At 41.6% G+C, this 72,089-nt stretch overlaps 1 non-coding gene and 1 pseudogene across 1 annotated transcript; one reads left to right on the forward strand and one right to left on the reverse strand.

The window, feature by feature from the left end:
- Positions 1-17,853: 17,853 nt before the first annotated feature.
- Positions 17,854-50,582, reverse strand: LOC138818979 (B-cell CLL/lymphoma 7 protein family member C pseudogene; annotated as a pseudogene).
- Positions 20,463-20,548, forward strand: LOC138819591 (small nucleolar RNA SNORD35). Its single transcript, XR_011369509.1, has one exon. It is a non-coding gene; the product is annotated as a small nucleolar RNA SNORD35 (small nucleolar RNA).
- Positions 50,583-72,089: the final 21,507 nt, after the last annotated feature.

Below are 72,089 nucleotides of genomic sequence, written 5' to 3' on the forward strand. Positions count from 1 at the left end.
AGGTGATGATATCCTCTCCTTTTTTGAAGACTCTGTCTTGAGAAATTTGATGTTTTTCAAATGGTTCTTCTAACCAGTACATAACAAAGCTGGAGGCATAGCTCTGCAATACAGTGCCTGCTTAGTAAGCGTAAGGCCCAGAGTTCAAACTTCAGTACTACAACACACACACACACACACACACACACACACACACACATACACACACACATACACACACACACACACCACACACACACCCTAGCCAAGGGTTTACAGAATATATCTGAGTATACTTCCCACCTAAATTTTCATCACAGAAAGGAATACACTTCCACCAACTGTCCTTTACTTAAGCATTTGTGTGTTGCATGTTGGTTTTCTTTTGCAGACTTTTATCTTTTTGATTGTCTGTATATTTATTGTTTTAACTGAAATATGTGTAGAGATACTTCTTCTCTAGTCTGTTTCATATTCTCTAAGCTATCTTCTTTTGGATGATCCTTTCTTGAGGTTTATTGAATAGGTTTTCTTTGTCTTTAGTTTATATCTCTTGCCCCACTGATATTTCTATGATTTGTAAGTTTTGTCTTTTGATAATGTTCATAATTCTTGTAAATTTCATTCATATATTTTTTAGTGATATTCTTTTTCTATGTCTTTTACCTGTTGCCTTGCTTATTCATGAATTTTGTGATTTTCCCTCACTGGGATTTATGTATCTAGGGCCTTGTTTTTGGGTGGAGAGTCTAATCTCCTGTGTCCTTTTAGTGAATTTTCAGATTACTTGAGGCTGGATATTTCTCTATTACTGGATTGGAGAGTTGTGGGTCAGTAGTCAATCAGTTTCAGGGCTGGAGACACTGTGGGTTGACGTCTTCTCCACTCAAAAAAGTGGAAATGAAGCTTGGGTGAAAAAGCTATTGCACTTTGTGTGTGTGTGTGTGGGGGGGGGCTGTGGGGCCTGAACTCTGGGCCTGGGCACTGTCCCTCAGCTCTTCAGCTAGCACTCTACCACTTGAGCCACAGTGCCATTTCCAGCCTTTTCTGCTTATGTGGTGCTGAGGAACTGAACCCAGGGACTTATGCATGCAAGGCAAGCACTCTACCACTGAGCCACCTTCCCAGCCCAAAAAGCAATATTGCACTTGATAAATCATGACCATATATTTTCAGAAATCCCTAGACTTTTCCTGAAGCTAGAATTGTCAGTCTGGAGATAGGCCATCTACCATGTAATGGAGTCTTCGCTTTTCCTCCCATCCATCTGAAAAGTGATCTGGAAACTCCTTATTGTTTTCCTTCTGTTGGGTTGATTTGTCTGTGGTTTTTTTTTTTGTTGTTGTTGTTGTTGTTGTTTTTTGTTTTGTTGCCTTCCTGTCACCTCTTTCAGTTGCTGATTCTCTTCCTCTATTTCTCTCATCCAAATTCAGTCTCTTTTTTATGATCACAATCAACTCCTTCACCAATATTATTCTTTTAAGAACTGCTCTCCCTATTTGTTATTTGGTAGTTGATTTTAAATCACCTCTACTATGTTGACTGGGTAGGAAGATAGATAGAGAGATAGATAGATAGAGAGATAGAGAGAGAGAGAAAGAGAGAGAGAGAGAGAGAGAGAGATCCACTTCTTTACTATACTTTGCAGGTTGATGCAAATAGTGCTCCATCCACCAAACTTACTGCTTTATCTCTGAAGCACAGATTTTAGAATTCCATGGAACCCACTTAGTTCACTGATCAAAAGCTGATTCTTATAAATTAAAAGTTTTGAATTATAGCTTTAAAGTTAGCTACAAATAGTTTTTAAATTGTAGCTTCTCAGTTTTCAAGAATTCCCGTCATAATTCTAATGGACTTCTTTGTTTCAGAAGTTCAGATATTATTAATGCTTGTAAATTCAGAATTATGGTAGGACACAAGCAATGGAGAACAGATAGTTCAGTAGGCAATTTTGTTCTCACCCATTCACCAACTTAATTCCATCATTGTGTGGTTTCGTTGTGTTTATTGTCTCTCCTAATAGACTAGAAACTCTGATGGATGGAATCATTCATTTTGTATCTTCCCACCAACTCACATCTAATTCAATAATGCCCTTTTCATGGGTTATTGGATGTCAGGTTTTTTGAAATATCTTTTCTGTTGGCGATTTCACTGAAGTGTTGTCCTCTGCTGTTACACCCAAGAAGGCATTGATGTGCCTAACAGAAAAAAGGATATATTGTGGTAACTTTTATTTAGATATACATTATGATGGTGTTGGGCCTAAGTTCATTGTTAATGAATTAAATATATTAAGGAGTTTCCCAACAGAAACATATATAAAACAAGAATATCTTTTGATTGTGTAACAGAAATGCCATGACTAAAGGCTCATATATTTCTCCTAGGACAAAGGAATGGCTCAGTATTTGTTAATTTAGTGTTTATGGAGACTTCACTGAATGTAACTACCACTAATAAGAATTAACCATATAGGTTTGTAGTGAAAGTAAGCTGCAGTCATTGTGGCCATTCATTCCTACATCTTCAGCTCCCTGGATCATCATTTTCAATTCGCCATGATGTTTATCTTACATGGGCACACAGTAATAAACCGGAAAAAGAGCTACCTCTTTATAACTGTATAACTATGTACCTCTGTATGGCTATGGACCTCTGTATAGCTGTGTACAAACCCACATTCCACCTCTGGCCTTTTGAGTGTCCGTTTTCTTATTGCTAACATAGAAAGCATATAAATATGTTGTAACAATTAAAGTGAGACCATGCATAAGCCTGGCACAGAGCAGACATTTAATGAACAGGGATTTCTGTAATTGGTGCCCAAATAAATCCTTGACTTCCTGAGATGCATTAGACCCGAGCCACCAAAAGCTTGAGGTTTCAATGTAGCTTTGTAATGGCTGCAGCCAGTGACATTTAATTTTATGCACAAAATACTTGCACAAGGCCTTTCTAATACAAAACATGAGATTATGAATGTTTGCCTGCTTCATGGTTCCAAAGAAACACACACACACACACACACACACACACACACACACACACACACACACACAAACACTGACAATAGTAGGGTTTGAATTTAAGGCCTCACATTCTCACTTGACTCTCTTGCTTACAACTGGCACTCTACCACTTGAGCCATATTTCAGGTTCACTATTTTGCTGGTTAATTGGAAATAGAATCTTGGAGACTTTTCTGCCTGGTCTGGTTTCAAACCAGGGTCCCAGTCTCCTAAATAGCTAGCATTACAGGTGTATAATTCCAACAACTGAAAGAAAACTTTGTAACTTTAAAATTACCTGTACTAAGGGAAACTTTGACTACTCAGAACTATGTAAAACACATTATGCTCAAGGATGTACTTCTTTTTTTCTCTTGTCATTACTTAGATAAAAGCCTAACAAAAATAATTAACTACCTTTGCTCATAGCAATTAGAAATAAAGATCCATATGTGTTAACTTGTTATGTGAAAAATTTACAGGAATAATTTGTTTCTTTGTGGTAATTTTAAATTTTATGATTTTTACTCGGTTCCAAAAGAAGAATAAACTAAGTTACTAAAATGCCAATGAAAACTAATAATAATAAAAAATAACAATTAATAATAATGTAAAAGTTACCATTATTGCTGGGTGCTGGTCGCTCATTCCTGTAATCAGGAGGATGAGATTTGAGGATTGAGCTTTGAAGCCAGCCTGGGCAAAAAAGTCCATGAGACTTTTAGCTCCAATTAACTACCAGGAAACCCAAATTGGAGCTGTGGCTCAAAAATATAGAGTGTTAGCCTTAAGCAAAAGAGCTCAGGGACAGAACCCAGGCCCTGAGTTTAAGCTTCACAACTGACACATCTACATACAAAAGTTACCATGGTCATGATTAAGTCATTTTCCAGATTTTTATTCATATGAAAATCAAGCTTTAAAAAAATACCTGGCAAATATTATGAACCTGTAGTTCATGAATCCTGTCTGTTCTTAGTTTATAAGTATCCTAAATATTGTATGAATAGAGGCAATGAATTCATTATGTAAAATAAGACTACATTTTTGGGTACAATTTCTTTATTGTATTAAGACACAATTTCCTTCAGAAAATCCAGAAGACATCCTGGCATGTTAGCCTGCTTCTTGTCATATCCTTAGATTATGTGCATTTCCTTATGTGTATAAATATAACTTAGGGGAGGGGCATAGCCCAGCAGTAGACTGAGTGTCTAATATGTATGTACAAAGCCCTGGGTTCCATCTGTAATATTACAAAACACACACACACACACACACACACACACACACACACACACACACACACACACACACACACAAATAGCAAGAACAACCAACAAATAAGTATTCACTGAAAAATGTCATTCATGATGACTATGAAATTTCGGTTATTTCTCTAAAAAATTAAGCATTAATATTTCTTGAGCTTAACTGTTTTCCCCTATCCTAAAGGAACAGTGACCAGTGCCAAGTTAAGACCAAACTTCTATGCTGGTATTAATTGTTTGAGTCCTGCTCACATTTGTCATGTTGATGGACTGGGGAGTTTTTAGGTTTCCTGTAAGCTATGGCCAGTGTGTCTTCCCTTCCTGGCCTATACTTGGGTCATCTGACCATGGCTGGGCCAGCAGAATATTAACAGTACAGTTGGAATCCAATTGCAGAGCCAGACTGGAGATGAGATCTGACTTGTGTCCTTGGCTATTATTCCATTTTTGCCTCCTTTTTTTTTTTTTTTTGTCGGTCATGCGGCTTGAACTCTGGGCCTGGGCGCTGTCCCTCAGCTCTTCAGCTCAAGGCGAGCGCTCTACCACTTGAGCTACAGCGCCACTTCTGGTTTTCTGGTGGTTTATTGGAGATAGGAGTCTCATGGTCTCTCCTGCCCGGGCTGGCTTTGAACCGCGATCCTCAGATCTCAGCCTCCTGAGTAGCTAGGATTACAGGCATGAGCCACCAGCGCCCGGCTAAGACTTGCTGACTTCTTTCTTTTTGCTTATGTGGTGCTGAGGAATCGAACCCAGGGCCTCAGGCATGCAAGGCAAGCGCTCTACCACTGAGCCACCTTCCCAGCCCTTTGCCTCCTATTTTTATAGCAAACTGGTCTCTGCTTTCCTCTATACCAGTTCTCATCTCATAATATAGATTGGATGGCTCCATTTCTTTTGGTTCTAGTTCCCAAATTCTCCTGGGAGCTGCTCATGAAATCCAGGCTTGTTTCAGACTAAGGGCTGAGGCAGGAATGCACAGAGCATTGACCTTGCTGCACAACTCCAGAAAGTCATTTCTATACACACTCCCCTTCACTGTGATCAGCTCTTTTCTTCTGAGCTCCATACGTCAGACTGTCCTCTTCATCTAGGGCTGTATCTGTCTCTATTCTCTACATACCTGTCCCAAGCAGGTCACTGTCACAGTAGCTGCTGGTGAGAGCCCTTGGTGCTCTCAGCATTTCTTTATTTGGTTGCCACATCATCCTACATCTCTGTGCCTCAGTTTCTGTGTCTCTAATATGAGATAAGAATAGTGTTTGCCTACACGAAGTAAGCCTGTGTAAGGGCTTAAATGACTGTCTGGTGTGTGAACACAATGTAGCTTAGCTTTATTATTATCACAGGCCATTTCTCCCCAGGCATTAGTGTTACTGGTGGCTCCAACTTTGACGCTTGCACCAAGATGACAAAGTCAGGCAGGCAGGAAGGCATTTGGGTTCATCTGCTTCTCAGCAGCATCGTTTTGCTATCTTTGTGTATGCTAGTTGCATCATGTGGTAAGCCCCAGATGAGCATAACAGATTCTATTTAAAATGAGATAAAGGCACCTTGCCTTCCTGTCAGTTTTCAGAGCCAGAGGTGCTTATTTCCTTCTTACCTGTGTGAGTCAAGGCACTAGAAGAGATTCTTCAGTGGACACTCCACCTGTCCAGAGTCTGTGCTTACAGATTTTGCCCTCTCAGTCAGGAGTTGACATGACCAGGAGGCTGCAGAGCAAATGGAATTTTAGTATGTTGTGTAACTGTCAGGAGGTGAGCCACAGCCAAAGGTGGCCTGAGAAGCCTTCCCAGTGGACCTCTAAACTATCTTCCATGTTCCAAATTCGTTGGTTCCAAGGACCACTTATTTTTGTAATTTCCATTTATTAGAACACAGAACCAAGCTCATTAGAAGATGGTTAGCCAGTAGAGTAGATTAATGACCCTAAACAGTACAAGTCACAGTTGAATGTTAATTTGATGCCATCAAATATTCTGAAGCTTGTTAAACTAAAATATGCAAAAACTGCCTGGTGGCTTTGGAAGAGGGATAGCGTTACCCGTCTGAACAGGGCTGGGATGCGGGCTGACAGGAAGGAGGTAAGGCAATGTTTGGCAATGTGGCTAGGAGCTGATCATTTCTGACGTGTGTAGTTTAATTTAGATCCTGTCACTCACTTCCCAGGTGTGGTAAATGCTTGTGCTGAGCTTGCCAACAGCAAGCCGTTGACCTGCAATACTTGCAAATGGGCGGGGAAGAGACTCTGGCAAGTACACCCTGAGCACAGTCAGAAGCCACACAGTGTAGAGGACTGTCGTTGGTAGTGACAAAGGAACCCTGTCAACTGGAAAAATGACAGTTCAGCTCCAACTTTCCCATTGTTCCATGGATGGTATCACCAGAAATAGCACCCTGGACTGGGAAGTGGAGGTCAGTCTAAACACTGCGTGGAAATGGGAGGAAGCAGGGATGAGGAGGCCGGTTATGGCTCATCCTTTTCAGCCTCCCTTATGTCCACAGGAAGTAACAGTCAGGATTGTCTGTCATCTGAACAAAAAGCCAGTGATGCAAGCAGAGTCGGAAATGTAAAGATCGAAAACCTCACCCGGAATCCTGTAGCTGGCCTGGGTGTCAGCCCCGCTGGGCCTGCTGACCCTCCCGCACTGTGTCACTTCCTTGCCTCTCCGTCCCCTTTGTTCCCTGAGAAGGAGACACCCTCTCGTCTCTCCAGTCAGGAGCCCACGCCAGACGAGGATCTGAGACTCTTTCTCTCAAGGGACCCAGCAGTGGTTGTTGCAAAGCCTCTTTTTTTGACGTGGCTCAATGACAACATTCTGGATTGTTCTAAATTCAGTTGTGGCATGGGAAAAAGGATGTCTCAGAGAGAAGGGCTTTTCCTTTTCCATGAAAACACAGCACCTTGAGGCATGCTAATGACGAGCTTAAATCTCTTTTTGCATCATGTTCATTCTGATACTATAACAGCTGACTGATACATGTACACACATGTATACACTATATGCACACATATAAACACATATGTGTCTATATATGTTTGGGTATGTATGTATATACACATGTATACATATATACATGTGTGTCTATATATGTGTGTATGTATATGTGTATACAAACATACACACACACACACATATTTTTTTTTGTCTTTTTGGGGGATGGTAAGCCTAAGGTTTGAACTCAGGGCCTTGGGGCTTGCAAGGCTGGAGTTCTATTGAGTCATGGGCTTTAGTTTATTTTTCAGATGCTTTTTGCCCAGATTGGCCTCAGACCATGACCCTTCTTCCACTTCTCCTATTGGTGGAATTAAGGTGTTTACTACCACTTCTGGCCTACATATCCTTACTTTGATGCTACTGTTTGTGAATAGCATAAAACTGAGGAAAAGTTTAGATGACATTGATGTTTTGAAGTGGCACAGAACCATCAATACTATTCATTCCTAAGATTATTTGTGTATTATTTTTTTATCAGAAATATGCAGGCAGAAACTCTGAGTTCAACACTGTGAACTATCCTTAACTCTCTTCTTTTTTAGTGCCTTCTAGTTATAAATCTGTCTTTCCCTGATGTGGCTAGTTCTTACTGATGAGATGGAAGAAAAGCTTATTGGGCATTGTTTTATAAAGCTTTGAATTTATTATTCAAGTGGACATACATTTTCTTTTTTTAGACATGGACTTGAGAGCTGGAGTTTCAGCAGCTATTTTGTAATCATGAGGGAAAGGTCAAGTCTATATCATCATGGGGACTTGTCTTACCATTACTGGGTAAATGCAGCAACCACAACAATCACCCAAACAACTTCTTGATATGTGAACATTAGTAAGTTTATATTTGCTCTTGCTGCTATATTTAGCTCCTTACAGCTGAACAAATTTAACAGCACGTCAGAAATTACCTAGCCATAAATGCTTCTGCTCTCAGAGACCATATCTAGGTGTAGCAATATCAGGAATAAATATTGCTTTCCCAGCACCTGTATCTCACAATCCTAGCTCATTATGTATCTCATAATCCTAGCTATGCAGGAGAGTGACATCTGAGAAACACAGTTCAAAACCAGCCTGGGCAGATACATTTGAAGAACTCTTATCTTCAGTCAATTGCCAAAAAGCTGAAAATGAAGGCATAGCTCAAGTGAGGGACTATTTAGTTTAAAAAAAGCCACATGAAACTATGAGGCTTAGAGTACTAGCGCACACACAAAGAATGAAAGAGAAAGAAAGAAAACAAGCAAGCAAGAAAGAAAGAAAGAAAGAAGAAAGAAAGAAAGAAAAGAAAGAGAAAGGGAGGAAGGGAGGGAGGAAGGAAGGAAGGAAGATTGATTCCCAACATTTTAATAATGATTTTATTATTTGAAAATAACCTTTAGAAGTATTCATGGAAAACAAAACCCCACTTGGGTCAAAGCAATAACTTAAAAGGGCCAGAATTTAATTATTGACTAATGAAGGCTGGCCCATAAAACTTTGCCAAGCATTTTTGTTTTTGAAAAAAAAAATAATCTCCTACTTTCATGTTTTAAACCTAACTCCCTGCTTGGCTTTAAAAAATCTTATTTCTGTAACAGGAGGCATTTTTCTGCCTCTGTTGCCACTAACCTTGGTTTACTTTTCTCCCCATCTGTTTTTCTTGGGTCATTGAATTTTGTTCTGTTCAAGGATTTCAAGGTTCTCTTATCACTGCAGAAACCAAAATGTTTGTTTTTAAAAATCTAAGCTGCTTCTCTGGAGCGGGGCTTTCCAGAAAGACTGAATGGTTCACACAGGGGTGCAAGTGACCGAGAACCCCTGAACTCCTCCTACTTTCCAAACAGGGAGCTCTGACTGCAGGCTCTGACCGGGGCTCTGCATAGCTTCCCACCTCGGAGGATTCCAACATTCCAACAGGCCCAAGGGCTCAGCAGCATTGACCAGGACCATTTGCCGTGTGAATACTCACGTAAGACCCAGGGACAGAGGAGAGAGGGAGGAGACAGATCTCTTCATCCATTCATCTTCCTACAAACTCTGACCATCACAGAAAAGTGAACAGTCCTACCTAAAACATACTCTTTGCTGGGTGCTGGTGGCTCACGCTTGTAATGTTAGCTACTCAGGAGGCTGAGATCTGAGGGTTTGCAGTTTGGAGTCAGCCTGGGCAAGAAAGTCTGTGAGGCTCTTACCTCCAATAAACCACTCAAAAGAGCTGGAAGTGGCACTGTGGCTTAAGTTGTAGAGCACTAGCCTTGAGCAAGAAGAGGCTCAGAGGCAGTGCCCAGGCCTTGAGTTCAAGCCCCAGGACTAGAAAAGAAAAACAATAAAAAACTAAAAATAACACATACTCTTTAAATTTCAAGAACTTTTCCCAATGCCTGCCTGCCTCCCTCCCTCCTTCCCTCCTTCAAATCTCCCCCCTCCCTCCTTCCCTTCCTTCCTTCCCTTCCCCTTTCTTCCCTCCCTTCTTTCCTCCTTTCTTTCTCCTTCTCTCCCTCCATCCTCCCTGCCTTTTTCCCTCCCTCATTCCTTCCTTCCTTTTCCTTTTCTTCTTGACTAGGGATTGAACTCAGGGCCTCAAGTTTGCTGACAGGTACTCTACCACTTGAGCCACACCTCTTCTTCACAATTTCTTTCTTTCTTTTTTTTTCCACCCACAATACCTTTTTATAGTATCAAAAATTGTTTGTAATTTCAAAACTTCATCCTCATTTGCAGTGTGGACACATCAGAAATCCTCAATCTTTTTCTTTTAATTTCAAGATGCCAGACTTTGCCAAAAGCACCATCCACCAATTTAAAAACAGTTCTGTTGGATGCAAGGAGAAAGACACATTACATCAAACATTGCTTTTTTATACAGAATGATTTCAGAAAAATAAAAAGGTAAAAAATGAAAATTCTAGCCCCGAGAGAAAATGACAGCTCTTATTGCTTTACTTGAAACATCTAAGCCCAGCTCTTCATTATTTTTGTTTTGTATTTTATGCTGGTAGATGGTCTTGAACTCAGGACTTGACACTGTCACTTAGGTTTTTTGCGCTTAGCTGACACTCTACCACTGAGCCATACCTTTACTTCTGGCTTTTTGGTGGTTAATTAAAGGTAAGAATCTCAGATTTGTCTGCCAGTTGTTAGTTTGAATCACAATTCTCAGATCTCAGACTCCTGCTTTGCTGAGATTACAGGTGTAACCCACTGGCACCTGATAGAGCCTCATTTTGAATGTGAGGAAAGATGCTTATGGGGTTAGGGATGGGCTAGTACCCCAAGTCAGGTGAAAAGAAAAGTTAAGATATAAAACTTGTACAATGTTATATTGTTTGCTATACAATACCTGCCAGGTGGCAGTTGGACTGAATTTCTCTGATTTTTAAAAAGTTATTCACATCACTGTAAAACTGAAAGCTTACGAGAATTTTCATTTGATGTAGTTGAAAGAAAATCAATGCTTTGTGAGAGAAGATGTTGGTCAACCAAAGCCAGGAGAAAAAGCCAAATAGGAGTTTATTTTCAATGAACACTTGAAACCTTTTAATGCTGCTCATAAGGAGACCATTGATATTAACATACAACGACACAGATGGCAATTTTGTCAATATTTGCAACAATTTGAGACTTGGGTGTTCTCACAGAAACTTAAATGTTCCCTGCATAGACTAGTCCCTGTGGAGTTGAAGATCATGGGTCTTGCCCTTGGCCATGTTGTGAAATTGATGAAGAGCCACGATAGCTTATGGGAACCCCCTGAAAAATCAGGAACCTGAGTTTGCCACTAATTTAAGATCTGGCAGGAGCACATTATATACTAGGTACAATCCTTTTTTTTCTTTTTTTTTTTTTTGGTGTGAAATTGGCAGAAATCACAACCAAATAGAGAGCAGCTGGGCACATAGGCCCTGTGTTTCTTTAGGGCTACCAGTTTGTCAGGAGCATGAGTAAGATAGGAGGAACTGATCACATTTCAGCACTGACCTTGAGTCACTGGCATAATCCAACCTCTGGGGCCAGAGAGCAGAGTAAGACTGGAGATGTGAGCTGGCACCTGCCACACCACCTGCTCCTTAGTAACAACCCTGCAGGCCACGGGCTGCAAGAGAAGTTTGTTAGTCCCATTGCAATATTGTGACAGAATAGCTAACCTGAACAGCCGAAAGGAGATAAGATTTATTTTGGCTCATGATTTTAGTCCATGACCTGGCTCCATTGATTTTAGGCCTGTGCCATGGCAGAAGTGAATGGTAACGGCAAACCACTTACCTTGTGGCCCCAGGAAGCTGAGACAGTCAGGAAGGGTCCAGGGTCAAGATATACCCTTCAAAGGTGTGGTTTCCTCCTGTTTCCTTCCTGGTGGTGGTGTAGTGATATGTGTGTTAGGAGGCCCATTTCCCAATAGTCCATCCATTCACCTCTGAGCTCCTCAATGGATTAATCCATCGATGAAGCCAAGCCCTTCTGTTCTAATTCCCTCCCCAAACCCATCAGCTGATAATGTTTTTTTTTTGTTTTTTTTGTTTTTGTTTTTTAGCACAAGAGACTTTTTGAAAGACACTTCTTATCCAAACCAAAACTAGGAGTGAGGCCCAAAGACCATTCAGAGGCTGAAAATACTAAAGCACTTCCATATTGACATCTGCAGGGCCACAGAAGGTAACAGCAATCATTCTTTCAGCCTCTGCCTGTAGGAAGAACTTCTTGACCATTCTCACTTTCCAGGTATAGCCTGAAGCATGAATAGCCACTATTAGCCAGATTAAGATTGCCAAGTGATAGGTAGTGAATAAAATGTGTGTGTGTGTGTGTGTGTGTGTGTGTGTGTGTGTGTGTGTGTGTGTGCGCGCGCATTTATTGAAGCTGGACCTCAGCTTTATACTTCCTCCTTTGCTTTTTTTCACTCAAAACTGACTCTCTACCACTTGAGCCACACCACCACGTCTGACATTTTGCTGGTAAATTGGATATAAGACACTCTTGGATTTGAACTGGGATTCTCAGATCTCAGCCACCTGAGTAGCTAGGATTATGGGCATGAGCTTCTGGCACCCAGCAGTTTTTTTTTCTTTAAGATGTCAAAGTGACCAAAAGATAAGATAATGCAACACATTGGACATAAAACAAAAACACTTGATGTAAATGCCAACAAATCTTAAATTAGGAACAAGAATTCAGAGGAACACGTCTATCATACAGTAGATAAGCAAATGCCCTGTGTAGAGCTCTATGGTAGTTACTGGAAAAATGACCACATTGTTTTTACTTATAAATAAATGGATTCAGGAGCAATCTTTTTAGAACCTAGAACCTACGCATAAACCCACTCACTGGGTAATTCCAGAGAAATATAGCTCTAGGCACCTGACTACTCAAATATTTGTGGAGCTCAACAGTCCTACCCATGCCAGTTTCACAAAAGAAAATGTGGCAATCTAGCAAGCTTAGCAGGAAATGTCCTTACTCGAGAGCAGTGATTTTCAAAATGTAGGTCAGACCTCCTCAGTGGGTCAGAAAAACAGTTAGTGGGTCATGACTCGCCACTTATTAGTGAAATAGTCAGATAGAAATATCACACTAGGTCACGCTCATCTGAAACTTTTGTTTCAGTTATGCATGTTTATGTATTATGTGTGTCATGGTGGTGGTGGCAGTGGTATTGGTGGTGTGTGTGTGTGTGTGTGTGTGTGTGTGTGTGTGTGTGTGTGTGTGTGTGTGTACTGGAATGTGATATGGAAAATTTTACTGTGAGTAGTTACCAATAAAGGGTTAAAAATGATGTTGGGGAGATATTAGGTGGCACTGGTAAATATGTGGGTTTTACTTTTGACTAACTTGTTAAATTGTGTTCTTGCAAAACATATTCTGAGGTCTTACCCCCTCGGTGCCTATGCATGTGAATGTGATCTTATCTGGCGATAAGATATTTGGAGACTCAGTTTGGGTTGATATTAGAGAACAAACAATTTAGACATAACACAAACCTCAAATTTGCTTATATGCTATAGTTATTTAGAAAGAAGCACTAAATGAATGCATAGAACTGTACCTCGCTGAACCAAAATGTAAGAAAACAAAATACTCCTGTGGACATCTTAAATATCTGCCAGCAACCTCAGTTTACCTTGTGATCACAGGCACAGCTGTTCATTGACCTTTCGACTTGCAGCTAGCTGCAGAAACCTTTCTGCACCCCTTCATGCTGAGTGACACACTGCAACCCGGCCACAGGCAAACTTCTGGTGTTTGTAGTGCAGAGTGTGGTGTTTACTACAATCTCATGCAGCTCTTCACCTCCCACTATGTATGGAACTATACTCCTCTCTTTATTGAGCTCCTATCCTTTTTTAATGTGACACATTTTGAGTGTTAAATTCCAGTCATGTCTATTTGTTTATAATTTGTCTTTTTGTCTTAGAGCTCCAAACCATCTAGCTACCTCAGCCTTTCTAGTATCTGGGCCTATCAGGTACCTGCTCACTGCTACATCCATTATTCTCATTTTTATTGCAGAGTGTGATTGTGTTTGTGTATATTTCATAGAGCACAGAGATTTTAGGAGTATGACAATGTGTCACAGCAGAATAGACTGTATGATACTTGAAACCATGACCCTCAATGAGCTCATCAACAGTAAGTATAGACATGGAAGAGACCAGGGGTTAAGTTTGAGGTCATTTAAACCACAACAGGATGAGCTAACAATAGAGCTGTTAGATGAGATAGGAAGAGTCCCCAACACCATGGTGTTCTAGAAACCAAATGAGAAATAGTTACAAGATCTGACCAACCATGCTGTTCTACAGAGAGGTGAGAATAAAGAGGGCTGGCTGAGAAGTGATGACTGGTCTTAGTTATGTGGAGATTTCCATAGAATAGTAGGGACAAATATGGCTACATACTGCATCTTATATGGTATTGTATGGCTATATAGTTCAAGGCTAGCCTTGGGTTCACTGTGGGGCCTAGTCTTGAACTTGTACGCTTATAGGCTTGTCTTGAACTCCCCCTTTTACTGCCTTAACCTCCTAGGTATAGGATTGTAAGTATGAGTCACCATACCTGGTTTACTCTTTAGATTTCTGAAATGTGAGACTCTTAACTGCAACGAACCAGCAAAAGAAGCCAAAAGTGGAACTGTGGCTCAAGTGATAGAGTACTAGCCTTGAGCAAAAAAGATCAGGGAAGAAGTAACATGCTCAGACTTTATGCACCACGTTTGGAGTGCCCATTGTGATGAAACACTGAGGGAAAGACCCACATGTCTGTGCTGTGGTGACTTTTTACTGAAGTCCTGATCCAGTCCATTGACAAGAATGGACTTCTCGTAGGGATTGTCCTTGGCTCCGTTCAGTATTTTATAAGACTCTGACTCACCATGTGTTCATGGGAGAGTGCTCTGTCTGGGAGGCAGTCCATGTCTCCTATTCAAAGATTTGTAAGTTTGTGAAGAGGAACATTTTTAGTTCTTCTCTTTTGAGAATGGATTAATGGTACTAAATATCGGATTAGGCCCCTTTTTTGCTGTGTCATTTGGATATTTGTGACATCATTTGAGGGCCATACAGAAATATTGATCAAGCAGATGAATACACCAGTTAAGAAGAAGCATACTTCTCTGTCCTGTCTTATACCAAGGATTCCACAGGCCTTGTATGACCGTTGGACCCTACAATCCTCTCCCCAACTCCCCTGCCTGGCCCCCACCAGACAATAGCAAGTCTTATCTGCAATGGAATTGTTAATACCGGTCAGCTCCCTGGCAGGTGTAAGGATGCAGGTCCTGCAGGAGGCAGTTTAGCCCATGGTGAACTCCTGAGTGTAGTGTCTTTAAATAGTCTGCATCCTAGTTGCCTCGCCCACCTCCCTGTAGAACTGACTGAACACCCTACATTGTCTGAGAGGGCTGAGATTTAGACAAAGCAACAATTTAGGTATCTCGAAGCTTATGCCAGGTTGGGAGAGCCCAGGGACCGTGGCAGCATCAGGAAAGGGAAAATACTCAGGGCCATGTCTGAACCTCAACTGCATAAAGTGACAGTTTACAGGGTGACCAAAATGCATCGAGAACACCCAGGTGCAAATGTAGCAGATTAGATCTCCAAGTCAGCCCCAGCTGATCCAACTGCTTGTTCTAGTATAGCTAAGAATGTCGCCATGGCTGTCTTGAGACCTTCTCAAGAGACTAACAGATGGCTGTTGGGGTATTCAAGTAGATTTTCTCTGACCCATTCTCTCTGTTTAACCAATCCAGTGGTTCTGAGGTACATTCTTGGGACACACTAGTAATGGAGCTTCGTGTTTATGCAATCAGTAAAGCCAGGTACTGCCAAGCCTGGTGGCATATACCTATAACCACAGAATTTGGGAAGTAGAGAAGAAATTCATGAGAGTGAGAGAGAGCGAGAGAGTGAGTGAGAGAGCGAGCAAGTGAGAGAGAGAGAGAGAGACAGACAGACAGACAGACAGACAGACAGAGGAGAGAGAGGGGGGGGGAGAGAGAGAGAGAGAACCAAGCCAGGTACTGGTTCTCAGTGGGGTTGTATACATACTTCATCCAGAAAATGAGATTGTTTTGGAGGAGTTCCAGTACGAATATGTTCTCACTCTTCAGATTTTGTATGTTAAGACAACACATTTCCTAATCATCCCCAGATACAGTTCCTTTCTCCTTATTCTACAAGCACCTCCATTTCATATTTCTGCTGCTTCCTGTACTTACAATGTGTGGTTATAAGCCTAGCCTAGTCCTCACCAAATTACAGGCTCTTCCCAGTCAAAGGATAGGATCTTACTCAGCTCAGATCTCTACAGCATCTGATGCAGGCTCTTTAAGTGGGTGAATGAGTGGACCACTGAGTTCACAGCATTCAAGGGGAAGATATAGAGGTGAAACTCTGATTCCTTAATAAGCAGGAAAATGACATGAAAGTGTTCTTGGGGTTCATGCACTTTTTTTTTTTTTTTGCCAGTTGTGGACCTTTGTTGGAATTTCCAATGCCTGAGGCCTTTCCAGAAGCAATGTGAACACAGGTTCATGGAAGAGATAGCTCCATGAGTCAAATGTGAGCTGTGTTGGATAATAAGGGTAGCACCAGAGTTAGTAATGAGGTAGACTAGTCAAAAAAGTACAAAATGAAGAAACCATTGTTGGTTGGGAGCATGACGCTTTAGGATATAAGGAAAGTATGGGTACATTGAATTTATCTTAGATGAGAGCTTTAGCCTCTATTACCCCAAATATATTTTAAATGTTTATTATTCAGCATGGTGTAACCCATATGGTTGAGTGGGGGAGCATCATTATGCTCCAAAAGTGTGCCTAAACCATTATCTGTCTCAGTGGTTGCTGAACAAAGCATTAACGTGCTCTCAGCTTACTCTTCGATATAGAAAACAAATGGAGGAAACCAAATGATTCCTAAGAGCTTTCCAATCTCTAAAATATAACTGTTTTAGACTTTCCAGCGATTTGGAAATGCATATGATTATTTACAGTGTTTTTTAAAGGCCTGGAAGTAAGTCCCAAATCATTATTCTAAACCACAGGGGAAGAGTGAATTTCCACACATAGAAGACTGAAACTAGATCTCTCTCTCTCTCTGCCTATTCAAAACTCAATTGAAAACCATGGTGGGAAAAGTAGTCAGCATGATGTGATGTAGACAACAAGGAGGAAAGGAGGTAGGGGAAGAAGCAGCTGTGTGTGATCCCTTCCCTTGTGAGTTTTCCTCTGCCCTCACCACCTCCACAGAGCCAGGAGGAAGTGTGGTGAAGACAAATGAGTTACTAATGAGTCATGGACAGATGGAAGCCCACCAATTCCTGATCCTTTGTCTTTCTTTATTTTCCCCAGCTCCTGACTATGAAACAGGGTGACCTTATTTCAGTCACAAAATGACGGAGTTTAACAGTGGCTTCTGGAAAGTTCTTGATGAAAAAATTCTGTTTTTGCTTTATGAAAAAATGTAGCCATTACATGCAAAAAATATTTTTATGGTCTAAGAGGAGTGTTGAATTCCATTGACACACACCATATGCCACCAAATTCTGTTGAGATTTTTCAAAGCTTGTTTAATAATGAGGAAGCTGTTAACTCCTGCCTTACTCCTAGTTTAATTCTAAAATGGGCTTTGATTTAAAAAAAAAAACCACACAAACCAAGTCTCTTATTTCTGTTTCTCCTCTTTCAGAGCTTTGGACCTTTTTTGATTATCTACCATTTCAGAATCCAGTGGGATGCTTCTGAGTTATACCCACACACACAAAATTGATCCTTTGATGATTTTTGCATCTCAGGAACTATGCTGTGGGTTTTGCATTCATGAGCCCATGATGTCCATGCAAAGATATTTACATAGGGTGAGGCTTCCTTGATTGGAAACATTGTCATATTTTTGTCTGTATCATACCTTCATGAGCAAATATGTCAAGAACACAGATAGGCACATTTGTGTCTATCCACAATGTCAAAATGTATTGAACAACAATAAATTCACAAGTGCCATCCATTTCACTGATATTAATTCACTAAGTGATAGTCATGCTTCTTGACAATCATGTGTTGTTTTATTCCAATGTTAACTCTTTTATTTATCTATTTATTTTACAAAAGGGTCTTTATTTGTAAAAAGCCAAAGGGTGTCTGGACAAGCAGGCTGGCTTCTCAGGAGTTCGGGGCATATGGGCAGATGCACTTGAATGTGTGTGTGGAGGGGTGCCCTCTGAGTCTTCTGTGTCACCGGGGGCTCCCTTAGGGACAGGTGGCATTGGCTCAATGACTGGGTAAGCTTCGAGGCCTCTGCTTCCTGCAGTTCTGGAACAGGCCCCTCCTTGGTGAGCATGGAGGGGTCATCAGTGCTGCCTTGACCCAGCTGTGTGGGCTGGGCCTCCTCTGTAGTGACCCCTTCTGGAGGTCTGGCAGGGGACACAGGGAGGCTGGGCTGGGGAGTGCCCCCAGGGCTCAGCTCTGTGCCTTTCTACAGGGAACCTTCTGAATGGAAACTCTGGTTGCCATTCTCATCATTGAGGTCCAGCAGAATAAGAGGGCCACCTCCTCTTGGACTGGCACCCCTGCCCCGCCTCTTCTGGCCAGCGATCTGTCTGTCCCGCCACCTGCCCTCCAACATTCCTCTTCTAGGGGATCCACCACTGGTACCCACTTGAAGATACGAAGTGAAGTGTCACCCACAGTCCCATCTTCAGACCTTCTCAATGGTCGCCATCACCTTCTTGAGCGTCAGAAGTGTGCCAGAGGCAGGAGAAACTGAGATGTACAGAAAGGATAGAAGGGACCAAAGCATAGACAGAGACAGAGGAAATCTTTTGCTAGACAAAGCTGATGACAAGTGGACAGTTAGCGGGCCCACCACATCTCAGTCATGGGGTGCTCCTTTCCTAGGCCCAGGCTTATATCTGGTGTGCTTGGTGTGCCCACAGGCCTGGTCTTTCTGATATTGTTTTGATATACCTATGTATCTATGTGTCCCTGACTTAATTTGATGAATTCATCGTCTTTCCCTGTCTCATTGTTTGTGCCGGACAGATGGTGATTGTTTACTTGAGCAAACAAGATGTACAGTTTCTCTGCCTCAGCATTTGCACTCAAAATCGAGCAAATTGGTATTCTATAAAATGGAGTCACTCAGGGCAAGACGAAGCCTGACAACTGCTATCCTAGATCACAGCGCGCTCTCCAAACTAATCGTACTTATTGCCTAGGAAATTAGGAAAATAATCTAGGATTTCATTTCAGAAGGAACCAGAAATATACATGTATTCATGTGGGAAAATCCTTGCTGAAATTCCAGAAAGTCCAAAGATAAAATCATCTAGCATGTAGGTGCCTTGTATATATATCATCAGTCATTATTAAGCTGGTGTTATCTGTTGTGTTGTTCAGAGTTTAAATGAGGGTGTGTAGTAGGTGGCAGAAGTAGGAAGATGGCAATTTGGCGAGTGATAGTTGTAAAATGAAACAAGGAAGAGACAGCACTAATTTGTTTCTAGCAACTTCTGCCATGTGAGAAGGGCCCCTCCCTACTTGTTCAGTGATGAGCTGATAGGGTCAAAGAAATGAATTGCTCACTTTGTAAGTCTCAAGGTTGGCCAGAGGTCTCTGAATAGTGAAGGCTTTCCTGTACCAGCGACACTAGAGATGGAAAAAAGATAGAATTGCATGAGTGCCCAGAGAAAAATCAACTTGATTTTGTATATCCTTGACCATCTAACCTAGGGCATCCCTAGCAAAACCTCTTCTGTTGAGAAAAAGCACACATCTTTGCCCCTCCATCCATATCCCAGACTGATTTGAGTTTCTGTCAATTTCATGAAAAATATGGTTTCTTTATTCTTTGTTACAATGAATTATTCCCTTCATTTCTCTTGGAAAGTACTATATGGGGGAATTGGAAAGAGATCATCTCAACCTTAAGTTTTTCCTTAAGTATTAGGTTCTGTTTGGGGGCTTTTATTTTGAAAAAGGTCATTTATCAACTCCATAAAAACCAAAATTACCAAACCTGTGTTGTTGTTGTTGTTGTTTCCATTTTATTTTGTTTGTGTGCGTGAATCATAATAATGAGATAGGTTCTTCATAGGAGCTGCGGACTCACAGCGGGCAGGAGGCCACTGAACTGTTCTTTCACAGGCTCTCTCCTGACTAGCTGAGGTAGGACGCCCAGTCCACAGCTCAATGAACAAAAGCTAGAGAAGACAACCCTGCATGCTGCCACCACGCTCACCAATGGTTCCTTCAGCTCTTACTGCCTCCCAAGACTTTGCTCAGGCATTGCTTTCTTAAGAAACCTGCCCTGGAAACGGTCAGATAAGTTGATGTTAGTTGAAATGAACCCCAAATGTTTTTTCTTTCTTGCTATTGTTTCTAACATATTTATAAGATATTTCTTTGTTGCTTTGTATGTCCCTCCCCCATGGTATAAACCCTGTGTTCACTGTATTTGATGTTGGTATAATTTGTGGAGGGGAAGGGAAAACACAAGTTGTTTAAATAGGGATACAGGTGGACCCATTGCAACAATGAGATGTATAAGACGTTATGTGTCGAAAAACGAACTTTACAACTTTGGTGCAGATGGGAAGGGAAGGGAAGGGGAAACAAAGGAGGAGGCACCAATGCTTGATAAGAAATGTACTCATTACCTTGCTCATGTAATTGTCACCCCTCTGTGCGGTATTTTCACATTTTTTTAAAAAAAGCATAAAACAAAGGCAAGTGATGTCTTTTCTCACGATGGTCTGCACATGCCACCGTGGGCAGTGCCGATAACGCCAAAGGCTCAGCTGATGCCAAGAGGAAAAGAAAAGAAAAGAAAAGAAACCTGCTCTGACAAACACCTCTTGTTCTCTTCCTTCTCCCAGAGGATCCTTTTCCTGTACTACTTCTAGACTCTGTGCCTATCTCAATATATAGAAACCATCAGTCTGTATGTTTATCCATGTCTGTCTCTCCTACTCTCGTGGGAACCCTACAGAAAATAATGCTATTTTTCCAGTAGCTCCACATATCTTCAAGTGAATGGCAATGACTAGGACTGTTTAAATGACCTGGCCTTGGTCATTTTGATGTGGTAGGCACAGAACTTCTGGAAAGGTTTGGACCGCTTCATGCAGGATCTACCTCAGCAATGTGCTGTTTATTTTCTGACTCAATAAGGCCTCTTTTGGGGTGGGGGTCGGTCATGGGGTTTGAACTCTGGGCCTGCCTGGGCACTGTCCTTTAGCTCTTCAGCTCAAGGCTAGCACTCTTCCATTTGAGCCACAGCGCCACTTCTGGTTTTCTGGTAGTTAATTGGCGATAAGAGTCTCACAGACTTTCCTGCCCGGGCTGGCTTTGAACCGCTATTCTCAAATCTCAGCCTCCTGAGTAGCTAGGATTATAGGTATGAGACTTAATAGAAGATGGAAAGGAGATAGAGTTGGATGAGTATCTTTTAAGCATGTGATCTCCCTGAGTTCTTGGGCAACATTTGTTTTCTGAACTTTGAGAGATTGTACAGGGGATTACAATTTAATATGTCCAACTAAATGTCCAATGCTTCTTGAACAGTCATTTCTTGTTTCCCACTTTCTTTGTCACTTAGGTACATTGGGTACTCTTGCTGTATTTGTCCCTTGCACCCTTTTTCATTCATCCATACACTCCTCTACTATGAAGACTTTTTTTTTTTTTTTGGTCAGTTATGGGGCCTGAACTCTGGGCCTGGGCCCTATCCCCAAGCTCTTCAGCTCAAGGCTAGCGCTCTACCACTTGAGCCACAGCGCCACTTCTGGCTTTTTTCTTTTTGCTTATGTGGTGCTGAGGAATCGAACCCAGGGCCTCATGCATGCAAGGCAAGCATTCTACCACTGAGCCACCTTCCCAGCCCCTACAAAGACTTTTTGAGTAGGTTCAGGAATGATCTCTATTTTCAGATGGGTGAAGGCAAGCTGAGACTAGACACGTGACTTGCTCTAAGAAGCTGCAGATTGTAGAGGCCAACCTGTGCTAGCTGCTGGATCCATTTGGCTTTAGATACCATATTCCTGTGCCCTCTACAAAGCTTTCACCCCAGTGGATCAGAATTGTGAACATGTGTTAGTTCTATTTCCATATGTGTTACTGAGGTTTGAACTCAGGGCCTTGTGCTTTCTAAGCAGAAGATCTCTCAAGTCCAGCTCTTTTTATTTTTCAGATTAGGGCTTAACTTTTTCCCCCAGACCCTGTACTGTGATTTTTTTTTCTCATAGACTTTTTTCTTTGCCTAGATATCTCTAATTACAATCCTCCAGATCTGAGCCTCCTAAGAAGTTAGTATTACAGGCATGAGCCACCAGTGTTATGATATTCCAGTTCTCTATTCTTTTTTTTTTTTTGTCAGTTGTGGGGCTTGAACTCTGGCCTTGAGCACTGCCCCTGTGCTCTTCAGCTCAAGGTGAGCGCTCTACCACTTGAGCCACAGCACCACTTCTGGTTTTCTAGTGGTTTATTCAGAGACTTCCCTGTGTGGGCTGGCTTTGAACGGCAATCCTCAGATCTCAGCCTCCTGAGTAGCTAGGATTACAGGCGTGAGCCACCGGCACCTGGCTCAGTTCTCTACTCTTGTCTTAATTTTTCTGTACATTCAAAATTGTTCTCAAAAAGAAATTCTACTTTTTAAATCCATTTAAGCTCATTTTAGACTAAACGATATGACAATATTTTGAGTTAATCTAAATTATTAATTTGATCTCACTTTACCTTGAGTTCATAGGTTATATTTAAAGAGCTTACATGATTTTGAAAATAATGTATGTAGAACAAAAGAAAGCATTTGGAAGGATATATTCCAAGAGAACAACTAAGCCCATGTGGGAGCTCTAGGCTACAGGGTGGTTTTGGTTTCCATGCTTTGATTTTTGTTTGGTAGGGTTGGGGATAGAACCCAGGAACTGTGCATCCTAGGCAAGCACTCTACCACGGAGCTATTCCACCAGCTCTGATTTTTTTGTCTGAAGTTGGTATTTGATGCTTTTACTCATTGGCTGGTATTCTACCATTTGAACCATGCCTCCAACCCCTCTAATCTGACTCTTTAAAACTCTAAGAACTGTTGCTAGTCAAAGTAGGAAATCAAGATGTTCTCAATTTTAAAATGACCATAAAGGTGCTTGTATAAATGAACACTTGAGTAGATCTTCTAGAGAGGACCCAAGGGAACTGGCTAAAGGTAGCCACAAAAATAACTTAATGTCAGCCTTTCACTTGTTTTAAGCTTCTGCTAAGTCGAGTGGTTCCTGACAATAGTATTATTACTTAATATTTAAGTAGCGGTCCTGAACTTAGAAGCCCTTCTCTTTTGTAGAATTTTACCACCAAGGTTCAATTAGCTAATACCTAATGGACTATGAACTTTCTATCTATGCTTCCCATATAGCTGGGATTATAAGTATCTGCTACCTCTGTCCAGCTTGTTTATTGATGTAGGATCTTATTAACTTTTTAACCAAGGATGACCTTGAACCATGATCTTCCAGCTCTCTGCCTCCTTGGCATGAGGTGCCAAGCCTGGCTCCACTGATTTTTGGTGGCCATTAGCTTTGTCCTAATCATTTTTTTTTTAAGGTTGTGGGACTTGAACTCAGGGTCTGGGCGCTGTCCCTCTGCTCTTTTGTTTAGGGCTAGTACACTATCACTTTGAGCCACAGTTCCACTTTGAGTTTTTTGAGTGGTTAATTGAAATAAGATTCTGACAGGGACTTTTTTGCCTAGTCTGGCTTTGAACTGTAATCCTCAGATCTTAGCCTCCTGAGTAGCTAGGAGTATAGGCATGAGCCACTGGTGCCCAGCTCTAAACACTTTGGGGAGGCAGGGCTTCATTGGCTCCGCTGATTTCTAAGTCACTGTCTGATATTTATTATATGAATATTTGTAATAAATAGTCCATTGGAAACATATTTAATAATTAAGGCAAAATCATACTAGAAATAAAAGTCTCCAAATAGCCACTTGTGATTGTGATGGTGTTATATTCACAAAATGTGATACTATGGGGTAAAGTAAAAATTTCCATAAGCAGAAAAAAAACATAATTTCTATTTTGTCAGATTGTTTCCTTTATGTTCCCTGAGAGATAATAAACTCAGTTCGATGGGCTTGACTTACCTCCGTGGGGCCAAGATTTTTTTTTTTAAACAGAATCTTAAGGAGTTGTTGGAGAATTTCGCTTCAGGTACAAAAGATCCTGTTGGACTAGCTTACCTTTTCTCCTTTTACTCATTATAAAGAAGTAGAACTAGAGGTGGGAGAATGGATGCCATGTTAACAGAGAGGATGCACTGGCCTAGACCAAACTCAAACATGCTCCTTGTTATCCTAAAGGCCCATTCAAATACACCTGGAGCCTCCCACAGAGCTTCTCATTCATTCAGCCTGGAATAGGCCTGAGAACTTACTCATAAAACAAATTCCTAGATTCGGCTGGTCCAGGGGCCACATTCTGAGACCTTCAAGCCTCCATGTTAGCAGACCTGGATTTGAATATGGAGATCACATACACACACTTTACTAGCTGAGATTTATCTGAGTCTTAGACCTTTCTTTAATAAACTGAACTGGCAACTACTTGTTCTAGGTGTGTTATAAGACTTTTGTGTGAAGGAAATTAAATAAAATGTGAACATTATTTAAAAACCTATTAGTACTACTAGTAATACTACAAGTAGTATTACTGTGAATGAAGCTGTAGGCTTCTGTCAAGCTAGACAGGAACTGGGAGTAGCTTTGAGTTGCACAGGCAAGCCTGTGAGAGCAATCAGAGAACCCAAAATGAAAGTTACATGGTGGAGGGTGTAACACAGGAGCCTCAGAATCCAATGGGGAACATAGATGGAAAGAACAGATGAGTTCTTTTGTCTATCCAACCTGCATATGTCATTCAAATCTCAAAAACTGTAGTGCCTACTTTCTTAATTTTGTGCGAGGGTTCTTTGAGTTTCACATCAAAAGAACTGGCACAGGGCCTGGCATACAATAGATACTAGATCCTAATATAGTTATGAGGACGCAAGCCACAGGGAAAGAAATCCAAGCTGTTTTGGTAATAGGGCTGTGACTTGTGAAGTAGCTAGCCTCCTGATCCCTAAACACTATGTTTCAGTGAGGCTGCATTACGTGAGCAAATTGGACGTACTGTTCTCAAGTGTATTTCCAAAGGAGACGGCAAAGTCAGCACAAAGCAAGGTCATCTAATCTCTTCGCAGCAGCTGGAGCTCTCTTCCCTAGTCATTCTCTACGATTGACCTACACCTCTCATTTTTTTTGCTGTGACCTACCACATAGTCATTAAGCAACACGTTGTGGAATTCCCTAGCAGGCAAAACACTGACAAGAGAAAAATTGAAATTACATGGAGATTAGTGCATAGAGCTCTTCGTTTTCCTTTGGATTATGTGACACTTGAATCAAGCCTAAGCCAGACATGGCAAGACAGTACAGTGAGCTCTGTACTCATAAACACCAGATAAGCCTCAACAATCTGCTCTGGGTGTGTGGAAGTTCCAGACTTGCAAAACCCTGGAGTTAATGGAAGCAACAACTAGAGCACACTTGCTGACCTAGTCACCCAACTTGACGCCATGTCATAAGGCTGGAATGTAGCTCATGATGTCAGGCTGCACGACTTTCCTCTTCCACCTCATGCTGATTAGATGTGATCTGCTCAGCTGCGTGCCTTCACACAGTACAAGGACCAGAACTTTGCCCATTCAACCTGACATCACATGTGATACACACATGCAGGTTGTGGGCTAGACTAGGAAAGCCTATTCCCATGCTAGGCAGTGATTGACTCAATAAAAAAATGGGAGAATTTGTCTAGCTTCTACCCTTCTCTTCTTCACTGGTTTAAAGAGATTGAATGGGCCTCACAGGCTACATGAGAAAGGTAAGAGTGAGGTATTTTAATGTTATGAGCTAGCATCAGTTTCCTCTCTAGCCATTGTTGGCCAGAAAACATGGAAAATAAATCTCTCTGTAAATCTCTAGTACATTTTCCCCAATTTTAAAATTAAGACTGAAATAATCTTTATTTTTTTCTACTGCAAATACTTCCCATAATTGCAGGATAATGCACTACTCAGTTTTTAGATTCCCTGACTCAATAAAACTTGGCTTTTCTACCCTCTGCTTAGAAGCATCTTAGTGGTTTCTGATTTTTCAGGACTTTGTGCTTTTCAATAGTTTCAGCCCTTGAAGCGTTGACTCCATTTCATGTACAGATGTACAGTCTTTTCACTGTACAGATATACAGTCTTCTGATCTCTTGTTTGGGATGAGTTCTGTTTATACTCTTGGTCTCAGCCACCCACCAGGAAACCATGCCATGTGCTTGGCACTACTCAGATCTGCTCTACTTCCAAGATGGCAAATTCCAAAGTCTTCCTCTGCTATCAATTAATTCTCTGTTGCTAGTAACATAATGCCATGGGTTGATTAAGACTGAAGGGAAAGAGGTTTATCTAGGATTATGGTTCTAGTTCAACATTGAGAGGCCACATCTGATAATAATCTTCTCATGGGTAGAATCTAGGGGTAACATAGGACATTTCATGCCAAAGACAGGGAAGACATGTGTGTATGTCTATCTTCTGGATACTCCTTCCTTTTAGAAAGCCACAGTCCCCTTAACCTGGGGATCTTAAAAGTCCCCAAAGGTATAATTATGAAAAGTTTAGTCTTCAACTAAGCCTTCCATCAGCGTAATGGAACCTTTAAGCAGGGGAGGAAATTATGTCACTGGAGGTGTGTCCTTTAAGGAGATATGGAACCCTAGACTTTGTGTGGGGGGGGCCTTGAACCCAGGGCCTGGGTATTGTCCCTGAGCTCTTTTTCTCAAGGCTAGTGCTCTACAACTTTGAGCCACAACTCCACTTCCAGTTTTCTGGTGGTTAATTGTAGATAAGAGTCTCACAGACTTTCCATCCATGGCTGGCTTGGAACCATAATCCTTGGAGCTCAACGTCCTAAGTAGCTTAGAATTATAGGCATGAACAATCAGTGCTGGGCTCTTATTTTTCTTCTATTTTTGCTTCCCATACACTGTGAAGTGAACAGCCCTCCACCAGACTCTCTTCCTGAGGTACACTTCCACAATGCCTTCAATCCAGTGGGACCAAGTGATCATAAACATGAGCTAAAATAAGTTGATTGTTTCTGGTATTTTTAGAAAGTTGACTATGGACCTCTAGTCCTAATTACTTCCAAACAACTCCACCTCTAAACACCACAGTTGGATTAAATTCTCATCCTTTTAATAGCTTGCAACAGATATTAATCTCCAATATGAATCTCAGGGGTAGGAGACAGCTGCATACGGAACTCTAGCACTCTCCTTTCCCAGATCTTTCTTTCTGTTTTGCCTGACATTTTTATTGTGACCTCTACCCCTTTTGCCTTACGAGATAACCTACTTTATCGCTTGGGCTTGATTTTTTGCTTCTGCATTGATCTAAATCACCATTTTCAGTCCCACCCTTTACTTCCTTTCTCTGATGCTTCTCATTCTGTCTCCCCTTTCCTCCCCTTTCTGTATTTTCCAGAGCACTTATAAGAGTCTTCTACCTAGCATCCATCTTAAGATCTGCTTAATCTAATCCATATTAATTACAGCTTTCTAAATATCATCCTAATTTTGGAATTCCATGAGAAATTGTCCCACTTTTATCCCCTAAATCCCTCTTAAATTTTGTTCCACACTTTGATTGTGTTCTTTCCTTTCCACTGAAATGCCCTTTTTCATATTTATCTGATACATACTATCTATTCTCCTAAAACTCCATCTCAAACGACATCTCCAGATTCTTCCAACTTGACTTGATGGCTTCTCAGTGCAGTATTTCCATGCTAGCTACCATGGTTTACACACTTGTTTTAGCTTCCCTGTAACTGTGATCTGGTAGAAGGCACATGAACTTTGGATTTAGAAAAAGATCTGGGTTAACTCTCTTGTATTTACCAGTTTTGTGATCTTGGACAAGTCACTTCCTTTTGCAAGGACTGAGTCTCCTCCTGCTCCTAAAGGGAATGATGCTATCTACCTCCTGGGATTGTAGGAAACTGAAATCCAATGACTGCCATACAATAGACCCTCAATACATAGTGCTTCTTTCTTCTTCATCCCTGTGTCCTTGTGGTAGAATATGAAGTGCTACTCATTTTGCACCTCTTGAAATACCAGTAGTGTTTGACATATTGAAAGCTGTCAGTGAATACTGAACTAAATATACATACAATGCATCATTTTTTTATTGTTTAAAGTTGGAGCCCCAAAATGCAGTTTCCTTTTTCTTTTCTTGTTCTATTTTTCTTTTCTCTTGAGGGTGGTGGTGGTACTAATGTTTGAATTTCCGGCCTCATACTTGCTAGGCTACTATTCTACCCATCTAGTTCTATCTGGCCTTGATTTTTGCTGGTTATTTTAGAGATAGAGCCTACAAAACTTTTCTGCCTGGACTGGCCTTGAACTGTGTTTCTCCATATCTCAAGTCTCTGAAGTACAAGTATGAATCATCAGCACTGGCAACAATGCAGTTTTTTCATTTACAGTCTATTCCTACTTAATTTATGTAAATTTAAAGTAGATTATTCTTATTTACTGTGCAACGCCAACTATTTCTGTTTTACCTATTGAGAAAGACAATACTCTGCGTCTGGAGATAATTTTTTTTGACAAAAACTCAGTCATATTAATTGCATCTGAGAAGCTTTCCCTTCAAGTCATTGGCTCAGGATGACACAATATGACCCATTAGGGCTCTAACTACAGAGCCAACATGAAGTGGGCTAAAAGTATTGACTCACATCCTGTGTATGTAAGTGTGGGAGAAGGGTCCTTATTACAAAAATATAATTGTCTTAGTCAGTTTCTTTTTTCTATTAAAAAATACCAAGACAAAGAAAAGGGGGTTTGCTTGGTTCACAATTCAGGAGGGGGACAGGCCAAGAAGCATTGTGTCAGTATCTGGTTCACAGAAGATGGCAGAAGTTTATATAAGGAAGAGAAGCCACGCAGTGAGTGAGGGAACAAGAGACTGGGGCAGGTCCAGGCTAACTCTTTCATAATAGCTCATTCTACCAGGAACTAAGCCAGTGCTAGAAGACCTAACCCATTCTGGGAGACCAGCTTTAGTCCCCTCACAAAGATAGTTGTGGCCCAATCTCTTCCCATTAAGCTCCACCTCTTACAGGTGCCTCCATCTTTCAATACCACTGCATTTGCATGAGTGACCACATTTTCAGCACATGAAATAATATCTAACCCATAGTAATAATGATACTACCAAATGCTGGTTAAATAAGTGCTTGTTATTTTTACTTTTAAGGAACAGCAAAGCTTCAAACTAGATGCGTTTCTTAAAGGTATCATGGTGTAATAGAAAGGAACTTGGAGTAATGTGGAGGCCTGGACTCAAATCTTAGTTCCACTACATATTAGTGGTGGTACTTTATGCAAGTTATTTGGGTCTTTCTGCTTTCAAAAGGTAATGACAATACCTTTATCACAGATTGTCAAGACATTGAAAGACATGTGTATCAAATGTCATGACATGGCATACATATAAAGAGCTGTTAGCCCATGTTAGATGAGTATCAGATTATCAGAGTATAGAGGAATTTCTCATGAAAGACCTCGCTCACTTTGTCAATATACAATAGTATCCATAGTGTTGTCATCTGCCTAATAGTTCTATGTGACAAGCATCTGAAGCAGTGAACTTTGAGTAAAGCAGATTACTGTCCTTAATGAAAGTGAGCTGGTCTAATCAGTTAAAGTGAAAACTGAGGTCCCAGAGGAAGGAGAATCCTGTCTTCAAACTAGAGCAGCAACATTGGTTCCTTTCAAGGTCTCTAAACAATGGTCCTGCTCTGCAGATTTTGACTTGCCAGGCTTCATTAGTTGTATATGTGTTTCTTTCTTTTTTTTTTGCCAGTCCTAGGGCTTGAATTCAGGGCCTAGGCACTGTCCCTGAGCTTCTTTTGCTCAAGGCTAGCACTCTACCACTTGAGCCATAGCACCACTTCTGGCTTTTTCTGCTTATATGGTACTGAGGAATTGAGCCCGGGCTTCATGCATGCTAGGCAAATACTCTACCACTAAGCTACATTCCCAGTCCCTATATATCTGTTTCTTAAAATGAAGCTCTTTTCTTTGACTCTATGTCCATGTTTTGAGAAAGATGAGATGAGATGAAATGAAAGAGAGATTTTCTATTGATCCACTTTGCCCATTAGGTGGTAACTAAACACCAAAGGCTATATTTAGTTAATTCCACAACCTCAACATTTAGCACAGTACCAGTCCCTTCATAAAACCTTAATGAGTGGGCTGGGAAGGTGGCTCAGTGGTAGAGCACTTGCCTTGCACACATGAGGCCCTGGGTTCGATTCCTCAGCACCACATAAGCAAAAAGAAAAAAGCTGGAAGTGGCGCTGTGGCTCAAGTGGTAGAGCGCTAGCCTTGAGGTGAAGAGCTGAGGGACAGCGCCCAGGCCCAGAGTTCAGGCCCCACGACCGGACCCAAAAAAAAAAACCTTAATGAATTGAATAGTAGCTCACATTCATGCACTGTCTTGCAAAAAAACACAAAAGGTACTTCATGCAATGTTGGATTAATTCCTTCCCCTATTTGTGGGACATTTCATACTTCTGTGCTTGGCGTGGCAATGCAGCAAGAAGAAAGATAGAAGGCCTTCTCGAAAATTAATGGTGGGTGATGGACAACTAGCAGTGGATGGGGGCAGATGCAGAAACAGAAGGAAAAAATGGACAGTGGGAACCAATTCACACATCCAGGCAAGATAGCATGAGAGCCTGGAGTGAAAGAATGAATTCAAAAGAGACTTAGGGGGTGGAAAGAGTAGGAGATGAGAAACAGAGAGCGCGGCGTCTCCCGTGCTTCTCTGGCTTGCGGCTGAGGTGTCTGGGAATGCTACACGGGAAGGACTAGAGTGTTCTCATGCTCTTATCTGATCCCAACATTCCTCAACATCACAACACAAAACTTCTCATGCCGACACTGAGTGGAGGGTAAGAAGATCTTTGCCCCAATATCTGAAATCAGGAGAAGACAAGAATTCCTGTTAGAGCCATTTTGCCCCAGTACCCCTACTCAAGCCCCACTATACAGACTGTCAGATTCCCCTGGATTGAGGAGGAGGCAGAGAAGCAGGCCCAAAGAGCCTCTCTCATTTCTTTTTTGGTCAGTCGTGGGGCTTGAACTCTGGCCCGGGCTCTGTCCCTCAGCTCTTCAGCTCAAGGTGAGTGCTCTACTGCTTGAGCTACAGCGCCACTTCCAGTTTTCTAGTGGTTTATTGGAGATAGGAGTCTCACGGTCTCTCCTGCCCGGGCTGGCTTTGAACCGTGATCCTCAGATCTCAGCCTCCTGAGTAGCTAGGATTACAGGCGTAAGCCATCAGCGCCAGGCTTCCTCTCTCATTTCTTGATGATATGGTTTTGTGCTGTCTGGCTGACCAGCCCCACCAGCCTCTCTGAACGTCCAGTTGTGCTTTATGAGTGACCTCGGAGGAACCCACTTCCTGTCCTACTGACTTCAAAGAGCTGGCCGACTAGTGTGTTGTCAGGGTTCCTGTCTGGGATGGGAAAGGGCGGGCTGTCTATTTAGTGAGGAGAAGGGAAAATGTTAATTGGTGAAAATGAAAGTACACTTTCTCCAGAAGCCTGAAGAAATCCTATTACTTTTTTCCTCAGAAATGCCTTATTAGTCTTGCTTGGGAATGTATTCCCTTCCAGTAAATGTTAGCCCTTGACTTGTTGACATCTGTAACCTGCCTGCCCATTCCATCTTCTTCCTCTTCTGCTCTCTTGGTTGCTAAATCAAATAATGAATCAAGTAGCCTATAAGCAGCCAGACCTCTTCTTATTCGTAGCATAGTGGCTGTTCAGAACACAGTAGACAGAGGTTACATTCTCTCTCTCTCTCTCTGTCTCTGTCTCTGTCTCTCTCTCTCTCTCTCTTTCTCTCTCTCTCTGTCTCTGTCTCTGTCTCTGTCTGTCTGTCTGTTTGTCTCTCTCTCTCCCTCTCTCTCTCTCGCTAGAAAGCTAAGCTGGAACCCAAAGCTCATCCCTGGTCTCCCATACCTCTGCAAATCTCTGCTTGCCCTCCTCTTATCTCTATTTGTCCTAGATTCTATCAGTAGGACCTCAAGATTGGGATGGACTATAGACTGCTAACCTCGGTTCAAGGATACTAGCTTATATAGCTGCATCTGAATTCTTCGTGACCCTGAGGCCTTCAGAGTGCAGAGATCTAGCCTTATTTTCCAAGCACTTTTCCACTCCCTGGTCTGCAGGACTGCCAGGTAATTCAGGGGGCAATTAGAATTCCTTGAGACAGAGTAAATGCACAACATATGTGCTTTTTATTAGTGCTTGAAGTTCTCTGCCTTGCTCACCCTGGAATGTCTGGAGTTTTTGGGACACTTCCAAGTGTGATTAGGGGTGGCCTCTGCAACGCAGGGTGAGGTAGGTTCAGCTAGGGCTTGACCCAGCACCTGGTTCATTCAACTTGGAGAATGGGTCTAATACCAGGCCTCAACTCCCTTCTACTACCACCTCATAATCAGCTGTGAGATGACAATCATGACTTCCTGAATCTCAAGGGACAGCAATCAGGTCCTGGCCAGATGGCTAGACAGCTGGATGCTATTTTTATTTCAAATCACTGAAGAGGCTATGACCAATAGAATGCCCATTTTTATGTAGACTGCTAAGCCCTGCTAACTTTGTACATTCAAAATACCTCCAGCTGGTAGAGCTGGTGGCTCTCTGACTATGTCACATTATTTTGAGTCCACCATATTCATAGTTTACCCTTTATTGTCATATTGGGAATCAGGATAGGACACAGGAAAAAACAGTCATCTTCCTCATTGTTTGATTGTTTTTATGTGCTGACATTCCTGGCTAGAAATAGTTCAGAGATAAGTAAAACTGATACCACCTAGGGCTCTTGGGTCATTTCTGTTCTCCACTAAATAAAGAACTACAAGGCAGGAAAAGTGGGAGCCAAGCTGAAGCTTATTTGAAAGTCAGAGTAAGGTGTCAGGGAAAACTAAGGAAAGGCTCTTAGCTACTAGTGGTTTGGTATGGGTTTCCAACCAAGACTCCCAGCTTAGAAGGCCTCCTTATGCCATATGAGATCCTGTTCACTTGTTCCCTGGGTGAGGATGAGGAGAAAGACAAGGAGGAGGAAGTAGAGGAAGAGTAGGAGGAAGAGGGGAAGGAGGAAGAAGAGTAGAAAAGGAAGAAGAAAAGCTTCCTCAGTATAAAAGAGTAAGAAATGGGGCCTCGAAAGCCTGCGAACCCATGGGCTCCATCTTTTACAGCCCTTTGGGCTAGTCTCGGCTGCTTGGCATGTATTTGGGTCACTGTCCCCCTTACCCCTGTCCCCTGCGTGGTTTTCCAGGGCTGTTGGGGGTGTTGCTTCCATCAAGGCTTACCTCAATTTTCCAAGACCTTCAAGAGAAAGATGAGGTTACCATCTCTTCTTAATCTTCCCAGTTTTCTCCTTTGTGCCTCTCCCTCAAAATCATCTCTTAACTCATTCTTTTCACTAAAGCCAAGTGTATATTTTTACTTAAATGTTTTATACCTTAATCCTTTCTTTACCTTTGAAATATTTCAGTTATTTATTTCATCTTGGTTTCCAACACAGGCAACTAAAAATTGTCACCACATCTATAAGCTACACATTTTGGTAGAAGGTCATGGTGCTAAGTGACAGTCTAGGCAAGACCCAACCTGTTTCCAGAGTTCTCTGCTTCCCCTTGGCCATATGTCTGCCATCTGCTGGCCTGTGTATTACATGAGGTCAGAGGCTGTGGCTGCCTTGCCTACCACTCTGTCCCCAGCCCTGACTCAGAGACTGGCATCCAGACTCTGCAGAACAAACATGTATGGAGTGAATGCCTTGAGACTGAGTGAGCAGGGGCTGTGCGAGTGTGTTCTTTGTCCTCTATGTTAATAAGAGATCATCAGAGGTCAGGTATGAGATTTAATAAAAGTGGGACGCTACTGCCCACTGTCCCTGTGCATCTGCAATCCCTTACCTCCTCAGCTATCTTCCCTCTGCCTTAAAAAAATGAAAAACAGTGAGAGCCCTGTGTAGTCACCAAGATAGCACTAATTAAAAAATGAAGGGGGGAAGTGGTACTGTGGCTCAGGTCGTAGAGTGCTCGCCTTGAGCTGAAGAGCTGAGGGACAGCACCCAGGCCCAGAGTTCAAGCCCCACGACTGACAAAAAAATAAAAAATAAAATAAATAAAATAAAAAAATGAAGGGAATAGTTAAAAAGAAAAAAGTCTAAACTCTTGCCTGTGGAAATAATAAAGCAAAAATACTAAGGTTAATTGTATTCAACATCTTATCAGGCTTGTACTTTCTTTTTTTTTTTTTTCAAATAGAATCTCACTCTGAAAGTCCTGGAACTTGGAATGTAGACAAGAACTTATGATCTTCCTGCCTTGGACTCCTGAATACTGGAATTGTAGGTATGTACCGCAATGCCTCATCAGGCTTGTATTTTATTTATTGTCCCATTAATCCTCACAATAAACATATGCAGTAGATATTTTGATCATGTTTATTTATGGAGAAAAGTATTGGAACTTTGTAGAGCTTAAATAACCAGCCCAAGCTGGTAGGTGAAAGAGCTGCAGGTCTGTCTGAGTCTAGATCTCAATCACCAGCTTCAATCACCAGTTGGCTGCACATATAGGATAAGGTTCAAGTCTCATTCAGCTTTGTTTACCCATAACACTTAGTCCAAGGTCATGTGTGCCATGGTGCCATGTGGAAATAGTAACTATCTGTTGATTCATGTGGAGAGGATCAAAAGCACCAGGACAGAGTCATTTACTAGCAAACAAGGCTGTCTGAGGGAAATTCCAAAGCCAACTGAGATAAAGGAGACCAGTGGCACAGGTGATCACAAATCCTACCAAAGGGAGAATTTCTTGTTCAATATGTTTGGGATTCATAGCATTAAGTTAAAAGAGGGTTTTTAAGTGATTATAAAAATGACAGATCACAAGAAACAGCTGGAAGGATCCTGAAGGTCTTTTGTTCTAAACTAAAGAAAGCCAGTTGGGGTGAATTTTGACCAGGGTAAAAGAGTAGATGGTCTTTACAAGTAAAACAAATATAAGGCCTAATTATTGTAACTCTGGGAAGAGTTGTCACTCCTGTCTTCCATTTTGCTGTTTGGAAGCTGTTTTCTCCCGGGCAGGGCCATCCGTTCAACCACCAGAGGTGTTATCCCATGATTCCCTGCTATCCACATCCCCCAGAGCTTTTGTAGGGTATATTTAGATCATTCTCTGAATGTTGTCTTGCTTTTACCCCTGACATTGAAAGAAACAGAAAGAAATGAAAGCTACAAAGAAAAAAAATGAATAAGTACTTTGTATATATTTACTGCCTACATGCATGTATGAATGACTGTAGAACTCATATTTCTGTGGAGGCTACCATGTAGAGCTTGACGTGATCAAGGAATCATCCCCACTGCTCAGTATAAAGGAAGCTGGTCTAAATCCTAATAAACATAGGTGGGCTTACATAGTGAAGAACTTGATGACTCACTCTGACCACTGATTAAAAGAGTGTCAAGGGGATGTTGTAATTATTTTCAAAACAATTAAGCATTAATACTAAAGGGAAAGTATTTGCTACTGAAGGGAAAAGGAATGAATTTTCCTCCAGTTACACCTGGAGAACCTCAGTGTCTCAGGCAAAATAGATCCCAAGTCATCGCACATCCAAAGATCTTCACTCTACATCTTTACATTTCTGTTAATTGGCCCCACTCCCTAATTACCCAGCTTTTTAAACACAGCAATCAGAGAAAGTGGACCTTGGATTCATTTAATTTAGCTACCAAGACCGACTGGATTTTTCTTTATAACTTTCTCTTGCCTGTGGCTTCCTTTCCATCCCTGAAGCCCTAAGCTCCAGCCAAGGCTCTTGCATCCTCAGCCTCTGATGTCTTGTTAGTCCAACTTGTCCCCTTGCCTAAATCACATCTTCCATCAGCAGTTAGATGCAACATGTCTCCCTACATGCTACCTGGAAGCTGTAACTACCAATGTGACTTTATTTGGAGGTAGCTCCTTTGTGAAGGCAATTAAGAGTCCATGAGATCATCAGGTAGAACTCTACTCTGAATGGATTGTTGTCCTTACAAGAGAAAGACAGGAGAGACTATTCTTTCTCTCTGCTCACACACAGAGAAGAGGCCATGTGAGCACACAGAGAAGTGGCTATCTACAAGCTAGAGGAGAGACCTCACCAGGAACTGAATTTTTCAGCATCTTCAGTTCCGGACTTCTAGCTTCAGTATTGTAATAAGTTAAATTTTTACTGATTAAGCTATCCAGTTTGTGGTATTTTATGTTAGTCATAACAGACTAATAAATTGGCCATTCTGTGCAGTATTAGCAGAGTTAGATGCATGAAACACTAGACTGTCCCATATTGTAAAATACCCTAAGTCCCTCAGTGACTTGTAAGTTCCAACCCTTCGGCTTGGAGCCTGAGGCCATCCTCAATGCCACACTCGCAGCTACGCAGCTACGTGCTCAGTGCATAGGTCTTTTACATTGTTGTAAGCAGACATTCTGCTCCAATGCTCTTGTCTTCAAAACACATTTGACATGTTCTAAAGCCACAGTGAAGCATGAAGCCTTTGGGAAACTGCCCAAAGTTGCCAAAGCTAAAAGATGAGTCATATCCCAAGGGATGGAAGGGTGTGAAGTCGAACAGGTTACAGATGCGGTTACTTCCCCTCTTTCTTCCTTGTTAATAGAGTCCTCTCTGGGTTTGGGAGAACAGACAGGCCCAGATTCAGAGTAATTGTGATACCTAAGTCAGATGTTAGCAAACCTTCTTCATAAAGGACCAGCTTAACTAAATGTCTACCCTGTTACACCTCTACCCTCATAGCATAAAAGTAGCCATGGGCTATCCATAAACAAATGAGCATAGCTATGTATCAATAAAACTTTATTTACAGGGGCTGCGAAGGTGGCTCAGTGGTAGAGTGCTTGCCTCGCATGTATGAGGCCCTGAGTTCAATTCCTCAGCACCACATAAACAGAAAAAAAATCTGGAAGTGGCACTGTGGCTCAAGTGGTAGAGTGCTAGCCTTGAGCTGAAGAGCTCAGGGACAGTGCCCAGGCCCAGAGTTCAGGCCCCACGACCAACAACAACAACAAAAAACTTTATTTGCAAAAACATCATTGGCTAGCTATGGCCTTTGGGGCATAAATTGACAAGTTTCTGAACTTCAGCTTCCAGAACACTGAGATTGTTGATCACCTGAATGAGGTCAGGAATAACTTGGAGATTTCTTGTTATAGAAAGGCAAGCATACTATACCTTTTAAAGTTTTGGTAATTCAAAATATAGACCTTAGACCCATAGAATCATCCTCATCTTAGAGCTTGCTAGACATGCAGAATCTCAGGTCTTACCCCAGCCGTCCATAAGCAGAATGTGCCATCATCAGAAGCCCCAGTGATTGAAAGGTACCCAGAGCTTGAAAGCCCCTGGTGATAGAATGTTCTATGACCTGCAGCTGCAAGCCTCTCTAACTTATGCTGACAGGAAGGGTAGAGTCATGAACATCCTATCTGCTTAGCTAAGGATTTTGTTTGGTCCTGAAAAACACACAAGTTCTCTAAGTGGGAAGTAATGATCAGATTTTCAGGGGAGGGGTGGTGTCATGTGTCTTACTTCTCTTGTAAAATAAGCTCTTAAAGGTCAGTGACTAGCCAGGCACTGGTGGCTTTCTCCTGTAATCCCAGCTACTCAGGAGGCTGAGATCTGAGGATCGTGGTTCAAAGCCAGCCCAAGCAGGAAAGTCCATGAGACTCTTATCTCTGATTAACCACCAGAAAAATGGAAGTGGCGCTGTAGCTCAAGTGGTAGAGCACTCACCTTGAGCTGAAGAGCTCAGGGACAGTGCCCAGGCCCAGAGATCAAGCCCCATGAATAACAAATTAACAAAAAAAGTCAGTGACTACTAAAGAAGTACTCATGCTACTTTCCAAGGCCAGCCAGGTAGATTCTCCACAACTGCCACATTCCCAACAGAGTTCTAAAGAGGCTTGCTCTGTGAGACCTACTTTCTCATCTAGGCCCCAGGAGGTTTCTCAAATTCTGGAATATTCTCAGGCCTTAAAAGTGGTAGATAAGGCCGGGCGCTGGTGGCTCACGCCAGTAATCCTAGCTATTCAGGAGGCTGAGATCTGAGGATCGCGGTTCAAAGCCAGCCCGGGCAGGAAAGACCGTGAGACTCCTATCTCCAATAAACCACCAGAAAACCGGAAGTGGCGCTGTAGCTCAAGTGGTAGAGCGCTCACCTTGAGCTGAAGAGCTGAGGGACAGCACTCAGGCCCAGAGTTCAAGCCCCACGACCGACAAAAAAAAAAAAAAAAGGGGGTAGATAAGCTGTAATGCCAGCATTACAAGTTGGACTCTGAAACTAGAAAGTTTTCATTTTAGCAACACTTAAAACTACCATGGCCTCACGGCTTACTTCACCATTTTCTGCACCTCTTTCCTAAAACTATAAGCCACTATATTTGGAGATTTTTTCCCCCATCCTTTTCACAAGTCTTATAAGGTGCTTTGCATATGGTAGGTTCCCAAAAAATACTGGATAGAACTTAATATGTAAGCTATCATTTATTTTGTTTCCAAGGTCCTCAAATACTACTTACCTGTGATATGCTTCTTAAACAGGAGTATTACTTAAAAGAGAGTTAAAAATGATAGTCAAAAATGTTTTGAAGAAACAAAAAATAATAGGGTCCAAAGGAGCCAAATAATACTTCTTTGCAAAGTAGGTCTTTTTCATATTCTTTGTGTTGAGTTCTAACCAGGAATGGTTTTGTGAAGAATAAGATATAAACATTTGCTCATAGGATGCCCCATTTATCAAGTTACCACATCCTCCTGTGGTTTGTATATGAAGAGCTAAAACCCAAACAAGCATCACCTCTCTCCGTCATCCAGAATGTTTGTGTTCACACTTACAGAGAATAGGTGAACCCCATTGTAAAAATTAACTCATTCAACCATACAAGACCTGAGGAATGGGTTGATTATTAGCTTCACATTCTAGATGAAGAAACAATGGCTCACTGGTCTTTGCTTGGTTCAGATTCACACACAATTATAAGTTCTGCAGCAGTAGGAAGGCTGTTGGAATTCAGCTGGGTTGCAACTCTACTTAGCAGTGTTGGCATTAACAGAGCATTGACACCTCCAATGCCAAGCCCTTGGTGCCTCCTATTTTCATTGCAGGCATCATTAGCTAAGATTTTGATGAGGTGAGTAATTTAGTTTACCCCTAGATATTGGAAATATAGTGTTAAAAGCATATAAAGTGCTTTCTCATTAGAAGTTACTGATTTGACCTACTATTTAATAATACTACGCAAATGCCTTTGAAATCAAGTTAGGGTTTGCTTTCTTTTTCTTGGAAATTAAAATTTTCTTGGTAGTCTAATTTACCCTTAGATAATTCTTATCTTTTTCAGTTCATGTACAAATTCAATTCTCATTTTAATCCATACTCTCACTTTCTAGCCCAGTTATGGACTCAGGAAAAAAAATCACAGATTGTATAATGAAAGCTCTTTCTTCTCTTTCGTTCACTCCTGACATACTTCTTGGCCTCTCCTCCTTTTGTTCCACGTCCCTTTTCTCCAAAAACCTTTTTTCAGGAATCCCTCCTACTTCCATCCATCTAACTGCTCAAGTTAGGAACCCAAGATCATCTTTCTCTAAATCCCATCAACAACCAAGTCTTAAGGATTAGCCCTACCAAATAGATCTCAACTCTACTTCACTTAATGTTCACCGTTCTTGCCCCCATCCAAGCCGTCATATTTTCTCTGTTTCTGTAAATGTCCACCCTTGCAGATCTGGACATCAAGCCTCTCCTGTAATTCAGCCACACTGACTGGCCAATGTGCCAACTTCTTTTCCATTTTGCAGACTATTAAAGCCCTATGCATAAAATTAGTCCATTCCTACCTAGACTCTGGTGGCTTCTGCCTATAATTCTAGCTACTCAAGAGGCTGGGATCTGAGGAGTATGGTTCAAAGCCAGTCCCCATGAGACTCTTATCTCCAATTAACCACTGAAAAACTGAAAGAAAACTTTGGTTCAAAGTGGTAGAGTGCTAGCCTTGAGCAAAGGAGCTCAGGGAGAGCACCCAGGCCCTGAGTTCATGCCCCACAAAACACACACACACACACACACACACACACACACACACACATACACACACACACACACACACACACACACACTCACACACACACATGAGACTGAGATAGGAAGATCATAGTTTGAAGGTAGCCTGGGCATGAAAGTCTATGGGACTCTTATCTCCAATTAACCACCAAAAAGCTAAAAGTAGAGCTGTGGCTCAAGTGTAGAGTGCTAGTCTTGAGTATGAAGGCTCAGAGACAGTGCCTAAGTACTGAGTTCAAACCCTAAGGCCATCACACACACATACACACAAAACACCCTTTCCTAAAAGCCCAGATAAAATTCTCTATGGTCCTGCAGCACTACTAATTTTCAATGCAGAGCACATGTTGTAAGGGTGCTTCCATATCTAATCTAATCTGACTTTTAAGGCAGATTTTTTATTATCTCTATTGTACTGAATCTAATGGTTAATGTTGGCTTTCTAGCTCCAAATCCCTCTCTTCATGCATGCTCTGTCTTGTGATGCTGGGATGACACTCTGAAAAGCCTATTTCCCTGTGTTGACTTCTGGTGAGTTCTGCCCAAGAGGACCCTGCAAAGACTAGAAGGCAGGAGAGGAGAGAAGGGACTTGATCCCTGTCATTCGAATATGGTGGTGGTAGCAACTCCTGCCTAGGCATCCAGTCAGGGCTCAGGACTCTTCCCACTTTCTTCAACCAAACTCACTGTGTGGCTCAGGTCTGTTAGCAATAACTAGGTCAGGCCTCCTCTGCTGGTGTCTAACATGTCACTTTATAATTCTGTAACACTATCTTATTCACTTGAAGAAAGGGTCTTCAGTTGTTCAATGTTCCTTAAGTGGGTATCTAAGCTACTTATGGCTAGAAATGGGAATCAAAGGTTTTCTGGACGTGTTCATCAATATGTAAATAAGGACTTTCTATGCACAGATGGGCCCTGCCTTCACTGTCAGCTTGAGGTGTGACAGTGGACCTGCGTGCTAGCAGATCCATGTGGCAGAACTCAGCCTCTTCTGCTGTGGGCTGAGGGGCGCAGGTGTGCTCCCAATCTCCAGCTGCCCTCTAGCCAGACCATAGAAACCTTACGGCATGGCACATGAGAATGCTGAAATCGTGTGGCTTTGCTCAATGACAGCAGGAGGATCTCCGCAACCCAGGATGCACTTGGATAGAGTTAACCTGAAGACTTACAAGTGAATATCATAGTCTTCTAAAAACACACCCATAAGCCTCGAGGGGCCAAAGAGCCCCAAGTTTATTTATTAGATGTGTTCTAGGACTTAGGTAGCATTTTTCTAAGTACCTTACAGATCTTTGCTTAGTCTTCATAACAATAATTTCACATAGGTACCACTAGTAGACACCCTGTCAGAGATGGAGAAACTGAGGCACAAGAGGATAGGTAACCCGGGGCTGGGAAGGTGGCTCAGTGGTAGAGTGCTTGCTTTGCATGCATGAGGCCCTGGGTTTGATTCCTCAGCACCACATAAGCAGAAAAAGCCAGAAGTGGTGCTGTGGCTTAAGTGGTAGAGCGCTAGCCTTGAGCTGAAGAGCTGAGAGACAGCGTCCAGGCCCAGAGGTCAGGCCCATGACCGACAAAAAAAAAAAAAGAGGGTAAGTAACCCATCCAAGGTCGCAGTGCTATCATAGTGCTGCCACGGTGCTACCACAGGGTAGAGACTCAAGCCCTAAAACCTGACTCCCAAGGCTAGGTCTATAAAGACTGGACTATCTTGAGAATTGTTCACAATTTTTGTATGATGATGACTTTGAAATGCAATTTAGGGACCCTAAATGTTTGGGTAACCTATGACATGAACTGCATAACTGAATTTCCTTCCATATGGAGAACAGAAGAGAAGACAGGTGAGGTAACAGAGACCTTCCATCATTGAATTCCAGATGCTGACTGACTAACCAAATTTACATTGGGCTCAAGACCTCACTGGCATGGTTCTCTATAACTAAATTACCCTAGTGATCTCACCTTTTGTCTGTTGTACAACACTCCCCAAACACCTATGGGAACTTTTGTCAAAGACAGCTCAGCTAGAAAATCAATGTCTCCACTTCTTAATGAATGCTCACTTTGTTTTCCTGGAGTTTTTCCTTTCAGAGGGGCGCCCATCACTGAGGCCACTGTATTAAGTCAGACTGGCCACTGCTTTGTAGGATCAAACTCCAAGCAGATTCTTGTCCTTCCTGGTCCAGCGGTGGCAGGAAGGCAAATATTTTTGCCATGTCTTCCTCTTCCTTCCCTTGTCTTTGTCACTTCTACATCCTGGTGACTTGAAGATGACATTCTGCTTTCTCTTAACTTAAATTTTAGTTCTACTAACTAAACTGGATTCCTTTCCCCTCCCAAATATGAAGTTAACTTCTGACCAATGCTATTTAGCTAACATCTAGGCTAGAATTCAAATCTAATCTCTCGTAGTCAAGCACTTGCTCGGTTGGTTTAATTATGACTGGTACTCTCCCACTTGTGTGATGCTTCTAACCCTATTACTTCTTGCTCCTCTTGCTCTTGCTCTTGCTCCTCTTCTCTCCACAGACATCCTAGCCAGCTTCCTGTTTGCAATGCTGGCCAAGACATTGCTGAGGCTTTTTGTACTTGTAGTTCCTTGTGTGTGGAATGATCTTCTCCCCTACCTGCTTTAAGTCTTTGTTCAAGTGTTGCCTTGACTAATAGGCCTTCCTTGGCTATTTAAAGAGGAAACCCATCCACAATACGCTTCAAATACCTTCGGTATTTTATTTTTTAATACTGCCATGGTTTTGGTCTTGGCCACATGCAAAGTACAAAGATGATTTCATTACAATGCAGCTTTTGAATCTACACCAGCAAGCTGTCCCAGAATGGCTCCCAAGTCAATTAAAAAATGATCCAATCACACAGCTGATTAAATCAATTTAAAAATCACAATGAGAGAGCAGTGGGGATAAGTTCACTGCACAGAAATGACTAAAAGAGGTACAGTTCCCTGGCCTTGGCTACCACAAGGTTCACATGGCTATTTCTCATCACACCAGCCTGCTAAGATAGTTGGAGAAGAGTTCAATTTAATCAGCTATTCTCAGCAGTCAAAAAAGCATCTGGAACCTGTATATAGCCATGCTCTTGCTTGCCAATTAGCCTGCTGAGCAGCTAGTATTTGTGGGTTTTGAACAAGAGCCACTTGAGGTCAGAATGAATTTTACAAACAAGTGACCAAATCGAAAACCATGAATACTAAGTGACTTCCAAGCATTATAATGTGATGATTATCAGGTATTCTAGCCCTGCCCTTCCTCTCTGTCCTGGTTGGTGTGCTAATGCTCTATTCCATCTTTTTGCTGTGTCTCCGGTTACTAATTTACTTACTCCTCCTGCTTGCCAGATTCCTTCCGTAGAAAATTGAATATTCTCAAGCAATACTGCAAGCACAGGACAGCCTTGGCACACACCACATCCTTCCCTTTCTTCTTTATTGTCTGTTGTGATTTGGATTCAAAATGCTCTTTCAGAAACTCATGTGCAGAAGGTTTGGTGCTCAATGTGGCACTGTTGAGATCCAGCCTTGAAAGATGATTGGATCATGAGGCCTCTGACTTTGTGTGTAGATTCATGTTAATGGGCTGCTGGGAGGTAGAGCCTAGTTGGATGAAGTAGGTCACAGAGGGTAGGCGTGCCTTGTTGAAAGGCTATTTTATCCTTGGATCCTTCCTCATTTCCTCTGCTTCCCAGACATAGTCAGATGAGCTTTGCTTTAACCATATGCTCCCACCATGATCGCTGCCTCACTATAGACCCAGAAATGCTGGAGCCAAATGAGTACACCCTAAAACTTCTGCAACCAGGAGCCCAGATCCATATTTATTGCTTTAATTTTTTTTCAGACATTTTTGTCTGAAAAAGCAACGTGAGGCTGACGTTTACACTTATACATTCACCTAATGAGACCAGGAGTGCAATGGACACAAAATTATGTTTTAGGGTGTTTCTCTTTTTGTTTTTACTGATGAAACTTAGCACCTAGATAGGTGCTTGGTATAATGCCACTACTTTAAATGTAACGTTTGAAATTAAAATGAATGGAACTCAGGAAACCACAAAGATTAAGCCAAAATATGAAATGTCGGGGAACAGGAGGGACAATGACTTGGGCCAATGACTTGGATCAGAAAAGGAAGAAGAAAGTGAAAGCCAGTTCTGGGCTATGACCCTTGCCCAGATGGTCGGTAATTCTCGACAGGCCCAAGGGTGTGGCAGTGATTAGAATCTTCACGCTGAAACCCTGGAGATCACCTCTCTTTTCGAGAAATGTTCACAATGTTTTCTATGCTCCCCAACTAGTTTTTCTTTTGCCCATGCCATTCACAAATCACTTTAAATTACATACCATCAAATATTTGTTCAATGAACAAATAGGCTGTTATAGTTATACACCGTTATGAAGAATGAAGCTAACATGACTTTCATTATTCATTCCATGACATTGTATTTATTCAACCCAAAGGAGAACTGGATAGAAGTTGAAACCTGGTGGATGCCCTAGTTCAGTCTTTAGGTCTTGTGTTAGTTAAGGCTGTTATGACAAATGCTACAGGCTGAATGGCCTCAATCCCAGAATTTACTGCCCCAGGTCCAGAAACTAACATCTCAAAGTTCAAGTTCCTAAGCTATTTAACTCCTGTTGATGGCTTTCTTCCAAGCTTGAAGACATCTATTTTCACAAAAGGTGCTCACACGGCCTTTCTGGTTCTTGTGAGAAGAGTAGATATGGAGAAGGAAAAAGGAAGAGAGACTTAGAAGAAGTAAAGAGAGGAAGAGTGAGAAGGAAAATAAGAGGGAAGGAAGAAGGAAGGAAATGGGGGGGCGGGGAGAAAATTTCCTTTTGTAAGTCTAGGGTTCTATGGGGTTAGGACCCTTCCCTTATGTTCTAACTTAAACTTAATTACCTCCTGAGGACCATGCTCACAAATCCAGTCATGCTTGCTGTTGGGTTTCAACGTAAGAATTGGAGAAGGGGAGAGTAAAGAGATTTGGTCCTAGCAGGCCTGATTTCTAACCAGTGCACTATTTTTTACATTTCTCCTTCTTCCATGTTATTTATCAACTTAAAAAATTATATATTTTCTATAAAATCCACAATTTAATACTTTGCTACTCTTGGCCTGTTTCACTCATTTATCTGTTCAGCATCTTTAGACAGTTAAATTTTCTTTCCAAGTCTATTGGTTTAATCAGAGACTAGATTTTTCTAAACCAAAATTTAGAACATAAGACCTATACATATCAATATGTATGTTTATGGAAGAATAGATAGGAAGTCAGAAATTGGAGCCACCTTGGAAAATCTTGGGTGTCTGAGAATGATGCATTAGCATCTATTCTCCATGCTTGTCTGCCAGTAGTTGAGGAAACCTTAACACCACTAATGTTCACAGGTTCAGTCTGATAAACTAGACTTTTGGATAGTGTTGGTGCTAGACTGCAGAAAAGATAGAAGTAGAGGGCTGGGAAGGTGGCTCAGTGGTAGAACGCTTGCCTTGCATGCATGAGGCCCTGGGTTCAATTCCTCAGCACCACATAAGCTGAAAAAAAAAAGCCGGAAGTGGTGCCATGGCTCAAGTGTTAGCATGCTAGCCTTGAGCTGAAGAGCTGAGGGACAGTGCCCAGGCCCAGAGTTCAGGCCCCACAACCAGACCCCCCCCTCCAAAAAAAAGATAGAAGTAGAAAGCAGACACATTTTTCTTTGGTCATGAGCCACAGCAAGTCATTCTACGGGCAACCCTGTATATAGTAATATACTCTGATTGAGTCTACCCTATCCCTTTCCATTCTGTAACGTAATGCTCATTATGACATAGTTGACTTCCCAAATCCAAACTGACCATGACTTGTAGTTTTGGTTTCCTTTCTGTTAAATATTTTTTGAAGCCAGGTGGCAGTGGCTCATACCTATAATCCTAGCCAGTCAGGAGACTGAGACCTGAGGATGGAGATCTGAAGCCAGCCTGGGCAGGAAAGTATGGTGACTCTGATCCCTAATTAACCACTAAAAAGTTGAATGTAGGTGTGACTCAAGTTGTAGAGTGGGAGCCTTGAGGAAAAATTTTAAAAGCTCAGGGACAGTCCCTAGGTCCTGAGTTTTATTCTCTTGGAAGTTTATCCACTGAGACTGCTTCCAGCCATGATCAGAGATGCTCAGAGCTGGAGGGGGCTGTGGAGGTCAACTCAGAAGCCACCACTCATGGAGTGTGCAGGTGAAAGCTTCTCAGTGTTTGAATATAGTGATCCCAATAAAGCAATTCACAATTGCTCCCTTTGGGTTTCAGTCTTCTAAAAATTTCTGGTCTCCAGCATAGTGACATGGTTTAGGGTTGTAGTCTTACTCTAGAGAAGTAGAAGGGGAAAACAAAAACAAAAGCAACCAGACCAGGATCTGATTGCACACCTCAAATTGCTGTCTGATGGCTAAAGAGCTGCAAAAGAACCAAAGAAACAAACCTTGTTTTTCACTCCTCAGCAGAAAAAGTAGACTTGAAGCTGCTAATTGGTGAAGATGAATTCTGTGCTGCCATCTATTGGTCTGGCTGTGAAACCGCAGGCTTTAGGTTTGGACAATTGTTTAAAGGCCGCTTGTCTGTTTTTAAATATATTGTTTTGGAAGAACTAAAGTTCCTTTTACCTATCCTCCAAACTTCTATTTCCAAAGCAGTTTGAATCAAGTGAAGGAATCGTGATGGAAGTGATCCATCTTTAACCCTGATGAAGCTGTTCTGCGTGGAGACCACAGGGAAGGGGGAATTCCCACCCCAGCTCATTACTGCCCTAGCCGACATGCTTCCCTTTAGGATGGTTTAAGGGAAGGAGGGACTGTCTGCCTCAGAAGACTTCAAAGGACATACTGTTCTAGTCCTTTAGATCTGTGATTGCTTCATGGGCCTTCTGAGATTACCATATGTTATGAGCAAATGGCAGCGTTCAAACAAAACAACATAAGTTTCTCCCTGTTTTGAAACTTGTTGATTCTAAATGCTCTACCCTCTGGGTCATTTGTTAGTAAGAGAAAGCGGACATCAAATTCCAACCACTTCCATTTGTGACCCTAATGATTTGGGAGGCTGAGATGGAGATGTTGACTCTCCATGGTCAGGGTAGGCTGAAAAGAAATTCTGGAAATCCACATCTCAATTACCAAAAAAAAACCCCACAATGCCTGTCCTAGCTACACAGGATTGCAGTCCAGGCAGGCTGGAGCAAAACTGTGAAATCTATTTGAAAAATAACAACAGCAATAACAACATCAACAACAACAACAAAAACAGGGATATGAGTATGGCTCAAGAGGTAGAATACTTGGTGCAAGGCCCTGAGATCAAACCCCCGTAATGCCACACACACACAAAAGGGGTTGATGTTTCAATAGACTAACAAAAACATTCTATTTACAAAACTTCCCAACAAAGGTATGGTTCTATTTATGGACAAATATAATTTATATTGATCATTATATCATTATGGCTGACCCCCAGCCTTAAGGATGGTTAGGGAGCCTAGAGGAAGGAGTAGGTAATTAATTTTTGAGTCAAGTGGTTAGGGTATGCCATAGGAAAGCTGCATCTGAGCAGAGACTCGAAGTATGGGGAGCAATCAGCCGTGTATGTGTATGAGGAAGAGGAGCACTCTAGGCCTGGTGGTTTGCAAATAGCCTGTACAAAGGACCTGAGGAAGTATATGCCTAGAAAGACAGTCTTCAGAGGTAAGGTGAGAGGCAGTGCAGACTGTAACTCCTTATGGATTCCAGTGAGAACTTTGCCTCTCTGCTCTGTAGCTGACTCTACGGTGGGTGCTGGGGATAAACCTAGGGCCCTACGCAGGATAGGTGAGGGCAAGCTCCTGAGCCACACCCCAGCCTCACCCTTCAATGTGCTCCTGCTCTTGCTTTCATTCTTACTCCCCAGTTTACTCTAGCACAGTGTTGCTCCACTTCAATACAATTGATGGACTGGACTGGGGAATTCTTAATTGCTGGGAGGAGGGGCTGCCCTGTGCTTCTGAGGATGGTTGATTTTTGTAGGAAACACCCCAAGTCAGTAAGCCAAATGTGTTATGAAACATCATATTATGAGATGGGTGGTGATACAGAGATAGAAACAGTTCAGTTGCCCTATTATAATCGGAGAAATCAGAGCTCAAAGGAAGTTTACCAGCCTTCTTGGCCTCTACTCTCTGTCTGTTTATAGCTCTCTCCTTTAGGGCATGGCAACTAAAGTTTCCAAACATTGCTGTCACTGGAGTAGACCACTCTCCACTCTTAAGGCATGAATCTAATGGCTACATTTTGTGACATGTCCTTGGACCTCCTGCTTTATGAGGTCTTCTGTCTATTCTCTACCTAATTCAGTTCCTTAAGTAACCCTGTTTCTCTATTGTGTTTTAGGGGCTGTTTCCCACTCCTAACCCCTTAATATATATCCTCAGAGCTGCGCCATAATCACCAGCATTCTGCTTCCAGATCTTCCATGTTTATGATAGGAGGAAAATAACTTTTGTAGACCATCTGTTTGCCCATTATAAGATGGCATCCTGATTATCTTTTCTTAGTATTTTCCTTGTTAAGACATAGGGTTTTTTGTTGTTGTTGATGGTAATGCTGATGACGGAAAACTAGAAAAAGAAAAAAAAAGACGTTAGATGCCAAATAATCTTTGGCAAAAACTTCTGGGAAACTCCCGGCCTAGTGGGAAAATTACTGGGTTTTGTATGATATTACAAGCATTCACTAATCCTATGAGGACAGCTGTTAACCACGTTGCATAGGGAGAGACCAGCAAAACAAAATTTGTTATGAAATAGTATCTGGAAATGTGTGGTTATGTGGAGATAGAATCAGAGCTCAGCGTTCCACATTATACAAAGAAAGTTAGGGCTTCTCAAGAGATAACCAATGCAATTTGATGTTTGGTAGTGGGGATCAAAACCAGGCTTTCTGCATGCTGTGTTCTTGACCACTGAGCCATATCCCCAGCCTGTCATCCTTTCACTTAGGAAATAACAAGACAGATCATTTCTTTGCCCAACAGATACAAATAGCATCTGAATCAGGGTTTAAACTCATACCTCTCAATTCTTTGTTTTGATTTGTGATGAAGTTTTCTCAGTCCATTGCAAAATTAAAGGAAAAAAAGACAATTTGAGATCTCTTGCTAAAGATGAACTAAATTTGTAGAACTGTGCTTTATCCTGAGATTTATGCCCTTCTAGCCTGTCTACCTTTTCTTGGTGATGAAATATTATCTCTGTTAGGCAATAATGATTCTAGATTCATTTGGAGTTTTGGGGAGTTTTCTTAATGCCCTTATTTTTTTCAACCCCAAAGCAGCTCATTACCTCTGCCCTTTTTCTAAAATGAACAAAATTCTGAGAACTACTGAAATACAGTACCTATGTTCAAAAGAGCAAGAGAGTTTGTTCCTAAAAGTAAGGCAGGATTCACAGGCCTGCTGGATGAAAGAAGATGGAGAGCCATCAATTAGCTATTTTCACGAAGAATGGCAGCCCAACGCTCAGACTTCCTGTATTTCACTGGATTCTCCCTCTTCTCTCCCCTTCACACCTTTGTCTCTCAGTGATCCAGAAGCTTCTTGAGCTCTTCAGCATGACTTTTGACCTGAAGTCTCTGGGGTCACCCAGCTCACCCAGGTCAGGTCAGGTTGAGGGAGAGGAGAGGACCCTGAGCCCCTCAATTTTCTTTCTGGCTATCCTAGAATGCAAAAGCCTGACGATAGCAGTTCTCCACTACCAGGAAGCCTACTGCCTGAGAAAAGAATACCAACATCCAAGGAAATAGAGCATTGGAGGAGCTGGCTTGGATCTGGCTTCTTTCATTGGCTCCTTCAGTCACTGTTGCTCTAGGAAATGAAAGACTCAAGTTACTAGAAAAATTTCATCGGGTTCGAGTCTCTGCCAAAATGTCCCAGAGAACCAGCTAGCCCAACTATGTGGATTCCCCATTTCCATTTTACCAAGGCTTCTGAGTTGTCTACAGATGAACCTGGTGGTTTCCCCATGGCCTACATGGCCTGGGATTGCTTTCAGCCTGTGAGCCTCAGCAGCTGCAGTCAGCCCTCATGGAAAGAGTAGGAGGGTTTGGAAGAGGAATGTGACAGTGGTCGGTCATCTCTGAGATCTGATGTGTTTTCAAGGGAAAAGGAAACCCAAAAAAAGAAACACTCGTGGTCAATGTTTACTTGTATTTCCTCATCTTCTAGTGGGATTTCTTCTCATCCTCTTTCCAGTCTCATAGATGTGCGTGGAGTCAGATGTTTCTGCATCAGTTTGGACTACCAAGGTTATGTCTGGCCAAGGACAATGCTGCACTTACATCTGGATGACTACTACTACTTCCATGGGCTTACCTGGAAACACTGCCAAATACCTTGCAGAGAGGAGAACAGGGATCTCACAGGCACTGAACATCTTCATAAGACCCGAGAGGTCTCCGGTTACAAAGCCTTCCATGTGTGTTCTCATTTCATTGTCACAGCAGGCCCACATGGTGAGTGTATTACCCTTACTTTATAGAGGAAGAAACAGCTGTTTACTGGAGTTAGGTATCCTGACCCAGGTCACTGGGCTTAAAGAAGACAGAACATCCTCTATTTAGGACAGGATCAACCCAGGATTTGACCTCAGATTCCCCGCTCCCCCTCCCCCATGTCCTAGAAGTGATCTTTTCTCAAGACCCGATTCTAGTGTACACAATTGGCCACCAGATGCATTGTGAAAGTGAGGGTGAGGCATGTAGCTTTGAGCCATGATGTGACAGAGAAGAAATCTATGGGACAGAGGCAGAGAAGCCTTACTTAGACCCACCACTCATCAATACTCAAGATATAAGTCACCTGTGAGTGCCAGCTATCCCCCCTACCCCCCAGCCCCACTTGTGGCCCTCCATCTTTGAAGTCTTTCACCTGAGAGCCTTGCTGGACAACAGAGACACTTTGGCACAAGATGAAGAGAGATGTTTATTCCGTCAAAAATAAAATCCCAAATACTTGGATTTCAGATTTTAATTTTCCATCCAAGGCCATGATTATCATCTTGGGTTGAGTGTTCCATTTCAGATGACTAATCTAGAATAGCAGGTATACCACATGTTTAGATGCAGGAAAAAGAACTATGCCTAATGAAGTGGATATGTGTGTGTGTATCACAACATGTGTGCATATAATATTATATATAAAATATATAATACACATAAATATTATATATATGGGGGAAAGCATGAAATCTTAGGGATCCAATGTGACTTTGCACACCCCAGGAAATCCTCTGGCTTCGGTCTGGAGAGCTGAAGACTGTTTACATTCCAGTGGAATTCCAGGGAAAGTCCAGAGCTCTCTGTGCTTTGCAAACAATGGCTTATGAGACAAACGTCCCAACTTTGCAACCTGAGAAAGAGAAGGTCTGGGATCCCCTTGGGCACAGCATGGCTTCCTCAGTCCTCCTCAGTGCCTTTGCCTGCTAGCTCCCTCTAGTTGACACAGACTACAAAGAGAGAAGACACATGGATGGACTCAGGACTGCTTGGCCCAACCAGAAAGGAGATTCTTCCAGTAATTCTTGTTCTCAGCAGCGATCACTACCAACTGTATCTACAGGTTTTCAGGTTGATACTCATAGGTACTAGTGTCCTCTTCTTCAGTAGAACATTATGAAGTCAAACCCTCCAGATTTAACAAATCCTCTGTTTGTAGATGAAGAAACAGAGAACCTACAAGTTTCAATCAATATTTTTTTTTATGTATTGGGGGGGGGTGGATGGGTATGTGTACTAGTACTGGGATTTGAACTCAGGGCCTTGCACTCTCATTTGGCTTTCTCACTCAAGACTAGAGCTCTACCACTTAAAGCCAAAGGACTACTTCTGGCTTCTTTGCTGGTTATTTGGAGATGAGAGTTTCACAGACTTTTCTATCTAGACTGGCTTCAGACCACCATCCTCAGATCTTCAACCTCTACAAGCATGAGCTACTAGCACCCAGCTAAATCAATATTTTAAAGAGGATTAGTAGGTAGGCCAAAGCAAAAAGCCAACTTTCATTTATCTGTTAAATCAATTTATATACTATGATCTGGGGTCAACCTAAAACAACACAGAAAATTTGAACCTATACAAAAATGGATGACAGGGGGTTTTACTGTAGCATGTGCACATGAGGACAAGCCACAGATATATCCAAAGAGGCTGAGGTTGAGGTGAGGGAGAGCTTTATTAAGGACAAAAAGGAAGAGTCTACATAAACCACTGCAACAGGGCCCACTGGTTATAGAAGTACACAGCAGGGAGTCAGAGGAGATTGTGCTCATTAGGCCAGTGTCTTATCTAAACTACTGTAGCTTGGAGAATTATTAACCCTGATAGGGAAATCTGTGCAGAATGAGCAAGGTGTGGGGGACAAATAAGACATCAGATACGTATGAGACATGAAGGGATGTCTTGCGGGTTTTAGAAAGTTCTAGTGATAGTTCATGACTCCTGGTTCCAATTTTTCCTTAGTCCAACAGGAATGGCTTTATCTAGGCCCTGACAATTTTCATATTCAACTTCCAGAAAGGAAGGATAGTGAATGAAAGGAAGGATGGATTGGGGAGCGAGTTCATCCTCCAAGGCTGTTCAGTCGTCAAGCCTATTCGGAAAGAAAACTCAAAACTTCTCGATTCAATCAAGAAGACAGCAATTATGAAAGTCTCACTCCTTTGGTCAGGACTGAGTTTGAACCATTTGATTGGTTAATCAAATGTGAAGGGAATTGGCTACAGGGCTTACAAATGTTTGTGGGGACCATTTTTAGGCACATAATGTGGTCACATATAATGGGTTACCTGGAGCTAAGGGACTGCGCCTGTTGACAGACTGAGGCTGCTGCTCAGTGGCGCTGGGAAATCACCTGGGTCTGTGACATCATTGGGCCTCTGAGAAACCACACTGGGAGGCCTTTGTTTATATGTGATCTGATAAAAATGATCTGATGATGAAGTCAGCTCAGTTAGGTTTTGTAATGCTTGCAACTGAAAACATCCTTTCAGAGTCTCAAAATTTCACTGGCGATCATTATGAGCATTTCTGTCCAGAATCCATTATGTGGATTCTGTGTACTCTCTGCAAAGTAGTTTGGTGGGAAATCTGAGGGAAGTGGATACAGGAGTGCTGCTGATATCTGAAACGAGGAGATTATAGTAGGGGCTATCTGTCCACCAGATGGCTTCTCTCCAGCTGTGCTCATCAAGCCAAGGAGAGGAACTCAAAGGTAGGTCATTGCATTCCACAAGGTATGGGGATTTTCCAGGCTGGTGCTTTCTTGTCTCTGCTCCATCACATCATTGTCTTCCAGATGAGTTCAGTTCAGTATTAATAAGTGTCTACCACATATAAGACATTCATGTAGACATTCACATATGAATATGGAAAAACATTATGTGTTTCCTGTGAAAATAGAAAAATACTCTTCCAGATTGGCCAGGATAAATTCAAACAATTTCCTGGAGAGTGCATGGCTGCATCACATTACAGGATCTTTTGTTATAAGAGTAAAAGAGTTATGGTTGCTGGGTGCTGGTGGCTCATGGCTGTTAGCCCATCTACTCAGGAGGTTAAGACCTGAGGATTGAGGTTTGAAGCTAGCTAAGACAGGAAAATCCTCTGAGACTTTTGTCTTCAATTAAGTAGCCAAAAGTTAGAAATGGAGGTTTAGCTCAAATGGTAGAGTACCAGCCTTGAGTAAAAAAGCTAAGCAAGAGTGCCCAAACCCAGAGTTCAAGTCCTCTTACCAGCTACAAATAGCTAACAAGAACATGAAAATAACCATAAGGAAAAATAGGATTATTTCCCATTAGCTACTTTTGAATGGTTTAAACCAATAGCAATATGGCGAGGCAGCATTATGAACTAAGAGAGGCTAGAAGTTCAACAATAGCAGAATGAGATTGTGCGTGTGACTTTCAGCATTTCCAGTCTTCTGGCTACAGTGGATAAGGCTATTTCTTTTTTATTCTTTTCTTCTTTCTTTCTTTCTCTTTTCTTTGTCGGTCATGGGGCTTGAACTCTGGGCTGGGCGCTGTCCCTTAGCTCTTCAACTCAAGGCGAGCGCTCTACCGCTTGAGCCACAGCACCACTTCCAGTTTTCTAGTGGTTTATTAGGGATAAGAGTGTCACGGACTTTGCTGCCCAGGCTGGCTTTTTGCCATGATCCTCAGATCTCAGCCTCCTGCGTAGCTAGGATTACAGGCATGAGCCACTGGTGCCCGGCAAGGCTGTTTCTTTGAGGTATACCCAGATGTCCAGAGGCCATGCATGCAGTGCCTGAACTGAGAATTCAAATCCTTGATGTCATCGTTTTCTTTCTCCATTTTTGTCCAGCAACAGTGGCAGCAAACAAGCAAAAATTTTATATTCCTTACTTTTGTCAGAATATTCACAAGTATCATACACCTATTACTTAACTGCTTGGTTCACATAAATGATTGACTAGAGGCATCCAATGAGGATTACTTATGTTTCTCTGAACAATCCTGCCATAGACTATCAAGGTTCCTTTCTTTTATTAGCATCTTTTTATTTTTATTTTTTCTGGTCATGGCACTTGAACTCAGGGCCTGGTCACTGTCTCTGAGCTTTTTTGCTCTACCACTTTGAGCCACAACTCCACTTCTGGTTTTCAGGTGTCTAATTAGAGACAAGATTCTCTTGGACTTTCTTGCCTGGGCTGGCTTTGAACCATGATCTTCAGATCTAAGCCTCCTAAGTAGCTGGGACTACATGGAGCTATCAGGGTCCAGCCTCATTAGCAATTTTAAATACAGTCCAATTAGACATCCAATTACAGAAAGTTCAGAAAAATATTAAAAACTCTTAAAATTTAACTCTCCTGTAACTATATTTGGTGCCAAAATATATGTTACTTGTGATTCTTCATAGAGACCCATATTCTGCTGGGAAACTAAGAAAGCCAGTGGCATAATTTAGTCTAAGAGCTAAAGGACCAGGAGAACTAGTGGTATGTCCTGGTCCAAGCCTGAAGACCTGAGGGCTTAGATGCTCCAGTGTCTGGGGACAGGAGAAAATGAGCAATTCAGCCAACACAGAAGACAATGGGAATATGGTTCAAAACAATATGTTTTAAACCTTTAGGTTCTTTCACTGGACCAGATGATACCTGTTCAGACTGGTGACGCCTTCTTTATTTACTAATGCAAATGCTAATCTCCTCTGGAAACCTACTCTCAGCCACAAATACAAGTTTGTTGTTTTTGTTTTTCCTAGCTATCTGGGCATCAGTTAGTCAAATTGACACAGACAAATTGATCATACGCCCTTGATAAGCTTGCGCACTAAAACTGAGTATTTATTTCTCTCTAGGCTATGCTCACTTGGAAAGGTTTGGGAAAGTTGAGAACAGGATACTGAGATTTCTGGCCCATGAGGTTAAGTCATGAAATGGGGTGGTAAGAGCTTTGGAGTCCTACATGGAAGGTACATCTTATAAATCACATTGTTTAAATCTGCGCCATTACTTATTGATTAACTGCTTAAAGCTTCTTTAGCCCAAGAAGAGCTGAGGAGTTTGGCCCTGTTGCGCATGTAGACAAGGATATAAAACTGGGAGCAGTATTGCCAGGGACATCATAGTGGTGCCAGTGTTAAAACACCCCAAAATTCCTAAGAAAACAGATCAAGTCATAGCATGGCCATCCCTTTAGTGTTATTTTTTTTAATTTGATACACAGAGCTGGGAAGATGGCTCAGTGGTAGAATGCTTGCCTTCCATGCATGAGGCCCTGGGTTCGATTCCTCAGTACCACATAAGCAGAAAAAACCGGAAGTGATGCTGTGGCTCAAGTGGTAGAGTGCTAGCCTTAAGCTGAAGAGTTGAAGGACAGCACCCAGGTCGAGAGTTCAGGTCCAGGACCAACAAAAAAAGAAATTTATGCATTATATCACGATTAGAGAAGGTGGCCTTTTCTTTCTGGTTGAAACTGTAAGGAGTCTTATAGAGAGAGAACCAAGTCTACATATGCTAAGTTACATGCTTTTCCATCTACTTTTTATGATACACTTCTGTCAGAGGTAATATCTGTACTGATTCCAGCCATCTCTGGTTCCATAAATTCCTAAACTCCCCAGCTTAGTGACCCCTTGGTCTTGAAAGATTAATCTAAATTTCCCATGGATCAGGCCCAAGGCAAATACCTAGTCAATATTTGGGAATGCATGAGCAACATCAAATTAAATGAGGAGGAAAAAATCAATATCCGACAATCAACCGAAGAATAAATGACTTTCCTGAAGTTTTTCTAAGTATCCTTACAAAATAACTGAGAAATGAAAATTGTTTCCTGTCTTTTTTTTTCACTGCCAAAGGACTTTCTCCCTTAACTAGCTTATTAGCAAGTAGTAGCATTTCCAACTTCCTGAGACAAAATAGCAACAAGAATGAACCTAAGAGCAGTGACTAAGGGTAAGGGACAACTTTTATTGGACTTAGGGTGCCTTAGAGGGTGCTCATCACCCTGGGGCACTGGAAACTGTCTCATGTGGATTCCTAGGCATTCCCCTTAGCCTTCTTATTTCCCAGAGTGGAGTTTCTCAGACTTATTTTCACCCCTAAAGGGATGCTGTTATGCTTTTTTCCTCCTCTGACCTTTCTCCTTCAGTAATTTCCAAATTGGTTTCCAGGGCTGTGGGATGCTATGCTTATCACCCCGATCACATCTGCTCTGGCCACTCCTTGGCATGGGACGGTGGGGAGTTCCACACCATTTCCTACAAGCCTCTGATGTGTTTCCATGTCAGCTCAACCCATGAAACCCCAGAACAAAACAATCCCACCCAGATCTGACCTCTGTCCATCTACTGATGCAACCTGCCTACTGCTACCTTCCAAATTGTGCGCATAGAAATATTTCCTTGTTTGTCAGAATTCTGACCACCACCCATGAAAAGCCAATCTCAGGGCTTTCGTTGCCAAATAGAACCAGGAATGTGCTGGGTTATAGTATTCTGTTGCTGATACACCCAAACAACACATGAGGTTTGGCAGCCTGTTGTGAGGGAATAAAGCTGTAAATCAACTCAAAAAGGAGAGGAAAAAGGGAATAAAAATGGGGAAGGCACTGTGGCCCATTAGTCAGGCAATCTAATAGGAATGGAATCCAAATTGTTCAAATAAACCAGACCCCGGTATTGTGGGGGTCAGAGAATGTATAGTCTATGGGATTTAGATGGGCAAGTTTAAAGACTTACTTCTGAACTCTTCATATTGGAGTAGGCATTGTTCTTTTTCAGAATAATATTATAGTTGCTGAAGTATAGTGTAGTAGCCAACAGAAATATCTAGAAAGTTTGATTTGAGTAAATTAAATGGAAGGGGAAAGGAACTAGCCTTAAAGATTTTCAATAGAGAACTTGCAAACAATAACAAAAAAAATAAAAATGACAGCCTTCATCAAAACCTACTTTCAGTTGACATTTAAATACATTATTCCAGACACAATTCCTTTTGGAAGAATGAGGATGTTTAGCTTAGATGTATATTTTATTTCTGGATATTGGATAAAGCCTGAGCCCATAAAGAAAAAACCGTCATAGCAAATTAGGGTCAGTAGATGAGACCTAGAGACACCTTATATAAGTCTAAAGAAGTACATGAGACATAGCTTAGTCAAGGAAACTAATGGTCCTTCCTGTATTTCCTGCTTCTTGACCTATCACTTAGAAGATGTACACTTGAGCCAAGAACCAATAAGTACACGTTGCCCAACAGTGAGGTTCAGCTTCAGACATCTTAGCATGGGTGTTCTATACTGACTGGATCAAGTTCACCTTGAAGAAGCTACAGCAGCAGGTAGAAAATGAACCAGGAAAGGATGAAGGAAGGGAATGTGGAATCAGTACTAATGAATAGTTAATAAAAATGACTTTCTCTATTCAATCCTTGAAAAGTAGGTCGCATGTATGAGAGACGAGGGGGGGGGACAACAAGAGAGGGGGGGAGAGGGAGAGGGAGAGAGGGCGAGAGCAAGCGCATCCCAGTACAGGGGCTTGAACTCAGGTCCTTGTGCTCTTGCTTGGCTTTTCACTCAAGGCTAATGCTTCTGGGTTTTGCCGCCTAATTGGAGATAAGAATCTCACAGACTTGGGCTGGGAAGGTGGCTCAGTGGTAGAGCACTTGCCTTGCATGCATGAGGCCCTGGGTTCAATTCCTCAGCACCACATAAGCAAAAAGAAAAAAGCTGGAAGTGGTGCTGTGGCTCAAGTGGTAGAGCGCTAGCCTTGAGCTGAAGAGCTGAAGGACAGCGCCCAAGCCCAGAGTTCAGGCCCCACAACCGCAACCAAAAAAAAAAATATCTCACAGACTTTTCTGCTCAAGGTATCTTTGAATCTTTGAATCTTCACCCTTGTCCTCAGATCTTAGCTTCCTGAGTGGCTAGGATTATAGGTGTGAGTGGCCAGTACTAGACTCAAGCACAGGCATTTTTAAGTGATGAAAGTAAAGAAGTATAGCAAGAATCACTTCTTGACGCAAAACATTTCAGCTCGGCCCTGTGTCTAGATTATAAGGAAGAGTAGTAATTAAGAGGAACTCAATTCAAAAATGCCAAGTTCAGCTGTAATCCTAGCTACTCAGGAAGCTGAGATCTGAGGATCACAGTTCCAAGCCAGCCCAGGCTGGCTTAACTACAATAAACTACTCAAAAAAAAAAAGCCAAAAGTGGCGCTATGTTTCAAGTTATAGAGCACTAGCCTTGAGCAAAAGCAGCTCAGGGATAGGGCGCAGGCCCTGAGTTCAAGCCTCAGGACCAGCACAAAAACAAAATCGCAACAATGAAAAAAATGCCAAATTCAGCTCTATTTGTTCACATTTGAGGTGTTGCTGAAGAAACTTTCAACTGTCCCTTGGGAGATGGACAGTTTTCCAACCAGATTCCTTACAGTTGAGCGCTCCCAAATGAGAAAAATCAGCCTGGTAACGTAAAAGACGATTAGGTTTTACAGCAGAATGCCAAACGAGACAAAAATGAAGTGCACAATGCTGAGAATATGTTTTCGGTATTTTCTAAATAGTTTTCAGACTTCGTAGTTTTCAACACCTGAGCAGAGGGAGGAAATGATGGAGGTTTTGACCCAATTGCAAAAGCAGCAGAGAGGCCCAAGGCGGTGGTGATGGGGGATTTCTACTATGCCGACAGAGGTAGAGTCATCCGAGCCAAAAGCACAAGCCTGGGAAATTTGTGTCTTACCTGGCTGAACACTGACTCTCCTACAAGGAACAAAACCTCCTGAGAGAAACTCGGATCTTGAATGAATGATGAGAAAACAAGTGAAAGCAGGTTGGTACACTGAAAGAAAGGGAGAGAAGGAAAGGACAAGCATTTCCTGAGGGATGTCCCTAAGGCATTTGCCTGTCACCTTACTTTTTTGTCACCTTGAGACGGAATATACAACTATAGAAGAAGTAACTGACTTTAGGTTAGCTGGCTCTTGTGGGCAGCTGCAGGCTTCCAGCAAATTCCTGACCCTTCCATTACCATTCGGCTTCCTTGACAACTCTGCAGAAAAATAGGCCTGGCTTCTGACTAGTGACACACATTTAAACCAGATCTGAGAAGACATTCCAGAAGGTTCCCTTAATGCTCAGCCTAAATCCCTTTCAAGTAAAAAATAAATGATTTAATAAGGCTTTGAGTGACTGATGAGCCGTGCAAATAACCACTGTGAGTGTGAGGACGGCTAGAAAGCTGGCCACAGTGCTGAGTTCGATTTGGAAAGCTTCACAGGAAAGGGAGAAAAGCTCATCATGGAGAAGTGATATGGAAGGGAAATGCTGCCAGGTAGGCTTGTTTAGTAGGAACAGAGGTTTAGAAGACATTCTAAATTTGTATTACCCATCTTTGGCTTTCATGGTCAATCCTGTGCCCAGTACTGGATGATGTAATAGTAATACGGAACATTCAATTCTTGCTTTGGTTTCACTGTCTCCATCAATGAGAATGAGCTTTTTGTTTCACTTGTTTTTAGACACCCAGGCTGGCTTTGAACTCTTGATTATTCCCCTCCTTAGATTCCTGCAGGGATTACAGGTATGTAATGCCAGGCTATTGAAAATCATACTGAGATCTGCCGTGTTACCTCAAACTCTTGTAAAAAGCCTCTTGTATCAGACCTGTCTAAGTCTCTTGGCCTACACTAATAAACTGTCTGAAGAAAGGGTTCAAAGGCCACAAAGCTATATAACTTGTGGCAGGAAGAATGCCACAAATTCCAGAATGATGAAGTGTTGTAGATAAAGCTCTATGTGTATATGTATGTGTGGGCGTGTGCGCATGAGCTAGTAAAGGACTTGAACTCAAGGCTTACCACTCTCAGTTGGCTTTTGATTCAAGGCTGATGCTCTCCTGCTTGAGCCACAGCTCCACTTCTGACATTTTGATGATTAATTGAAGAGTCTCACAGATTTTTCTGCCCAGGCCAGCTTTGAACAGTGATCCTCAGATCTCAGCCTCCTGAGTAGCTAATCAGCACCCAGCTTGCAGATGATATTTTGAATACTAAAGGCCAGATTCTGGCAAACCTGACACATGCTAGAACAGACAACATAGATTCATTCCAAACAATGCAGAAGGATTCAGCCTACTTCTCAGGAAAGCACTTCTCCAGAGAGACAATGCAGGGCTGCAGGAAACAGTGTTAACAGCCTTTCGTATCTGTGGGAGTGAAAAGGAATTCTGTGCTAGAATATAACAAATGAGCTAAGTGTACTTGTGTGTCAGTAATGGCACCCAAGGAAATGCTGCTCATAGAACTAGGTCATCCTGGAGTGAGATTTTCAGGAAGTTTCTCTCAGTATTGTGACCTATTAAAAATTTCTGTTTTAGGGGCTGGGAAGGTGGCTCAGTGGTAGAGCGCTTGCCTTGCACACTCGAGGCCCTGGGTTCGATTCCTCAGCACCACATAAGCAAAAAGAAAAAAGCCAGAAGTGGCGCTCTGGCTCAAGTGGTAGAGTGCTAGCCTTGAGCTGAAGAGCTGAGGGACAGCGCCCAGGCCCAGAGTCCAGGCCCACGACCAGACCCCCCCCAAAAAAAATTTCTGTTTTAGTTGGGCGCTGATAGCTCATGACTATAATCCTAGCTACTCAGGAAGCTGAGATCTGAGGGTCACAGTTCAAGGCCAGCCAGGGTAAGAAAATCTGTGAGACTCTTTTTTTCCAGCTAACCACTAGGAAAAATGGGAAGTGGTGCTGTGTCTCAAAGTGGTAGAATGGTAGTCTTACAAAACACTGCTCAGGGACAGGGCCTACGCCCTGAGTTTGAGCCCCATGCCCGGGAAAAAAAAATTCTGTTTTTACTGAATATGTGCTCAACTGGCTTTTTAGTCAAACTTCCAGTGACTTACCAGAAGTATTACAGCACTGGGTGTCAGATAGAGGATTTAAAAGGAACTTGTTGGGTTGGAACGTGGACCCCAGTCCATTAAAGAAGCAAAGAAGATGGAGCCAATGGTGGGTTTTAGACTTGGATTACAAAATGAGCTTACACATATGCATGTCCAAAGAGGAGCACCTGTGGAGAATATAATATGGAGCTTTTATCAAATCAAAACAAGACCAGAGTATGAGGAAGACATGAAAATTGGCTTTGAACCGTGGTCCTTAGATCTCAGCTTTCTGAGTAGCTAGGATTACAGGCATGAGCCACTAGTGTCCAGCTTCTCTAACTCTCTTTAGATACAGGTTGGACAACTACTTGTTAAAAAAGACAAAATTGTTGCTTTAAAGTCACATCATTGCTAGTGGCTGATAATCATCTTTCTTCTGAACACTGCTTAGGATGAAGAAACCACTGCCTAATGATATTACCTAAACATTTGAGAACATGTTATTGACTATGATTCTCACTTATTAGATTGCCATAAATCTTGGGTAGTTATCGTGATATGCTTCAGAGTTAAAAACTGTCTCTTGAATAGAATTCAAGATGAAATCCTCCTTCTATTCCCTGCTCTAAATACATAATTCAGTCTACCACAATCCCCATAATCCAAAGCTCTGAGCTTTAATTTTATGCTCCTTCCAATGGAGTCATGGCTCTGGCCACATTATTCCTTCTTAAACATGTATTTTATCAAGGCATTGCCATCCTTCCCACCTTTTGTGACCTGGTTTCTTTATAAATTAGTGGCATGATAATGATGGCATAGGAGATAAGAGGGCCAATGGTCTTCTCTATATAATCTAAGAGTCTTAGAAGTCTTCACCACCAAATAGATTACTTGAACCTTGATAGGTATTGATCTCTAAAGACTAATTATAAACTTTCTTATACATCAAAATATAAATCCTTTGATTCATTTCTTAGACTACCTCAGCTGCAAGGAACCATTCTGCTTTGCCTTTGCCCATGAATAATAGAAAGCACACTGTTCTCCAGAGGTAGATGAGAAACAACAATTCACATATTTTAATCCCTTGAGAGAACAGTGGGATACTCTGTTCCTATCTGCATAGCCATTGTTCTAACCTTCTTGGTAGAAAAGTGTGTAGTCATTTCTCCATTATCTGCTATTAGGTGATAGTAGGTGAGGGTTGATGCAAATGATGTGTACTATCACCATAGAAAGGTCTTAAAACCTTGTCGCAAGAGAATAAATAGATCTAAGGAAAGACAATATGAAACAATCTTTTATAAATGTTTAGGGGAAGATCTAATGTTAAACCAAGACATTCAGATTCTTTTTTAAAATTTTATTTTAGTGTAAAGGTGATGTAGACAGAGGTTCCAGTAACATTGGTAAGGTAATGAGTACATCTCCAATTCTTTTTCTTAAATTTTATTGTCAAGGGGATGTACAGAGGGGTTATAGTTACATACATAAGGTAGTGAGTACATTGCTTGTCCAACTTGTTACTCCCTCCCTCATTTTTCTCCCACTTTCCTTCTCCCCCAGTCCTCCCCTCAAATTCTTTTGACATTTGTTTCTAAGTTGTATTCTTTAAATTGTTAATCCTAAACAACCACATGGACTTCCTTACCTCTGATATGAATTGTAAGCTGTGATTCTCACTTTGCAGTTGGCTGACATTCTGACATAGCTGTGCCTTGCCTCCCTGCAGAGCAAAGAAGCAGAAGAAACCCTGTGCCAGGGTGGACGAGAAGAAAGCAGGTGGCTCTGGGAAAGCAGAGTAAGATACAGAGAAGCCTTAGAACTTTCCAGACCTGTTACAGTTAGTTCGTGAGGCTTGGCTGCCTTTCTTTTCTTGGAATTCTTGAAATACACTTCTAGTTTTTCCAGTAAATATCCCCTTGCTGAAAATAGGAAGGAAAGTAAAAGAAAAACCAAAACAAGACCTGGTCATTACGTGAGCTTTCCTTTGAGCTCTTACTACACTGATGAAAACTTCCCCGATCATATCAGCCTGAGCAATGATATCTTCTGGATTCTTAGAAGAGTTTTTTCCCACCCCTCAATGAACTTCACTCTGTCTGTCTGTTGTGTCTACATTGGGAGTTATAGGCATACTCAAGAGATTCTACATTATATGATACTACAGTATTTTCACTATATCCCATTTCCCACCATACCAAGTAAAGCATGAGTTTATTGAGACCCTTAATAAATCATTACTGATTTGATGAGGCCGGGCCATGCACAGAGCTCATTTAACTTGTAGTGGAATTACTTAAGATTTGATTTTTTTTAAAAAATAGAGCCTAACCACATAGGAAATCAAAGGTGGGATGCTTATTATAACCCTAGTTGGGATTTTCCACTCTGTAAATCAGGGTAGATTTTTAAAGGCTCTCAAGACAGTTTTCAAGTTGGGATTAGAGAAATTTGAATGTTTGACCAATTTAACCAATGTACTCAGTTGCTGACTTGCTATACATGCTATGCAATTTGCCTAAATTTCATGTATTAACAATCATTGATGCTCAGCCTTTCCATATTTACATCACCCAGAAAAAAGAAGGAACTTTTTGTACAAGGACAGGTTTGAGGAACTCTGACTTGGTAGGCATTATTGCAAAATAAATTTTTTTTAAAGATCTGGGGGTTCTAATTGATCTCAAGTTTAATCTAAATGGAGGATTTGCTTTCATTTCTAATTTTCCGCATACATTTTATTGCCATACAGTATTTAATTTTAGACAGCATTTGGTTAGGATAAATGAACCAGTTACAAGGCAAGTTTAGTCTTAGGTCAAGTTAAACACAGAATCATATTGACTTAGAATGGGATGTTTTGCTAGCTTTACAACGTCGGTGCGGGGTGGGGGGGGAAAAGGGGGGGAAGGAGAAGGATTGGGATTGGGGGGGAGGGGGGAGGCTGGGAAGGGATGTGAAGGGTAAACAAAGGAGGAGGCTGCAATGCTTGGTAAGAAATGTATGCATTATCCTGCCCACGTAATTGTAACTCCTCTGTACAGTATGTTCACAAATAAAAAAAAAAAAAGAATGGGATGTTTTGGTAGTCTAAAAGGGCAATCTGCTGCATGGTGCTGGACTTGAGAATCATTCAGAATCCTTTTGTACTCCCCACCCATGACCTGTGAAACATTCCACTGCTACATACCAGTTAGCAGTAAATTCTCCCTATGTTACACTTATAGCTTGTGGCTACATCCCTGACATTCCTCTCTGGATTAACTCTACCCACTGAGCCGCAGAGAACAAGGCTCGCTGCCTCCTTCACCATAATAGAAAAGCAGTTACAACCCAGCCCATATTTCAAGCATCTCTCCACCTCTCTTAACCCTTCTCAAAGTATATAGTTTCCAGATCCTCTGACATTTTGCTTGCCTTTCTTGGGAAACTCAGTTTTAAGAAGAAATGATGCTATCAAACATGTCAGAACTGGAAGACAGATGTGAGTTGAATATTATAATTCCAGCAGTTGGGAGTCTGAGGCAAGAGGATCCTGGGGACAAGGCCTAGCCTGGGCTACATAAGGGGATCTTGCCTCAAAAGCCAAATGAAACCAAAAAGAAAAATCAGAGCTGAATTTGCAACAAGCTGACTCACAGTCCAACAGCTTGAATTTCAATGTGAATAATCTGTACTATGAAACAGTGGAAGGTAGGCATGGGGATATTGACAATAGGAAATATTCAGGCTGGACAACTTCTACCATTTCTACACCTTTCAAATGAAAATATGGCTACCTTTTTGACCAAAATAATGGAAGAAAGTTTGAAAAAATTAATGTTTTATTTCTTATTGAAAATGATAAAGTTTAAAGACCATGCTATTTCCCAGAGCTAAGAAATTTGATGTGACTAACGAACAAACACACTAGACTTTTCATTTCTGGCATACCTTTTATGATCATGCATATTTCTGTTATTCTTGGTAACTTGTATTACTGTCTGAAGTTATCTTCTTAAAGAATGCTTCAGCATCATGAAGTCTTGAGCAACAACCTGGTATTCTATTTTCTCTTTGGTGAAGAATAGAACCTTTGTAGGACTGAACTTTTGCATTTATTGTTGGGAATTATGAGCTGTTAAATCAACCTTACCAAGAATCAAAATGAAAGATGATGACTTCAGTGTAATTTCTCCCATAGGTCAGTTGGAGGTCACAGTATTCTGTGGCTCTGTGCTTAGTCATGATAGTAATTGAGGATAACCTGGTTTCCCCGCTGAAATTTCCACTTGATCAGCTCTGAAATACAAAAGGGAATGAGCTCTGTTTCGTTCTAGACTTAAGAAGCTGGAAACTTCTCCTTTTCTTACCAAACATACTCCCTTTAATTTATCTAGACAAAGTCCCAGTAGAAATACACAGCAGCTCTTTCTACCATATGACTCACTCCTAGGGACCATGTGGGTATTATTACAGGAATTTTTCACAAATTAGAGCCATTTCTTCCTAATTCAAGCTAATGGATGAAGAACAGTCTAAATTATCAAAATCCTCTAGTCCTACATTTTGAAAAACATACATAATCATTTGATTGTATTAATTTCTAACTGATGGGAAAATTACAAGTAAAGAACATAAAATTTCCATATATCCTTTACCTCGATTGCAAATTGGAGCATTTTTACCACACTGTCTATCATCCTGTCTTTCTTTGTACATACAAAGACTCTGCTCTTCATTTTTTCTCTGAACCATTTGTTGCATTATCTCCTTATATTTCCTTTCACCTCTTAGTAATTCCTGAGTATTCCTAAATCACTCACTTAGGTGACAACACACTGGTTCAATCCTGCCATTTATATTCTTTTCATTATCTGAATAATGTCTCTTAAAACCAAGCTGAACTTGAACTTCACATTCTCCTGCCGCAGTACTGGTATTACAAGCTGTACAGCCAACCCCACCATTCCTTACTACAGTTTTTCTCCTCTAGTCCAAGTTCCAGTATAAGGTCATGCCTTATACTTAGTACTCTTTTAGTCAGGAACTGTTTTGTAGTCCTTTGTGACATAAGCCTTAAATGGTCTTCCCAAATCTTTCTCATTTGTGTTTGCTGATGTTTCTTCAATGTACTTCTGGCCAGAAACTACATAATGGTCATGTGGCCTTTCCTAGGCACAAGATGGCCATCTGCCGTCTCCTTCGTGATGATGATTTGGTTCACCTGATTGTACCTATCCATTTTCATCACTTTAGAATTTCTATTTTCTCCCTTGAAATTAGTGAGCAATTTTATGCACGTTCTGATGCCATGCACACATCCTGCTCTTCCTCATCCCCCTTTTCTTCCACACTGGAGTTTTCTTCACTGTGACACGTGTGACGTGCTGCTTCTCCTTCCCCACTCTCACTCCACATCTGTCAATGGGTGTCTTCTAGAATAACTATCTCCCTCTCCTTTCTCTCTCCTCTCAGTCTCTTATTCCTTTCCTTCTCTCTGCCCTATTTTTCTCTCTCATCTTTTCCCCACTGTCTCTCCTCTCTCTCCCTTGTTCCATCCTCCCTTCTTTCTTTTTCCTCTCAGTTATTATTAGTATGTATTCATATGTTCTAATCTTATTTCATGAGTTATAATCTACTCCTGTTATTACAACTTTTAATACTTAAATAGCCCCAGATTTGGCAAGTTAAAGGAGTCCCTTTAAACTGTTCTTGTATGCTTTGGCATGCTCCTATAATTTACAACGACAAAAAAGACTTTATTTTCTGGTTCAATAGGATATTCTAGACTTCTCATGTACTTTGCCTGCCTCTACCCTCTGTGGAGATTCTGTGTTTTATGGGGAATGGTGTTGCGAAAGCAAGATCTGGGCCCTAGATATGCCCGATGCTACTGGCTTGCCTTTGCCTCTGGATTCCTACAGAGGACAAAACTAGGAAAAGACCTATGCCTGAACAATGCACATATACTGACATATCAGCACAAGATTCTGTTGTATCTTCATGTCACCCTTTCCACAGGCCCTTCATTGCCCTTCCATACTCCATCTTTCCACCCTCTATCTACAATTAATTTCATTGCTTATTATTTGTACTATGTATTGCTTACAATATATACTAACAATGTTTTAACTAATCTGTAGTTTACAAAGTATTTTGCAATATATATTTTAGTTAATGCATATAATGACCACCAAAAAGTTCAAAGTGGAACAGTGGCTTAAGTTGTAGATTGCCAACCTTGAGTAAAAATGGACAATGCCCTGAGCTCAAGACCTAGTATACACACACACACACACACACACACACACACACACACACACACACACACACACACACACACACAGATCATCTACCTCAGTGATAATTATTTTTAGTTAAAAAAAATTATTAACAGGAGGCATAAGCAGATATGTTTCAGTCCACATTCAGCTCAAATTCTCTCAAAGGTTAAAATTAAGAGCAAGTGCAGTAGATGCCCAGTCCATTAAACATGCCCAGTGCCATCAAACATCAACAGAGCCAGAGGGAGGTCCATTCCCCAATTACCTTTCAGTTTTACTTTTGTGGCTCCCAATTTCTGTCATCAGGCTGAGCCTTTATGTCAGCTGAACTGTATTTGTTAGTAGACCGAGTCCATACCATTTGCAAGTGCCACAGGATCCACAAAGCCCTGAAACAAACTCAACTGTAGAGATGACCACAGAGCTGCATTCATTTCACACACAGTAGTAAGTGTGGTCTATGAAGCACGTCATGATTTTCTGTGCATGGTGGTCAGCAGCCACCTCGTCATCAGCTGCTGTTACCACATCCCTTGATTGCTTTGTTTTCTCATATGCTTGATCTCACGTTGTGTTAGTCTTCCTGGTCCTTCAATAAAATCTGTCCTTAATGTTACCAGTAAGAGGCCATGTTTAGTGAATGGTTTGGAAGCAAAAGTTCAAAGTGATTAAGGACTACCGCAGCATAACACCCGTGGTGAGGGATTGCCTACGGTGTAGGCATGCCTCAGTTTACCTTTAGTACAATCTTCAAAAGGACAGGAGTGTTACTGAAGGTAGTAACACTAACATTGGTTGGAGAAGAGCCTAAGTTAGATCTGGAAAACAACTAATAACCTGGATTGAAGACTGGACACCAGAAGTGTATTCCATATAAGTGTCTTGATGTAAGCCATGATGATAATGCTACATCATGAAATTTTTCTGAAGGTATCATATGAAATTTAAATAGTTTACAATAGATTGTGCAACTATCATAATTTATCATGTATTACTCTAACTTCTGTGGCTATAATGATCATATATTGCTTCATGACAATGATTAAACATTACATGTACATTCCATTGTTCATTCTGAATCTAGGAATTGTTTTAATAATTCTATTGGTAACTCCCATCATCGCTTTGGAGAGTAAAGTTGACCCAAACAGAAACTAACCAGAGCTAAGAACAATACTAGTTAGCAAACACTACATATTACTGTTGATGTCATAAAAACTGTATAAAAATCTGAATCATAACACAACTATTGATTTGACTAAAATAGAAGGGAAATTTTTCTTATAAAATACACAAAAATTTATGAATTATATGTCATTATTTTATTATTAATCCAAACCAGTGAGTTTTGATTATTCATTTATTACTGATGAACCAGCAATTGGATGCATTACCACATATAATAACAAATCAACTCAATTTCCTTTCATATTGTGCTGACATGCAAATGCACAAAAGACATAGTTTTGAGCTGGAGATTTACCTCAAATGGAAGAGCAACAGTCTAGCACATGTGAAGTCCTGAAATCAAACTCCAATGCCTCTCCCCTGCCTGCAAAAAAAAATCTTTACACATGTGTGGGTTAAATATCTTATTCAATATGGATATGCCTGTTCTAATTTAATATGTTCAGGAAAGAGAATATCACACAATTTAGGAACAGTTACCCGAGAACTATCTTAGTGACCAGGGAAATTTTTTTTTGCCAGTCTTGGGGCTTGAACTCAGAGCCTGGGCATTGTCTCTGAAGTTCTTTTTGCTCAAGGGCTACCACTCTACCACTTGAGCCACTGTGCCACTTCCAGCTTTTTCTGTGTATGTGATACTGAGGAATCAAACCCAGGGCTTCACGCATGCTAGGCAAGTATTCTACTGCTAAACCACATTCCCAGCTCCCAGAGAACAGCAGCAGAGCTGAGGTAGTTGTAAGCCTTTCTGATCCCTTTAACAGGTTTTTATAGCTCTTATCCACTCCCAGTCTGTGCTAGAAACATTGGCATGTCTGGTTGGTCATTTGTGATATTTGTTTTGCCTGATATGGTCTGACCCATCAACTTTGCCTAGGAAACATTCTATCCTTCAAGTTCAAGTGGGAGTCATTTCTCCCACAGGAGTTCTTTGTCCTCAGTCCAGCAGGGTGGGATTCCCCACTGCCCTGGGAGATATAGCTATTGCGCGCTTCCCATGGTGGGTGGATATTGTCCTGTGTCATTCCAACAGAAGGCAAAGCTCTTCAGAGTGAGCACCATCACAACATCATGGGTTGCTTCTAATGTCTGAGTTCATAAATAGACTAAACTTTGGGCAAATTTAGAGCCTCTGGTATTCCTATCACCCACATTAATACCTAATATGATGTATTAGTATTCACTATAATTATTTTATACCTAAAACTTTTGATGGATTTTTGTCCAGATATTTTTGATGCTTAAAGAAAGTTTTTACACACACATAACCATCTACAGGCTGTACTATTAACTCACACTATAATCCTAGCTAATTAGGAGGTTGAGATCCAAGGATCATAGTTCAAGGCCAACCCAGACAGGAAAGTGCATGTGACTCTTCAATTAACCACCAAAAAAGCCAAAAATGGGGATGTGGTTCAAGTGATAGAACACTAGCCTTGAAAAAAAAATATTCAGGGACAGCACCAAGGCCTCAAGTTCAAGCCTCAGAACCCATTCCAAACACACACACACACACACACACACACACACACACATACACACACACACACACACACACACACACACACTAGAATTATAATATTCAGATTGTTGTGATATTTGTTTTTGCCACTTAAATGAGAAAACATTATTTGAGTTTCTTGCTAGATAATTTTTACAGTGTTCTTCCTAGGACCTTTGAATGCCATGTAGCAAGATATTTTCAGGGTTTATTTTCAATAGGTAGTTATCGTGCTATCTTATTTCGATTGAACATCTGGCCAACGTCTTTCCTACCGGCTTCTTTCCATGATGTCTATGAGATGTTGGCCTGGTCTTGACATGCTTGGTTGTCAGCATTTATTGTGACATTGGTTGGGAAGTATGGGCTTTCCATCTTATCCATGCACAGAAATTGCCCTGGGGATTTCAGCTCTAACTCATTCAGAAAATTCAGAAAATTATATATACATCAAGTAAAACTTTGATTCAAAAGTTAATCAAGAGTCCCTTAATTAACTTCTCATGCATTTTGTTAAAAGGCAAGTGTATGAATGTGTGTGTATGTGTATAACCAGCTACTTTTAAAAAAAGAGCTGCTGAGCATCATTTTCATTTTCACTTAGTCTGGCAAACTGTTCCCTCACAATAAACAAACTACCACATTACTAAGTAAATATTAAATAGTCCGCTTTTCTTAGAAGTTGTTCTCAGGATGTTAATTGGGTTTGGTTGAGGAGGAAGATAGCTATGTAGCTAGCTCCCTTCAATAATGACAGACGACTTAGAATCCACGCCAGACCCAATGGCTGTACTCCTCAGAGGCAGTATCACAATTGCCCATCTAAGCTCCCTGGCTCCCAGGAACCAACACATCTCTCTTACATTGGCCGGCACGGGCTTTGCAACCCACTTGAAATTTGGCACTGCCTTTATTTTCACTTCTACTATGAAAATGTTGAATCAAATGATCTCTTGGTGCTTCCTAAAATTGTAATTCACAGGACTGTGACTCCAACAAGGGTCATCATACTTTGGTTAGTTTTGTGTTTGGGCAAACTGGAATTCTAATCATTTGGAAGTAGCATGTGAGCCTTTCTGTCCCACTTCCCTGTTGTAAACTATGAAGCAAACATAAAATGGGGCAAGAAACGAAACATCCATGTTCTCATCATTTCCCTCCTTCTCTGCTCTCCACAAGGGAAAATGGGGAAGCACCTAAAGAGAGGTGGAGAAGAGAGATGGAGTCAAGGGCGAAATGAAGTGAGTGTGGCCCCCACCCTGGACTGAGGGCTTCAAATGCTGGGCTTTCCAATAGTCTTGTCCTGTGGTCCCCTGGTGCCTTCTGCCAGTGAGCTGGGGAAGTCATTTTACCATTTCCTGGGGCAGGAAACAGATGCACAGAGATCCCTCAGGTTGGACTAACAGACATCATAGAAGCACCAGCAAAGATGATCTTCCCCAAGGACATGCCACACTTTATTAATGAAGTGTCCTGCCGCCCACTCCTTTGGCTTCTTCTTTCCTACTCATGAAGAAGCAGTTTCCTTCCTGTCACGGACCATCAGAGATTCTGCTGCTTGAAACAGACAGGATGGATGAAACATCCCATCGCTGGCTGGAGGCTTGCCATCACTCTGCCAGGCATGAGCAGTCCCAGCCCCCCTCCCCCAAGTCTAGACATGG

Source organism: Dipodomys merriami, unplaced genomic scaffold (genome assembly GCF_024711535.1).
Source record: "Dipodomys merriami isolate MVZ:Mamm:240054 unplaced genomic scaffold, mDipMer1.0.p SCAF_8, whole genome shotgun sequence".
NCBI lineage: Eukaryota > Metazoa > Chordata > Mammalia > Rodentia > Heteromyidae > Dipodomys > Dipodomys merriami.